The sequence below is a fragment of the Bufo gargarizans genome, chromosome 5, assembly GCF_014858855.1.
Source record: "Bufo gargarizans isolate SCDJY-AF-19 chromosome 5, ASM1485885v1, whole genome shotgun sequence".
In the NCBI taxonomy this organism is placed as follows: Eukaryota; Metazoa; Chordata; class Amphibia; order Anura; family Bufonidae; genus Bufo; species Bufo gargarizans.
Window position 1 is genome coordinate 134,309,854 of NC_058084.1, and position 72,089 is coordinate 134,381,942.

The window sequence follows — 72,089 nt, forward strand, 5'->3', positions numbered from 1 at the left end:
CTTTACGTTGGGATACAATCACTAGGCTTCTTGCAGCTTGGACTAGAGGATGATTTTCCAGCGAGATGCATTCTACCAGAGCTTGATAGTCTTGGCCTTGAATTCCATGAACGGCTCAGCACCACAGGAGTGTTTTAGTATTTGGTTTAAGGATTATTGGTTGGTTACTACTGATTCGGGCACAACAAATTTCTCCTTTCTCATTGGTGAATTTCTGTTGAGAACTTAACACACGGATAGTCTGTTGTATCACGTTTTTAGGAGCAGGTGAAGCATTAGGCATAGATTGGTGTTAAGCTTCAAGCATTTCAGTATAACAGGTCCTAAGCACATTCATTCCTAGGACTATCGGAGGGTTATTATCTTCTCTGACTTGCACAACAATGATACCCTGTTGGGATAGTGTAGTTCCTCCTACTTGGATAGTAGGCTCCCAATAACCATGTAATAGAACGGGTTTACCATTACTGGCTTTGAGACTCAGCCAGGATTCTGGGGGTTGTGTATACTGGTTTTGATCCCAGTATTTTTTAAATGCAGTTTGTTGAATAATTGTTACTTGTGATCCCGTGTCCAATAAGGCGACAAAGGGGATTCCATTAATTCTGAGAACCACTTCTGCACGGGATACTACATATCAGGGCATTTAGGATCTTCTGGACCCACTGGTTTACCTCCCGAGGGGCGGTCCTTGGCCTCGGGGGTCGACCTTTTAACTGCCAGCACGTCGTTTCTGTATGGCCTGACTTGGAACAGTATGTACAAGTGGGTCGCTTCTGAGCATTGAAGCGGTTAGAAGGGTGTCCACTACAGTTTCTGGGAGATGTCTCTCTATAATCAGGAGGGAAATGTTCTCTTCGTAAGGGTGTCTCATCCTCCAATACTAAGAGTTTCTCCCACTGTTCTAGTTTCTTACATACTTTCTCCAGACTTTTGGTCAGGAAATTGACTTGCTCTGTCAAGGCAGCAACTGCTTCAGGAACTGGAGCTTAGGTCGCCTGACTGACTATAGAGTAGCACTTTGAAGGGGTAGTTAGCTTATCTACAGACATTTCAGCAGGCCTAGCAGGCTCTGGTTGTGGGGGTTTTCCCCAGAATACTGATGGCTAACTCTTTAAAGTCTAGGAAAGTAGAACTTGGGTGCTGTGCAGCTAACATCCTTAACTGGCTCTTTAAGGTTTCTGTACTAACACCTTCAATGAATTGTTCTTTAAGTGTTTTATCTTGGTTTTCTGCCTCATGGGGATCTACTTGTACCACAGCTCTAAGGGCTTCCTGTAAAGATAATGTAAAGTCTCTTAGGTTCAAAGGTGGTGTAGAGACGTTCACATATCTGCTCCAGAATTCTCCTCTCTGAGCTTGGCCAGGATTTTACTTCTCTGAGAGCAGCTCCTTCTAATTGTGTAAGGAGAATCTCCATCTGTTGTTCTGCTGAGACAGGGTACAATCTGAACACAGCAAAAATCTTCTCTTTAAAGTCCTTTAAAGTATGGGCTTCCCCAGAGTATCATGGAAACCAGGGTGCCCCAACGTAGTAAGGCATTGTTAAAGGCATCATACTTGGTGCTGCAGTGGCTGGTGATGCGTTGGAACCGGCTGCGGCTACTGCAGGGGACGTACTGAGGTCAGGTTGCACATTATCTTCCTGCACAGTCATAGTAATGGCAGGTGAAATCTGGTTGCACAAACTTTTTATACTGTGTTGCTATGGGCAACTACTGTTTTGCGAGTGTATGGCCCTTTAAGAAACCCCTGGCTGGCTAAATATAATGCTTAAGCACTTCTTATTTAAGTTAACCTTTCTGGCAGCGCTCCCTGTAATTTTTGGATAGTTCTCAGGCTGCAGGGGTATCGGAGCACTAACATATAATTTGTTCCGTAGATAACGGCTGGTGATCGCACTTACTTTTTTTTCCCCCGACACTTACATGCGAATTCTCGCGTCTTCTTGGGGGTTCGTACGCACGTCACGCTCTCCTCTCGTGTGCGGCTCCTCCCTTTAGTGTGACTGACTGACAGGCGAGGCGGGGCTGCGTTCAACATACAAGATCAGCCTCCCCAGATCGCTACAGTAGAGGTAGGAGGGGCCGGCCGTACTATTCTGCATAAATGGGTGGCACTCTTCCCGCCAGACAGGGCGTTTCTACAAAGAGATGGCGCAGTAGTTTTAAACAAGAAAGCCTCCGGCGGCCATTTTGGGTGCACAGAATGTTCATTCAATCAAAGCAAGCAGTGCTATTGACACAAGAAAAATCCACAGTTTCTCAATTTCAGCGCTGCGTTTTTATAGCACACAATCAGCGCAGGACAGTCAGGCACTTGATAACCGTTTTGAACAATTCTTTGGCCCAAAAAACAGCAAAATAGATGGGGCTCATTTAAATAAGGCAGTTCACTATGGCACACAATCCTGTCACCGAGTCCTGTTCACAGCGCCAATTTATTAAGGCGGCACACAAATGCAGCGGTGCATTATCAATTAGGCGCAGAGGATATAAATCCTGTTCGTAGTGACGCCAATTTTTATATGCAACGTGCCGGTCCACAGGGAAGAGCACGTGAGGTTTATGGTTGGCCGAAGGGTACAACAGTTCATCAGGGTACTCACGGTTAGCAGATGCCTCCCTAGGTCAGCAGTGCAGTGAAGGGGAGAACAGCACAGGAATCCTCCGGGGCACACTCTGATATGAGGGACACAAGCCAGATGGTGGCTGAGGTGCCCTTGGTAGTAACTTGGCTTTATGTGCTTATGGCTAGGTCCCATTAGTCGTAACGCCAGTACTGTTGTAGTACAACAGTGATGAGAGTAGTAGTTGAATTAAGGAGTAAAACAGCAGTTGAATCCAACTCACAACTTTTACTGTTTTGCTGGTTCTCAGTAGCAATGACATTCACAGATAACACCGTCTCTCTTGTATGCAGAGGTAATAACTTGTAATCCCAGATAACAGGCTTTTGTAAATAGGGATGTCATGGATTCAAGTTATGAAATTGTCCTTACTGGTAGGTGGTCCTATCTTCCCGTTCCTTTCCTTCCAGTAGAAATTGGCGAAGTTGCCGGAGGCTAATGGATACTTGACCTGGTCACAAAGGTCCTCAAAGCTTGGTAAAATGGCTGTTGCCCTTTGTTTCTTTATCCGCTCTTTCTTACTTGAACTGACTTTCACTAAGCACAGCAAGCAGCTGCACTCTCACTCCTTCAACTCCTACTCCTCCTCTTAACTCCCTAACTAGGCCTGAACTGAGGTATATAAATCCTAGAGCTATCCCCATCTAGTGGTGGATGTGATGTAGTGCACCCTACCAGCCTGTTAACAGGGATTAAGAAGCAAATATACAGTATACAATACAACAACTTGGCAGTGCCCACGTTCACTAGTGGGACGCTGCAGAAGTGGCAGTAACATAAATGTTTCTGGCGCAGGCACAGGTCGCAGCAGAGTAAGGGGGCGTAGCAGCAGGAGTTACTTCGAGAGGTCTGAGCTCCCGGTGTCATCTAGCGGTTGTGTCTTGCCCAGCAATCCTGCGGTTCTTGAGTGGTTGACTCGGTCATTCACTTCACCTCAAGTGACATCAGACACCCCCAGCCAAGAGTCAGTGGGTTCGTCAGACACAACCCTTAGTTGGCATGGCCCGGGAGCAGGTCCTGTTCCCTCACCTGTCCTAATCCTGCCTCTATCTTTTTCTGTTCCCTCAGCCAGAGAAGTATTATATGCTGTGGGCTCAGCCCCACTATACAGCGAGGACGAGTTACTAGAGGACAGTCAACAGCTACTGGCCAGCCAAGATGTGGAGGAGGCATCCGCCGCTTCCTCCGCCAGGCGGGCAAGTAGTGATGAGGAGAGTGGCGTGGGAGCTGGGTTTGCAAGCGGTCAGGCTTCTGACCCAGAGACGATTGAGGAGGACATCAGTGACATGCAGACAGTACTCGATGATGATGATGTAGCTGATCACACTTTGGAGCCGGGTGACGAAAGGGGCTTCATCATCGGGAGAAGAGGGTGGCAGCTTGCCCGTGATGCAGCGGCAGAGCCATAAAGTCGCTAGCGTGGCCAGGAGACAGCAGGGTGGCAGCAGTGGGAAGTCGGGAGCCAAACGTGCCCGGGGTAGACCACCCGCTTTGCAGGAGCCTACCTGCCTGGAAAGTAGTGGTGCACGGGTTCACGGAAGCAGCGGCGGTAGCAGTCAGGCAGTGCGTAGTGTTGGGGGCAAAATCACCTGCGGTGTGGAAGTTTTTGGTTAGACTGTCGGAGTGAGTAAACATGGCCATATGTAGAATCTGTGGGCAGAAGGTGAAGCGTGGCCAGGGTGCCAATGTTGGCACTACGGCCCTACATCAACATATGCAGCGTCACCATAAAGTGGCTTGGGAGAACCATGGCTCCGATGTGGTGGTCCAACCTGCCGCAGCAACCGCTGCATCACCCAGTGTCACGCACCCAGTTTCAGGCAGTCAAGGCTCCACCACCTCAGCCAAAGGGAGCTATCAGGACCATCATCTGCTGTTCCTGCTCCTCCTCGTCAGTCATTCCGTCAGCAATCAATCACCGAAGCGATTGCCAAGAGACAACAGTATGCATGCACTCATCCAACAGCGCAGAAGCTGAATGTTCTCCGGTCCAAGTTGCTGGTTCTGCAGTCCCTCCCTTTCCAAGTGGTGGACTCTGCACCTTTCAGAGAACTGATGGCTTGTGCCGAGCCGAGGTGGAGAGACCCAAGCCGTCATTTCTTTGCCAAAAAGTCAGTACCAGCCCTGCACACACATGTAGAACAGAAGTTGGGCCAGTCCTTGAGCCTGTCAGTGCCTGCCAAAGTGCACGGCAGTGCCGATCTGTGGAGCTGTAACTACAGTCAGGGACAATACATCTCCTTTACAGCCCACTGGGTGAATGTGTTTTCTGCACAGCCACACCAGCAACTTGGAAAGGTGACGCTGCTTCCACCTCCACGTTCTCAAGCCATTGGTCCTGCAAAAGTGTCCGCCTCTACCTCCTCATCCTCCACCGTGTCCTCAGCCTCCACTGCAGAGACAATTCACAGTGCCCCTCCAGCATACCACATGTGCAGGGCACGGCGGTGTCACGCTGTTCTGCACCTCGTTTGCCTGGATGAATGGAGTCACACAGGGAAGGAACTGCTCCGTGTCCTTCATCAAGAAATCGAATCCTGGCTTTCTCCACGACAACTGAAAATCGGAACCATGGTGACAGACAACGGGAAGAACATGGTGTCGGTGCTGTGCCAAGGAGGGCTGAGCCATGCGCCCTGCATGGCACACCTGCTCAATCTGGTTGTCAAGCGGTTACTGAAGTCTTCCACCCATCTGCAAGATATCCTAAAAATGGCCAGGAAACTTTGCATGCACTTCAGCCACTCATACACCGCAAAGCAAACCCTCATTGAGCTGCAGCGGCAGAACGGCATCCCCCAACATAGGCTGATATGCGACGTTTCCACCTGTTGGAATTCCATCCTCCATATGTTGGACAGACTGTACGAACAGAGAAAGGTCATAAACGATTTCTTGATGATCCAAGCGGACAGGAGTACTCCTCTGTGTAACTTCGATGTCAGCCAGTGGCAGCTCATGCGTAACACCTGCCGTTTGCTCAAGCCCTTTGAGGAGGCCTCGTTATTTGTTAGTCGCAAGGACTACGGGATGAACAACGTCATTCTACTGCTTCATGTCCTTGAACAGATGCTGGTAAATCTGTCTGGTCAGGGGACTGTAGACGTGGTGCCTAGATCTCACGGCCACATGTGCCCTGTGGGGGCTGAACTGGAGCAGGAGGACATAAATGCACAAGCAATGTGTAGCAAAATGTGTGGTTTTTCTGCTCAGATGACAAGAGAGGAGCAGGAGCAGCCAGAAGAGCTACAGGGCGATGAGGAAGATGAGGCAGAGGACCCAGACACACCGTGGCAGTATGCAGTGGAGATGGAGCCAAGGAGTCCCTCCGAGTCACTTGCACAAATGGCCCGATGCATGCTCACTTGCTTGCGTAGTGACCACCGAATTGTCCTCATTCGGCAGAGGGATGACTTCTGGCTCTCCCCCTTGTTGGACCCTCGCTACCGGTCCAAAATGGGGGCCTTTTTTACACCAGCTGAGAGCTAGGACAAACTGAACTACTATAGAGACCTCTTATGTAGTCAGTTGGAAGCTCCCTATCTGCTCCATCGCCCCTCCTCTCACAGGTTTGAGGGCCCTCTGCGCTCACGTTCCTCTGCCATGGATGCTGTGGCAGAGTTACAGCTCCATCAGCAGCAACTGGAGTCTAGAGTCGCTGATGAGCAGCTTTCTTCACCCGCCTAGTGAAGAAACCACTCACCAGCAGCAGCAGCTAGACCTGGACCAGTACCTGAACCAGCAGGTGGTGGCATACTTGGACAATTCCCTGCCACCCTGACATTGAACATCCGCTGGACTACTGGGCACCCAAACTAGATTTGTGGCAGCAACTGGCAGAGTTTGCCCTGGAAAGGCTATCCTGCCCGGCCAGTAGTGTGGCATCATAGCGGGTGTTTAGTGCGGCGGGGGCCATAGTTACGCCAGGAAGAACTTGCCTGTCCACCCAAAATGTGTAGACTTCTCATGCTGTTCTCACCCTCCCCACTTCATGACTGGGCCACTATTTTGTCTTTCAGCCTGGCAGACATCATTTATTTGACCCTTCTTCTGATCTGTCAGAAGGAAGAAAAAATTTGATGCACAACGGATCCTGTCTGTGTAGCGGCTGTAAGTCCTGTATGGTCCCATCAGAATTGGCTTGTGATTTGGTAGCCAAAAGCAGGATGGGTACAAAACACGGAAGACATGCAAATATTCCATTCACGTGTCATCTCTGTTTTGGATCCACTCCTGTTTTTTTGGGCATTAGCAATACTGATGGATTACTGACCAAATGCTGACCGAGTAAAGGCAGATGCTCCACAGACAGGATCAGTTTTTTGGGGGTTATTGTTCTGACGGATCAGAGGAAGGGCAAAATAATCAGTGACGTCAACACAAACTTACTGCTGACACCCTTTCCACCCTGTCGGGGGGCTCTACTTGTATAAGCGTTTAATAGAACAGGTTCTATAGACATCTATGTGGAATCAGCTGACGATGGTGTAATGAGTGAGCTTCTTCTTGGCGCTAACATCGACCTGTAAGGCTGAGTTCATACTTGAGTTATTTGGTCAGTTTTGGCCCCGTGACTGTCCAAATAAGTGAAGTGTGCAGTGATTCTAAGAGCGACGCCTATCATCTGCATGTCATGCTGACTCACAGTATTATTTCACTACCACAGCAGACTCCCTTTGCGTGTTACTGCAAGGCACAGTGTTCTACACTACTATACAGGCTCTCTGCAGCCAGGAAATAGCCGTCTTTAATGCGATTAGCCGTGAATAAATTTGTATCGAACCAAATTTTTTCAAAAAATTTGCCGAACCGGCCGAATTGAATTTTAGAAAAATTTGCTCATCTCTAATTATAGTATAAGGTGCAGCTGAGACCATAAAATAATTAGTATACAACAGGGAAATAAGTAAAGGGGTGTTTCTTCTCTGTCATAACACTTGTAACAATTAGCAGTCTGTGGGGACTCCCAGTGAATTAACCTATGAACTGTATAAAAGGTTTATGAAAGGCATAATTGTGGTATTAGTGGTTGATGTGATGTGTTAGCACTGACTGTATCTCATATAATCTCTGCTCTTGTAATTTATATATGATTCACAGAAACTGATAGTACAGAATGTTATATGGTCCTTTATATAATGAGACTCATCTATGGATTCTTAATGAGACTGATGGCACTGCATTTCAATATTCACCGGCCATGAAAATAATTCTAGTGATTATATTGTCTGTATTTATTTTTCTCACGGTCCTTGGTAACACTCTGGTTATGGCAGCATTCATTGTAGATAAGAGGCTTAGAACTCGGAGCAACTTCTTTCTCCTGAATTTGGCCATCTGTGATTTTATTATTGGTAAGTGTCTCATGTTGCATGGTGATATTGCCTTATTCATCTTGTAACACAACGCAAGAAATTCTACAACTTTCTCATCTACTTTGTATTTCTGTTCCTCAAGACCTTTGCTGCCAGTGAATGGAAATATTTTTTTTACATACACAGGCCGAAAACACAGCACTACTGCTTCTCACAGCTGAGGGTTTGTGACAATGTTGAGTAAAATGTATCTAATCTGTTTTATTGCTTACAGAAATAGTCTGAAAAGTAGAGAGTGAGAATTTTCAGTATTTGCATGTATACAAAATTGTATTCAGAAGTCCTGAGGATTCGAAAGACAAATAATTTTACCCTTGTTATCCAGTGATCAAAGGGAATTTGTTCCGGCCGGTGGCGCAGCTCGATTCTGAACACTATTGCTTGTTCGTGCTCTCACTGGAGCGCTGTGTGACGTCACAAACTGAGCTACGGATCGACCTCTGTGTCATTCTGTTGGATCTGTAGCTCAGTTTGTGACATCCCACAGCACTATGGTGAGAGCACGAACGAGCAATAGTGGTCGGAATCGAGCTGCGCCAGCAGCTGGGGCAAGCTTGTAGACTAAGTATAGGGCTCTTTACACCACCCCTGCAAACAAGTGCTGATACCGGGAGAAGATAGATACGCTTGAGGACAAGACGCTGAAACGCAAGACAGGTAATACAGAGTCTGCTCTTAAACTAACTGTAAAGTTGCAAGAAAAAGTATGTGAACCCTTATGATTGCTGCACAAATTGGTCATAAAATGTGATCTGATCTTCATCGAAGTCACAACAATAGACAATCACAGTCTGCTTAAACTAATAACACACAAATAATTAAATGTTATCATGTTTTTATTGAACACACCATGTAAACATTCACAGTGCAGGTGGAAAAAGTATGTGAACCCTTGGATTTAATAACTGGTTGAACCTCCTTTGTCAGCAATAACTTCAACCAAATGTTTCATGTAGTTGCAGATCAGACGTGCACAACGGTCAGGAGTAAATCTTGACCATTCCTCTTTACAGAACTGTTTCAGTTCAGCAATATTCTTGGCATGTCTGGTGTGAATTGCTTTCTTGAGGTCATGCCACAGCATCTCAATCGGGTTGAGGTCAGGACTCTGACTGGGCCACTCCAGAAGGCGTATTTGCTTCTGTTTAATCCATTCTATTGTTGATACTTCTATGCTTTGGGTCGTTGTCCTGTTGCAACACCCATCTTCTGTTGAGCTTCAGCTGGTGGACAGATGGCCTTAAGTTCTCCTGCAAAATGTCTTGATAAACTTGGGAATTCATTTTTCCTTTGATGATAGAAATCCATCCAGGCCCTGATACAGCAAAGCAGCCCCAAACCATGATGCCCCCACCACCATACTTCACAGTTGGGATGAGGTTTTGATGTTGGTGTGCTGTGCCTCTTTTTCTCCACACAGTGTTGTGTGTTTCTTCCAACAACTCAACTTTGGTTTCATCAGTCCACAGAATATTTTGCCAGTACTGCTGTGGAACATCCAGATGCTCTTGTGCAAACTGTAAACGTGCAGCAGTTTTTTTTTTCGACAGCAGTGGCTTCCTCTGTGGTATCCGCCCATGAAATCCATTCTTGTTTAGTGTTTTACGTATCGTAAATTCGCTAACAGGGATGTTAGCATATGCCAGAGACTTTTGTAAGTCTTCAGCTGACACTCTAGGATTCTTCTTCACCTCATTGAGCAGTCTGCGCTGTGCTCTTGCAGTCATCTTTACAGGACGGCCACTCCTAGGGAGAGTAGCAGCAGTGCTGAACTTTCTCCATTTATAGACAATTTGTCTTACCATGGACTGATGAACAGCAAGGCTTTTGGAGATACTTTTATAACCCTTTCCAGCTTTATGCAAGTCAACAATTCTTAATCGTAGGTCTTCTGAGAGCTCTTTTGTGTGAGGCATCATTTATAACAGGCAATGCTTCTTGTGAAAAGCAAACCCAGAACTGGTGTGTGTTTTTTATAGGGCAGGGCAGCTGTAGCCAACACCTCCAATCTTATCTCATTGATTGACTGAGACCTCACTCCAATTAGCTCTTGGAGATGTCATTAGTCTAGGGGGTTCACATACTTTTTCCACCTGCACTGTGAATGTTTACATGGTGTGTTCAATAAAAACATGGTAACATTTAATTCTTTGTGTGTTATTAGTTTAAGCAGACTTTGATTGTCTATTGCTGTGACTTAGATGATTTTATGACCAATTTGTGCAGAAATCCATATCATTCCAAAGAGTTCACATACTTTTACTTGCAACTGTAACTGCACGTCAGCTCTCTCTGTTAACAGTACCATAGGGGGTGTGGATAGGTCGCCCGGGACCTGTTTAATTTAATTACAGTTTGTTTTATTATTGCATTAGTGGCGGTACTGCTGCGGATACAGAAAGTAGCGCCAGTGCATACAGAGTTTTCCAGTATATTTATATCTGTCTTCTCCAGTACACTCCTATATATAGGAAAACAATTGTCCCTTTTATAAAAAGACAAAATATTCAATAACTGTAAATGCCGGAAAAACAATGTCTGTACTTCATAATTTCACTTAATAAATGACCTTGACTGTATAATAAACTCAATCTGGAATTTTTGTCTATGCATGAGCATTATAATATATCTAGATCAATTTTATTCCTACATCAATGCACCTGATTGGAAGAAGAAATCAATTGCTTGATTGTTAATAAAAAGATATGTCCAATTTCATTCAAAAATCAGTGTGCATAATAGTTGATGTTAATAAACAACTTGGTCCAGATATATCTGATCAATGTTCATAATTCATATTATGTACATATTATCTTTCTTGTCCAGTGCAAGTGGTAATATAGTTGGTAGCTTAATCTGCTATTGCCACTGTACTCTGTATATTACAAACCGGATTCCAAAAAAGTTGGGGCACTATACAAATCGTGAATAAAAACTGAATGCAATGATGTGGAGGTGCCAACTTCTAATATTTTATTCAGAATAGAACATAAATCACAGAACAAAAGTTTAAACTGAGAAAATGTACCATTTTAAAGGGAAAAATATGTTGAATCAGAATTTCATGGTGTCAACAAATCCCCAAAAAGTTGGGACAAGGCCATTTTCACCACTGTGTGGCATCTCCCCTTCTTCTTACAACACTCAATAGACGTCTGGGGACCGAGGAGACCATTCTTGTCTAATACAGGCCTCTAACTGTTCAATCGTCTTGGGCCTTCTTTGTTGCACCTTCCTCTTTATGATGCGCCAAATGTTCTCTATAGGTGAAAGATCTGGACTGCAGACTGGCAATTTCAGTACCCGGAGCCTTCTCCTATGCAGCCATGATGTTGTGATTGATGCAGAATGTGGTCTGGCATTATCTTGTTGAAAAATGCAGGGTCTTCCCTGAAAGAGATGACGTCTGGATGGGAGCATATGTTGTTCTAGAACCTGAATATATTTTTCTGCATTGATGGTGCCTTTCCAGACATGCAAGCTGCCCATGCCACATGCACTCCCCATACCATCAGAGATGCAGGCTTCTGAACTGAGCGTTGATAACAACTCGGGTTGTCCTGGTCCTCTTTGGTCCGGATGACATGGCGTCCCAGATTTCCAAAAATAACTTCGAATCGTGACTCATCTGACCACAGAACAGTCTTCCATTTTGCCACACTCCATTTTAAATGATCCCTGGCCCAGTGAAAACGCCTGAGCTTGTGGATCTTGCTTAGAAATGGCTTCTTCTTTGCACTGTAGAGTTTCAGCTGGCAACGGCGGATGGCACGGTGGATTGTGTTCACTGACAATGGTTTCTGGAAGTATTCCTGAGCCCATTCTGTGATTTCTTTTACAGTAGCATTCCTGTTTGTGGTGCAGTGTCGTTTAAGGGCCCGGAGATCACGGGTATCCAGTATGGTTTTACGGCCTTGACCCTTACGCACAGAGATTGTTCCAGATTCTCTGAATCTTCGGATGATGTTATGCACAGTTGATGATGATAGATGCAAAGTCTTTGCAGTTTTTCGCTAGGTAACACCTTTCTGATATTGCTCCACTATCTTTCTGCGCAACATTGTGGGAATTGGTGATCCTCTACCCATCTTGGCTTCTGAGAGACACTGCCACTCTGAGAAGCTCTTTTTATACCCAATCATGTTGCCAATTGACCTAATTAGTGTTAATTGGTCTTCCAGCTCTTCGTTATGCTCAAATTTACTTTTTCCAGCCTCTTATTGCTACTTGTCTCAACTTTTTGGGGATTTGTTGACACCGTGAAAATTTGAATCAACGTATTTTTCCTTTAAAATGATACATTTACTCGGATTAAACGTTTGATCTGTCATCTACGTTCTATTACAAATAAAATATTGACATTTGCCATCTCCACATCATTGCATTCAGTTTTTATTCACAATTTGTTTAGTGTCCCAACTTTTTTGGAATCCGGTTTGTATATGCCGTTCTTTGTTATGAAATAAAATGTTACCACATTGTTTTTTCGGAATAGATCTTTTGTTTGAGCGGTATTGCACTCTAGGAACAGACCTCCTGACTCTCTGTATTATAGCTGATGCATACCCTTGTTCGGCGTCCCACGTGATCGGGCTGATTGTTGAGTCACCGATACAGCGTGCTTACCTTGGAATGCTTTAGGTCTTTTAGAAAGATTCAAAGGTTACGCTTATAGTTACCAATGTCCAATAACGGTTATGTCAGGGGTCTTTCTGGATTACTGTTGTACCATATGCGTTTCGGAGCAACAAGCTCCTTCCTCAGTGGCTCCTACTAGTAATCCTGATACTGGTACTATTTATACCCAGAAAACATGGGTGGAACAGGTTCATCTCTTGGATTTTACTAAGAAGTGAAATGGATCTTCACATTAATGGCCATATAATCACAATCTATACAAAAAAACTTACTCATAGTACATTATATAGATATCCTTATTAAAATCACATTTGCAATTCCTATTTGGTCTTGATATATATTAATAGTTGACACAATAAAGCTGTTCCATCTCAAATGGCATCACTTCATTAATTAATTCAGCTTATTCACTATTGTGACATACTTTCCTTTTTAATAAATAGACTATGGAGGCACCCAATAGTTTTGTCCCATTAAGGGACTTCCATCAATACAATTCATGTGAAAAAATGCATGTGTATCAACAAAAACGCATTATGAAAATATTTTTTTTTACCTCCTCTAGTCTTCGTGAACATATATACCACTTCTTATTGCTAAAATAAATAATTATATGGTATAATCCTATATATTAGAAAGAACATGAACTTGTAATTCCCTGTTGGGAGCTCTTCCCACCTCATTATTTTACTCTTATCTCCATATTCGTTTTATTCCCTATTGTTTTTCCTTCTATGTTTCTTTTCTACTTTTATGTTGCAGGTATGAATCTATCCGGACTGGTGAGCTTCAAGGGGAAGGGGCTTTTTATTAACAATCAAGCAATTGATTTCTTCTCCCAATCAGGTGCATTGATTTACAAATAAATTTGGAGTGGACATATAATAACAGCTCATGCATAGACTAAAAGTTCAGATTGAGTTTATTATACAATCATGGTCATTTATTAAGTAACATGAAATTATGAAGTACGGACATTGTTTGTGTGGCATTTACAGTTATTGAATATTTTGTATTTTTATAAAAGGGACAGTTGTTTTCCTATATATAGGAGTGTACTGGAGAAGACAGATATACAGTCAGGTCCAGAAATATTGGGACATTGACACAATTGTAACATTTTGGGCTCTATACACCACCACCATGGATTTGAAATGAAATGAACAAGATGTGCTTTAACTGCAGACCGTCAGCTTTATTTTGAAGGTACTTTCATCCAAATCAGGTGAACGGTGTAGGAATTACAACAGTTTGCATATGTGCCTCACAGTTGTTAAGAAACCAAAAGTAATGGGACAATTGGCTTCTCAGCTGTTCCATGGCCAGGTGTGTGTTATTCCCTCATTATCCCAATTACAATGAGCAGATAAAAAGTCCAGTGTTCATTTCAAGTGTGCTATTTGCATTTGGAATCTGTTGCTGTAAACTCTCAAGATGAGATCCAAAGAGCTGTCACTATCAGTGAAGCAAGCCATCATTAGGCTGAAAAAACAAAACAAACCCATCAGAGAGATAGCAAAAACATAAGGCATGGACCAAACTAATGTTTGGAACATTCTTAAAAAGAGGGAACGCACCGGTGAGCAACACCAAAAAACCCGGAAGACCACGGAAAACAACTGTGGTGGATGACCGAAGAATTCTTTCCCTGGTGAAGAAAACATCCTTCACAACAGTTGTCCAGATCAAGAACACTCTCCAGGAGGTAGGTGTATGTGTGTCAAAGTCAACAATCAAAAGAAGACTTCACCAGAGTGAATACAGAGGGTTCACCTCAAGATGTAAACCATTGGTGAGCCTCAAAAACAGGAAGGCCAGATTAGAGTTTGCCAAACGACATCTAAAAAAGCCTTCACAGTTCTGGAACAACATCCTATGGACAGATGAGACCAAGATCAAGCTAGTACCAGAGTGATGGGAAGAGAAGAGTATGGAGAAGGAAAGGAACTGCTCATGATCCTAAGCATACCACCTCATCAGTGAAGCATGGTGGTGGTAGTGTCATGGCGTAGGCATGTATGGCTGCCAATGGAACTGGTTCTCTTGTATTTATTGATGATGTGACTGCTGACAAAAGCAGCAGCATGAATTCTGAAGTGTTTCGGGCAATATTATCTGCTCATATTCAGCCAAATGCTTCAGAACTCATTGGACGGCGCTTCACAGTGCAGATGGACAATGACCCAAAGCATACTGCAAAAGCAACCAGAGAGTTTTTTAAGGGAAAGAAGTGGAATGTTATGCAATGGCCAAGTCAATTACCTGACCTGAATCCGATTAAGCATGCATTTCACTTGCTGAAGACAAAACTGAAGGGAAAATGCCCCAAGAACAAGCAGGAACTGAAGACAGTTGCAGTAGAGGCCTGGCAGAGCATCACCAGGGATGAAACCCAGCGTCTGGTGATGTCTATGCGTTCCAGACTTCAGGCTGTAATTGACTGCAAAGGATTTGCAACCAAGTATTAAAAAGTGAAAGTTTGATTTATGATTAGTATTCTGTCCCATTACTATTGGTTCCTTAACAAGTGGGAGGCACATATGCAAACTGTTGTAATTTCTACACCGTTCACCTGATTTGGATGTAAATACCCTCAAATTAAAGCTGACAGTCTGCAGTTAAAGCACATCTTGTTCGTTTAATTTCAAATCTATTGTGGTGGTGTATCGAGCCACAAATGTTAGAATTGTGTCGATGTCCCAATATTTATGGACCTGACTGTAAATATACATTGATAGATACAAATATTCTTTTATAGAGGATCCTCTTTGTTGACTTCATTATTATATGAATTGATAGGGTGTATACCTGTCTGCCTTAGACTATACATCTGCAGTTATCCACTGTCTCTATTGGGCCAGACAGGAAGACACAATATTATTTATAGATTTGTTTTATATTTTTTATTCAATTATATATTTCTAATTTTCTTACATCTTTGATATTTTGATATCTTTATATGTATGTGGATATAATAAATATATATTCATGATACATTCCCTGGTGATTGAGTGCCTGTTAGTATACCTACAATTCCAATTTTATATATACAGACTGAGGGTCAGTCTGAGAACAATGCACCTAAATCCAGAAACCAAAACGAGAGAGCCACTAGAGATATTTATCATATCCCTACTACAGTATATTGTGGAATATAGTGTTACTCCCCGATTTGGCATTATGGACATCTGGAACTGTATTGAGAACAAATGTAAAAAAGCTGAAATGTACAGTATATACTTGGAAAGCTGGACCCTACTACTATGTCTGATATATCAGCTAGGGGCGTGGCTGGCCAAGTATGTGAGCGGCTGTGCATGTATCGAGCTCCTGCGGTATCCCGGCCATTTATCCTGATTTAAAATTGCTAAACAGTCTATAAGATTGCTTACCCTGCAGAGCCCCTAGCTGAGAACAAGCGGGTACTTCTGGCCCCAGAATATTGACGGAGATTCGCTGCTATGACGAGGAGAATGGATGGGAGAAGCACTGACAAGGAGTCACAAGATGGCGCCCGCTCAGTCAGACCGCATTGCAGAGACCATGCGGCTGTTGTACAGTGGGTAAATATGCTAGATCAGCGACCCCTCTCAGTGTGAAATGGCCCAGAGATAAGGGTGAGCCCAGAGTACTGGAGCAAGGTATGGACTCAGAATGTGAGGGTGCAGAGGCTGTAGCTGGGAAGCATAACAAATATGAAGTCCTACAGCCAAATGAGGATGATACTGAATCGGAGGCCCAGTAATCTGATTATGAGGAGCCCACGCTTAAAGATGTCATGCAAGCAATCACTAAGTGTGTAAAATCGCTGAAAGCACTGACAATGCAAGTCGGGCAATAAAAGAGGATGTCTCCATAGTTCGCCAGGATTTTAGAAAGCTCGCTGAGCATACAACTGCCCTGGAAGAGAGAATGGGTGATGTGGAGGATGATATCTTACCCCTCAAGAGAAATAACACAGCACATGAGAGAAAGCTGAAATTACTTGCGGCTAAACAAGACGATCTGGAGAACCGTCTTAGAAGGAACAATGTAAGATTGGTGGGAGTACCAGAAAAGGTGGAACAGGGTAACCCCACAGAATTCTTTGAATCCTGGATAAAAGACAAGTTTGGCGCTGAGACTCAAACTCCACTTTTTGCGCTCGAACGTGCCCATAGGGTACCTACCCGACATCATCGTGACATCATCCTTAGAAAGGCCAGAGAATTGCTAGAACTTTCCTTGAATGGGCACAAGGTGTCATTATTTCGTGACTACTCCATAGAAGTGCAGAAAAAAAGAGCAAAGTCTCTGGAAGTGAAACATCGCTTGAGGGAATATAGAGTCTCCTATTCGATAATGTACCCAGCGAAACTCAGAATAGTTGTCCTGGGATCCACGAGCTTCTTTGAGGATCCAAATGAAGCTTCAAGATGGCTGGACAGACACGACAGACAATTACGCGAAGATAGGCAGCCACCAGATTGAAGCTGCACCGACAGATATGCTCGCAAGTATATGGGTCCTAATTAGAGCCATTGTGTGCCTGAAGCTTCATGTATTGAAGCTAATTTAGGTACTATATATGTTATGCTTTCTGAGTGTTCTTATCAAAGCGTACTTTATATTTATAATGGTCAATAGGGGTATTGCACTGTTTATTATATGTATACAAGCTGTAATTAATAACCGGGAGAGGAGCAGGAGGATGTGTTGCAAACGGTCCAAGTAGGGTTAACAGTACAGTTTTTGTTGTGGGTTGCTGATATATCAGCTAGACCAATGGTCGATATATTTAGAGATTTAGAGAATATATTACATAGACAACTCAGAGAAAAACGGGAGATCAAATCACTTAACCAGTATCTGGAAAGTGGAATGATACCTAAAGGTTTAATGTTGGTGAAAAATCCAGCATAGAGAATTGAGCGCTTTTCTAAATAAACAGTCATATTAGTAGAAATAATAATCAAAAGGAGATCAGAGATTTTAGAAGAGACAGTGAGTCAAATTGGTAAAATTAAATACATAGTAGATGAATATAATGAATGGCAACAACGTATCTACAAGGGGTTAGATAAATTAGAACCAGAAATTATGATTAAAAAAGCAAAAAAAATGAGATATAACAACAAAAAAGATTATAAAAATGGAAAGTAGGATATGGAGAAAACACAATTAGATATTTCAGGCAATAAAGAAACTGACAAGAATAAGAATAAAATAAAAATTCTATATAATATTCCAGTAACAAACCGTTTTGAATCACTCACCAATGTGCATTTTTTAGACAGAACACCACCGCACCATCGATCAAAAAATTGGCAGACACATCCACAATCAATGGAGAAAAGACATCAAAGATCACCATTACCAACACACAGGTACAATTTGCGACACAGACGCCACGAACAAAGACATGTGATGAACACATCACCTAGTCCGATCACAAAGACTGATACACTCACAGGACATACCACAGACCATTCTACACAAACGACAACACAAAAAGACACGTAGGGGAGGACGAGGGAGAAACACCCAGAAGATATCGGACACGGCACTAATGGAAGATGTGGTTATTAATTTGAGTAAAACCATCTTGACAGAATCTCAAAATAAATTGTTAAATAAAGGTTTAAAATTTTCACCCACTATAGGTATAGATAGGTTTAAAAACGAATATGGATCCTCAAAAATATATACACACAGAATTAAGATATAAATCTGAAAAATATCTAAAACAAGAAATTGGGCAAGAAATAGTAATATTTTAAAAATGTGTAGAGTCGGTTATTCAAAAATTAGGAAATAAAAATCTTTCAAATAATTTATCTAGACGGGAGATCCAGGCTATTAAACAATTACAGAAAACAGAAAATATAACAATCAGACCTGCAGACATTTGTCTGATAATGATACATATAGTTCTCTGAAAAAAGATCCAACACAGGAGTATTTAAAAGAACTTACCAAATATTGTAAAAAAGGACTCGATAAAGGAATTGGATAAAGAATACACATATATATAATGAAGACACAACAGAGAATACTGGTATTTAATTGTATCCCGCAAATTACACTAAAATCATATAAATTCACCTGGAAAACCTATTATCTCTGGCATAGGATCAATTTCTTCAAATTTATCTCAATACATAGATAGGTTGTTGCAACCAATAGTCAAAAAAGATACCACATTGGAAAAGCTACAAATAGAAGACCCACTGGATTTTAGGTACAATGGATGTAAACTCATTATATACAATCATTGACCACACACAAGGTGTAAATGCATTGAAAAATAGACTAAAGCACAGTGGTAAAATACATGAAGATCAATTTATAGCAGAGGGGGTACAATAAATTCTATGTCATACCTACTTTTATTATGGATCTGATTTTTATTTACAGACTTGGGGGACTGCCATGGGCACCAAGTTTGCCCCCAGTTATGCCAACCTTTTTATGGCACATTGGGAAGATGAGGTCATCACTCCCAGACTGGGGGAGAGCCTGGTGCTCTGGCACCGCTTTATAGACGATATTATGTTTATTTGGCAGGAACCAGAAGAGGATTTACACAAATTCATACAAGATATTAACATTAATGAAAGGAATTAACTTTCACTACAAATAACAGCAGAGAAGAGGTGGATTTCTTGGATATAACTATTTAGAGACAAAATCATAGTTTGGTTTGTAAGACTTATCAAAAACCAGTTAATAGAAATAGCTATATATTGTTTTTAAGCTGCCATCTACGAAGATGGATGATTAATATATGAACCAGCCAATTTAGAAGATTAAAAAGGAATTGCATGACAGATGATCAGTTTGAAAAGGAGGCACAACAGTTGAGTGAACAATTCCGAATAAAAGATTATCCTCCATAAGTAATTGATACATCTTTAAAGGGTTTCTACCACTTCGTTTGTACACATTTAGCTTTCAGACACTAGCGATCCGCTAGTGTCTGCTGTACAATAGAATCTTAATCTAATCATTTTCTGTTCAGCCATTTCGCCAAAAAAAGCACTTTTATATATATGCTAATGAGCCTCTAGGTGCTATGTGGGTGTCTTTTCAGCACCTAGAGGCTCCGTCTACCTTCATATAATGCCGCCCAGTGCGTCCCTCCAGCCCGCCCATCTCCGAATGAATGCGATCCTCCCTCTGCTTTAGCCGTCTGAAATATCGCGCCTGCGCCGTCTGTCTCGGCATTCGGCGCAGGCGCAGTGAATGTCTGACCGCTCCCTGCACAGACATCTTCACTGCGCCTGCTCCGATTATGTCAGAGTGCTCCGAGGAACAGATGGCGCAGTGGAAATGTCTGAGCAGGGAGCGGTCAGACATTCACTGCGCCTGCGCTGAATGCCGCGAGATTTCAGACGGCTAAAGTAGAGGGAGGATCGCATTCATTCGGAGATGGGCGGGCTGGAGGGACGCGCTGGGCGGCATTATATGAAGGTAGACGGAGCCTCTAGGTGCTGAAAAGACGCCCGCATAGCACCTAGAGGCTCATTAGCATATATATAAAAGTGCTTTTTTTTGCGAAATGGCTGAACAGAAAACGATTAGATTAAGATTCTATTGTACAGCAGACACTAGCGGATCGCTAGTGTCTGAAAGCTAAATGTGTGCAAACAAAGTGGTAGAAACCCTTTAAATAAGGTTAGAACTGTGGAAAGGGAAACCTTTTTCATAGAAACTACAAAAGAGAAAGAGGAGGATGCTCTAAGAATAATTCTACCCTTTAACCCCTTAGATAGTAATAACTCCAAAAATAGTAATTACTTTACATTCCCCATATGTCTACTTCATGTTTGGATCATTTTAAAAATGACATTTTATTCTTTGGGGACGTTAGTAGGCTTAGAAGTTTAGAAGCAAATCTTGAAATTTTTTGGAAAATTTATAAAACCCACTTTTTAAGGACCAGTTCAGGTCTGAAGTCACTTTGTGAGGCTTACATAACTGAAACCACCCACAAATTACCCCATTTTAGAAACTAAACCCCTCAAGGTATACAAAACTGATTTTACAAACTTTGTTAACCCTTTAGGCGTTCTACAAGAATTTATGGAAAATGGAGATGAAATTTCAGAATTTCACTTTTTTTGGCACTTTTTGGGATTTTACATTTTAATCCATTTTTTCCAATAGCAAAGTAAGGGTTAAACAGCCAACTAAAACTCAATATTTATTACCCTAATTCTGCGGTTTACAGAAACACCCCACATGTGATCGTAAGCTGCACACGACAGGGCGCAGTAGGAAAGGAACGCCATATGGTTTTCGGAAGGCAAATTTACCTGAACTGGTTTTTAGATGCCATGTCCCATTTGAAGCCCCACTGATGCACCCCTACAGTAGAAACTCAAAAAAGTGACCACATTTTGGAAACTACAGAATAAGGTGCCAGTTTTATTGGCACTATTTTGGGGTACATATGATTTTTATTACTCTATATTGCGTTTTTTGTGAGGCAAGGTAACCAAAAATGGATGTTTTGGCACCGTTTTTATTTTTTATTTTTACAGAGTTTACCTAAGGGATTAGGTCATGTGACTTTTTTATAGAGCAGATTGTTACGCACGTCGCAATACCTAGTATGTCTACTTTTTCTTATTTATTTAAGTTTTACACAATAATAGCATTTTTGAAACCGAAATAATGATATTTTAGTGTCTCCATAGTCTGAGAGCCATAGCTTTTTATTTTTTGACCAATTCTCTTAGGTAGGGTCTCATTTTTTGCAGGATGAGGTGACGGTCTGAATTGATCACTTGCTGTTGCAATTTTTGTGATGTAATGTGACAAAAATGTTTTTTTTTTTTTTTTACAGTGTTCACCTGAGGGGTTAGATCATGTGATATTTTTTAGAGCTGGTTGTTACGGATGTGGCAATACCTAATATGCATATTTTTGTATGTATTTCACTTTAGCACAATAATAGCAGTTTTGAAACAAAAAAAATGATGTTTCAGTGTCTCCATGTTTCCAGGATTCTTTAGATGTGGGATATGTAGTAACTTCTTCTCCCAAGAAGACCTCTACGGTGCACTCTACAAGGAACCCTTTTTATCTAGAAATGAAAGATAACTTAACATGTAATTTGACAGATGTAATATACATGATACAATGTCCATGTAATAAACAATGTATTGGTAGAATTAAACATACATTAAAAAAGAGAATATCGGAACATATTAATAACATCAAAAATGGGTTTGAACAGCACTCCCTATTAAAACATTATAAAGAATTTCATAATAAAGATCCATCGACACTTACCTCTATAGCTTTGGAAAAAGTGAGAAAACAATGGAGGGGAGGAGATCATATAACATCTATGTCAAGAAGGGAATCTAGGAGAATGTTAGAGTTCGATGCCTTGATTCCAAATGGTCTGAATGCAGAAATGGAACTCTTTGGATTCTTATAGAACTGGGATGGGTGCCCTTCATGGACGCGACATTGCGGTCAAGCTGATTACCAGCACCTCGATCTCGCCTCCGTGGGAGGCCCCGATCCCCAACCTTCTTAACTTCCCCTTGAAGCTCACCAGTTCAGATAAGATCATACCTCCAACCAGGGGCATTGCTAGGTTAAAACATTCAGGGGCTGGGCCCCAGATGTTTTGTCCCAGGCCCCGAATGTCCTGCCTGCCAGACAGATACAACTGTATTGCCGTCCTCAGGTCATGTGACATCACAGGTCATGTGATCAGTTCTAAATGCAGTAGCTGAAAACTACTTGCGATGATGTCACCATCATGTGACCAGTGCAGGAGAGGACGGCTCAGCAGTGAAGAGAAGTCCTGGGAAGAAGCTGTGGCGATGTCTGCTACATGAGGAGAGGTAAATGAAGGGAGAGGCAGAGCAATGCCTGGAGTTGTGGTTATTTATCTGGGACTGTATGTTAGGGCTGAAGGGAGGGAAGTTATTTACATGGGACTGAAAATTGAGGGAGTGATGTTATTTACATGGGAATGCATGTTGGAGGTTGCTTGGGGAGAGTGATGTTATTTATATGGAACTATATAATGAAGGTGGCTGTGGAAGGGAGTGATATTATTTACACGGGACTGAATGTTGAGGGATAATATTAGTTACATGGGTGATGTTCTTTACATGGGACTGTATGTTAAAGGCGGCTTGGAAGGGGGTGATACTATTTACGTAGGACTGTATACTGGAGGGGGCAGGAGAGATAGTGTGATGTTATTTACATGGAACTGTATTTTGGAGGGGGCTGTAGGTAGAGAAGGATGTTATTTACATGGGACTGTATATTAGAGGGGGCTGGAGGAAAGGTGTGATAACAGTAGGGGGCGATATGAATACTGGGGGCACTGTAGGGGCATTATAACAGTAGGGGGCGATGTAAATATGGGGGCACTGTGGGGGCATTTTAAATCCAGGGGACATTAGGCGTTATTACTACTGGGGGCTCTATAGGAGGGACTTATAGATCCGCACTATTTCTACTAAGAGCACTGTGGGAGCCTTATTACTACTGAGGGTTCTGTAGATAGCTTTATTACCACTGGGGGAACAATAGGGGGCCTCATTTCTACTGGGGGGCTCTGTAAGGCCATTATTAATACTGGAGGGCTCTTCTACTAATGGAGGCACTCTTGGGGAGCACTATCACTGTTGGTGGCACTGAAGGGAGCAGTATTACTAATGAAGGCATTCTAGAAAGGGAATTACTATTGTTGGGACTATGAGGAGCACTATTACTATGGAAAAGATTATCTGTATGGCCTCATTTTTCTTCAGAATAGTATTTGGGGGTACAGAAAAGTGAGGAACCTAAGATGTCCGTGTGTCACACTTTGCAGAGATGAGGTGGGTGAGAGAAGTTGTCTGGACCGAATGAAGAAGATGATGACAGAGAAAATCTACATGAGAGGAGACGTCACCTGGGAGGCACTGGGTGTGAGAGGTATAGCTAGTACAGTAAAATGTCTTCAGTGCTAGTGTTTGCAGTGGTGATGGGCTTAGAGTCGGTTGGTCGAATTAGAGAATTGGTCAATATGGATTGGGGCTTGGGCCCCGGATCTTTTGAGAACCTAGCAACACCCATGCCTGCAAAATAAAAGTAGAAAAGAAACATAGAAGGAAAGAAATAGGGAATAAAACGAATATGGAGATAAGAGTAAAATAATGAGGTTGGAAGAGCTCCCAACAGGGAATTACAAGTATGTTCTTTCTAACATATAAGGATTATACCATATAATTATTTAATTTTAACAATAAGAAGTGGTTTATATGTTCACAAAGACTAGAGGAGGCAAATCATTTAATTTTCATAAAAAACGCATCAGAAACGCATATGCGTTTTTTTGATACACATGCATTTTTTCACATGTATTGTATTGATAGAAGTCCCTTAATGGGACAAAACTATTGGGTGCCTCTATAATCTATTTATTAAAAAGGAGAGTATGTCACAATATTGAATAAGCTGAATTAATTAATGAAGTGATGCCATTTGAGATGGAACAGCTTTATTGTAGTTTAAATTCACATTATAGGTGCATTCCCACTCTGAGACAGAATAAAAAAAAAAAAAAAAAAAAAAAAGGAAATTACATTGTATGATTTTTAAAGAATTTATTTGTCTTACACTGCTGAACATAAGTATTTGAACACCTGAGAAAATCTGTGTTAATATTTAGTACAGAAGCCTTTGTTTGCAATTACAGAGGTCAAACGTTTCCTGTAGTTCTTGACCAGGTTTGCACACACTGCAACAGGGATTTTGGCCTACTCCTCCACACAGATCTCCTCTAGATCTGTCAGGTTTCGGGGCTGTCACTGAGTAACATGGAGTTTAAGCTCCCTCCAAAGATGTTCTATTGGATTTAGGTCTGGAGACTGGCTAGGCCACTCCAGAACCTTGATATGCTTCTTACGGAGCCACTGCTTGGTTATCCTGGCTGTGTGCTTTGGGCCGTTGTCATGTTGGAAGACCCAGCCACGACCCATCTTCAATGCTCTGACTGAAGGAAGCAGGTTGTTGCTCAAAATCTCACAATAAATGGCCCCATTCATTCTTTCCTTAATACAGTGCAGTTCGTCCTGTCCCCTTTCGCAAAAAAGCACTCCCAAAGCATGATGTTACCAACCCCATTCTTCACAGTAGGGATGGTGTTCTTGGGATGCAGCTCATCCTTCTTTTTCCTCCAAACACGACGAGTAAAGTTTAGACCAAAAAGTTCTACTTTGGTTTCATCTGACTACATGACTTTCTCCCATGCCTCCTCTGGATCATCCAGATGGTCATTGGAAAACTTCAGACGGGCCTGGACATGTGATGACTTGTGCAGGGGACCCTTCCGTGCAATGCATGATTTGAAACCATGACGGCGTGTTCTACCGACAGTGAGCTTTGAAACTGTGGTCCCAGCTCTCTTCATGTCATTTTACTGGCTCCTCTCTTGTAGTTCTGTACTGATTCGTCACCTTTCTTATCATCAGTGATACCCCATGAGGTGAGATCTTGCATAGTACCCCAGTCCAAAGGGATACTGACAGTCTCTCTTTAGCCTCTTCCATTTTCTAACAATCGCTCCAACAGTTGATCTATTTTCATCAAGCTGCTTGGCAATTGCCCAGCCTTGTGAAGGTCCACAATTTTGTCTCTGGTGTCTTTTGACAACTCTTTGGTCTTGCCCATGGTAGTAGTTGGCGTCTGACTGACTGTGGGGTGAGCAGGGGTCTTTAAAGAGCTCAGACAGGTACTACTAAGTTAGATTAATGAATGGAGTAGAGGTGGACTTTTTAAAGGCACAGTAACAGGTCTTTGAGAGACAGAATTCTTGCTGTTTCTCAGGTGTTCAAATACTTATGGTACTAGAAGACTGGCACTCTCAACACATGGGACCATATGGTTTAGTGCAGATCACAAGGTTTATTGATAGGTACATAAAAGAATAAAAGGATAAAAGTATATTAATAAACAATTAATTATACACTAACACTGGATAGCTATTGGAAAGGTTTCACACAATATTGTGCTGATAATGGCATGATGTCATAAATCGTCCTCCTTATTCTTGTCCTTAGTAAAGAAAGAATGTCCGCTAGGATAAAGTCAATATTCCAATTATAGTTGGCTTCAAACTTAGTTATTTCTTTCTTACGCAAGCTTTGCTTGGCAATTGGCAGTTTGAATATGCCTAGTAATCACCCACTGTGTGGGCTTACCTTTCCTTAGTGTCGGTCAGTCAGTCAGGTTATTCGGGGCCCGCTGGATGCCGGCGTCCCGGCTGTTTCCAAATCAGCGTCCCACGTGGATTCGGAGATAGATTTGTCGCTCGTTTTTTTGGGGCTCAAACTTTCGCTGTAGTGGCCAATATCGATCTTACAGTGCACTGTTATCTCGCGTAGTAAAGGTATTTCTTCTTACAGATGGGTCATATTGTGATCTCCTGTTAGATCTCTCGAAACCAAACGCGTTTCGGGGACGGCTCTCCCCTTCCTCAGTGGTAATGACCCTACTACGTATCTGATTGGTTTTTATACCCTCAGTTGGTGAGTTCCAAAGTCAGACATGGAATATGTACATTTATCATTTCTTTCGATTTTTAGTTGTTTTAAGTGTGGTTATTTTATATCGGATATCTTTCATATCTTTTTTTCTCCATTAAACTTTTCATATATTCGATTTTTCCATTTGCGATTGTGTTGCATTTTTGATGCGTTTTATATTGGACACATGCGTTTTTTTGCCAAAAGCTGTAGTTTTCCTTATGGTATGAGATCCATAAAGGATTTTATTGCACAAGCCATAGTTAGGCTTATATATCATTTTTTTTTTTTTTTTTAGGTCTGTTCAGTATGTGTGCAATCGATCTACATTTGTATCTATCATTGTACAGTTATGATATTTCCATCATTCTTATCAGCACAAAGTTATTTTAAAATATAAAAATCAACTTATAAAATTGTGGACTGCACATTTAATACATTGTGATTCTTCATATTTTTGTTGGTTTCTATATATCAACATACAACATTATATATGCCTGTCTCTATAATACCTTATTCAGACTTTTCAAAATAGAGTTTATATATTTTGAAAAGTCTGAATAAGGTATTATAGAGACAGGCATATATAATGTTGTATGTTGATCTATAGAAACCAACAAAAATATGAAGAATCACAATGTATTAAATGTGCAGTCCACAATTTTATAAGTTGATTTTTATAAATGATAAATGTACATATTCCATGTCTGACTTTGGAACTAACCAACTGAGGGTATAAAAACCAATCAGATACGTAGTAGGGTCATTACCACTGAGGAAGGGGAGAGCCGTCCCCGAAACGCGAGAGATCTAACAGGAGATCACAATATGACCCATCTGTAAGAAGAAATACCTTTACTACGCGAGATAACAGTGCACTGTAAGTTCGATATTGGCCGCTACAACGAAAGTTTGAGCCCCCAAAAAAAAATCGCCGAACATAATCCTGTGTGCCGATACGTCACTTCCGGAGCGACAAATCTATCTCCGAATCCACGTGGGACGCTGATTTGGAAACAGCCTGGGACGCCGGCATCCAGCGGGCCCCGAATAACCTGACTGACTGACCGACACTAAGGAAAGGTAAGCCCACACAGTGGGTGATTACTAGGCATATTCAAACTGCCAATTGCCAAGCAAAGCTTGCGTAAGAAAGAAATAACCACGTTTGAAGCCAACTATAATTGGAATATTGACTTTATCCTAGCGGACATTCTTTCTTTACTAAGGACAAGAATAAGTAGGACTTTCCTTTATTTCTATTCCTTTTTCCATTTTTTCCTTCCACAGGAATTTATTTGCGAACATTTGTGTTTTTTCTTGCAGTGATCATTAGATCAACATAAGGATCAATATACGATACAGGGCGTTTAAATATACGATTTATGACATCATGCCATTATCAGCACAATATTGTGTGAAACCTTATAACGCTATCCAGTGTTAGTGTATAATTAATTGTTTATTAATATACTTTTATCCTTTTATTCTTTTATGTACCTATCAATAAACCTTGTGTTGAGAGTGCCAGTCTTCTAGTACCATATATCTTCTTGCAATCGTGAAGGGTGAATCATTTTAGACTAGAGCACCTCTCTGTGGCTGTGAGAGGGTGAGCTATTTCCCATATTACTATCTTTTTTAGTTCAAATACTTATGTTCAGCAGTGCAAGACAAATACATTCTTTAAAAATCATACAATGTGATTTCCAGATTTTTTCTTAAATTCTGTCTCTCAGAGGGGGAATGCACCTACAATGTGAATTTCAGACCCCTCCATGATTTCTAAGTGGGAGAACTTGCAAAATCACAGGGTGTTCAAATATTTCTGTTCCTCACTGTATAGGAGTGTACTGGAGAAGACAGATATAAATATACATTGATAGAAGATACAAATATGCATTTATAGAGGATCCTCTTTCTTGACTTCATTATTATATAAGTTAATAGGGTGTATACCTTAGACTATACATCTCGCAGTTATCCACTCTCTCTATTGGGCCAGACAGGAAGACACAATATCATTTAATATTTTTTATATTTTTATTCAATTAAACATTTTTTATTTTCTTATGGCTTTGAAATTTTTATATGTTTACATGTATGTGGATATAATAAATATCTATTCTTGATACATTCCCTGGTAATTGAGTGCCTGTTACTATGCCTACAATTCCAATCATTTGGAAAGCAGCCTACATTGGGTTCTGGGAAGCCCCACATTTAACAGGTTTCAAACTTTGGGGCACCCTGCGCAAATTTCTGTTTTGTATAGAGGGAATCTGTCACCATGATTCGGAGAATAAGAGGGAAGTCACACATCCATGGGTGTTCTACATCCGTATGCCCATTCTGCAAAAGATAGAACATGTTCTATTCTTGCCCGCAAATGCAGATCAAGAATCCATGGAAGTCAATGCATCTGCAAAAAAAGAAAGGGATGCAACACAGACATCATCCATATTTTGCAGATTCACTTTTTGTGGACCACAAAATACACACGATGGTATGAATACTCCCTTATCTGCATTACTACATGAGTTCTAGTCCAGATCAGTATTTTATTATTTTTTTCCTTCTACCCTTGTTCCCTCGCACATTAAGACCTTATGAGAGTGACCTCAGCAGTCTGGACTTTGAGCAGTGACAGGGGGGAAATGAGGGGCAGTAGGTAAATAAGAAATACCAATCTGGACTCTTTATCTGCATTACTACTCATCTACTACTGCAGATAATAGTGCAAAACTGTGGTGACAGATTCCTTTAAAGGGTTTTTGAGAGTTTTGAGAGAGATTATCTGCAGAAAATGTTACAAAAATGACTTACTGTAGCCCCATTCTAGTTTCCTAGAATCACATGGATATACAGCATTTTATGGCTTGAGTATAATAAACAAAGACCGGACGGGAACACTTGAGCAATGGTGATTTAACACATTTAAATGTTTGCTTCTTTCTGTTTTCAAAGTTTATAATATTCCTGCAAACATTTACATTTTTTAAACTCTAGGACAATTCCTTCAATCATTTTATAGTTAAGAGATGTTCTTTAAATGTAACCTTTTGAGAACCTTTATGAGATATCAACAAGACAAGCAATAAAAGTCTAATAGATGCAGATCCAACCTTTGGGAACCTGCATCTATCTTGAGAACGAGGCCCGGTTTTCCTGCTTCAGAGTGGTGACTGTGCGGTTTCATAGAATCAATTCGATATACGGCACGTCATCGCTTCAGGGAAATATACAAAGACCGAAAGGAACCACTGTGGCATTGGCACTGGAGCGGGTTGGGATTATTTTTATAACATTCCTGCAGGTAGTTTAATTTTTTAAACACTTGGACAAGCCCTTCTAACATTAAACCAGAAAAAAAATCTATATTTAACATGGTTTGCAATATTCATTAGCTTATACACAGTTTCTACAAGTTAAAATGGATATTCCATTCATGAACTTTTATGGCAATACTGCATGCAATACTGTAAAAGTCCAATAGATGTGAATCAGTGCCTCTGGGATCTAAATTTGAAGAATGAGGCCTGGTTTGTCTGCTGCAGAGAGCAGTATGTGCAGCTTTCTACATTCACCTCTATTGATTTCCACGAACAGCTGTCCTCAGAATTGTAATAGAAGTGAATGAAAAGAGCCAGACAAGTGCAGCCACCTTGCTGAACACTGCAGGCAAACAGGGCCCCATTCTCAAGATAAATGCATCTACTGGACTTTTGTGGTACAGCCTGTGAATATGAAATATAAGACTGAGATCGGAATCTCTCTTTAATAGTCAGTATTGCATCTTCTTAACATTAGTGAATTCAAACTGTATGGTAAAAAAAATACCAATAACTCATTCATTTTCTATGTTAAAAACATCATTAGGGAATATTCAATATCTTCAATATACCCTATAAAAGTATGTATACCACATAGCATGATTTGGTTATTCTATGTAATGAATTGTTCCTCCCAATTTCTTTAAAATGGGTGAGTGAAATTTTCCATTATTTCATCTCCAAAATATATTTATACTTGAAAAAATGTTTAACAGTAACCTAACTATGGGAGTCATTTATTATTAGATATACGCCACTTTTTGGTGTACTGTATATATGGGCTTGGGGTAGGTGTGGAAGAGGACGGGCCGGCAGACCCATTTAATTTATCATTTTCTTTGCCAGTTTTTAGTGTAGAAAATTATCTAAATCTACCCCAGCGAGGGAGCTGGCATAGATTTAAGGCTGTTAGGCGCCAGCGGTCGATGTGTCCAAGTTATGTAGATGACCCCATGTACGCCTATTCTGGGATATAAAATGTGGATTTATTCACTAGAAATCATTGTCCTCTTTTGTCACTTTCAGGTGCTTTTAATACACCCATATTCTTACAATACATGTTGACTAGAAAGTGGAGGCTTGGAAAAAATCTCTGCAAACTGTGGTTAGTTGCTGACTACACAATGTCCACTGCCTCTGTGTATAATATTGTTCTAATCAGCTACGATAGATTCTTTTCTATAATCCAGGCTGTAAGTATATTATATTTTTCATGCTCTATGTATATTTCTGTATACCATATATTCTTTTCTCTAAGTTTAGACTGTAGTTTTAACTCCTATATACAGTGCAGGCTGACCAATCTGTCAAATTGTCAAAAACAGGAAAAGCAAAAAAATATAGTAGACTATTAAATAAAATTAAAATAAATCAACTTTAGAATGCACGAGTCCAAAATGCTTTAATGACCCTTGGTCCTGAATGACATTATATGGTTTCCTTAACTCCTATTAATATCTAGGTAGCACTGAATTACTCACTGATAAGTATTGTCTCAATAAAACATAAGAAACATTCCAGTTTGAGCTACTCTAGTAGATTATAGGTCCTACATCTAGAGGCTGATGGCAGGGTAAGCACACAATATGTTAAGGATATTTACCAGCACTGTAGGTAAAACTAAACATGTCATGATGTCCACAGAAATCAGTGCAATACACTGTGTTCCTGTTGTCCTCAAGTGCAGAGGTGTATGATGAATGCAGCTGTATCAAATACTGAAAGGGAGAACCATTATACTGTATATTAATGGATTACACGTTTTTATAACTTCAGCTTCTTTTGAGTATATTTTTTCCATGTAAAACAAAAGACCTCAGAGTTTCATATACCGATTTTCGGCCCAATTAGAACACTTTTGATTCAGGTAGAATCAATTTGGACCCAAACCGAATTTTCTGAATAATTTGGCGAATCGGCCACAAAACACATTTCTATAAAAATATGAAGCAACTGCAAATAGTCTTTATATAAAAAAATCTGGTATTTCAATGCTCTAGGCAGAGCAGGCAAATTTAGCACCCCAACGAGTCAATTTAATGTGACATTACTTTCTAATAAAGAGATCATAACTAGGGATGAGCGAATCTGAGCCAATACATTCTAATACTGTACGGAGCACTCGCGCCGTACAGTATTGAAACAAAGTTTTATGCAAATCAACTTTAGATGTTTCATCTGAAGTCGATTCGCTCATACCTAATCATAACATATTTTAAAAGAAGCAGTCAAGGGCAGATCCAATGACCTTCAGGTGACATCTCCATTGATTTGAGTTGTCTATCACTTTCCTTTTTTTCTTTGTTTGGTCCAGACCATCACGCGCAGACGTCTTTGGTCAGGGGTGTGCAGTCCCTTCTGCTACATAAGAAGATACTAGTATTACTATATGGCACATCGTAGATGGGGGACTGTTACAGATTTTGCAACTCAGCCCCCAAATTTATACAAGCCATTGTCATCTTGCTGCGACTCCCACAGCTGTTCCCGCTGTGCTCCCTATGCCTACAAACATTAAACTGTCATATAGTCCCCTCATTAGTGCTAGTGCCGCCAATATCTAGGTCAATCCCAGGCTACAGGCATACTTTAGGGAGAATGTATCTTAGTATACATCTCTCTGCAGTGCAGCAACTTGTATAGCTAGTCCTTTATGGTAGCTAAACAATTACTGTGTGTCAAAATGACAGGCAAGTCACATATATGGATGTGTGCATCATCGTGTAGGCCACCGACAGTCCTGGCTAACCTCTATGTAAACTAAAAGAAAAGCCTTCAGTAAACAAAAAAAAAACGCTGCTTGTTAGGGTGCAGTCCAAGTATGCCACCACCTGCTGAATCAGGTTCTGCACCATGTTCAAATGGCAGGAGTCACGCATGAGCTGCCACTGTCTAACGTCAAAGTTACACCAGGGAGTAGCCCTGTTCATCTGCAGCATCAAGAAATCAGTCAGGTGTTTACTGTACTCACAGTTGGTCCAACATGTGGAGCATGGAGTTCAAAGGTGTGGAAACATTGCATGAGATGATGTAACGGAACACCATTCTGCTTTTGAAGCTCAAGGAGGACATGTTTTGCATGGTAAGAGTGGCTGAAGTGCATGCACAGATTCCTTTACATTTTCAAGATGTTGCAATTAGGTGGAAGACTTCAGAAACTGGGTGACAACCAGATTGAAGATGTGTGTCATGCAGTGTGCATGGGTCAGCCCTCCCTGATGCAGTGCAGACTGAATGTTCTTCCTGCTATCAGTGACCATGATTCCTATCTCCAGTTGGCAAGGAGACAGCCAGGATTCGATTTCTTGGTTGATGATGCGGAGCAATTCCTCCCCAGTGTGACTCCATTTGCCCACCAGGTGCATAACTGTGTGACAACACAATGCTTTGCATATGTGACATGCTGGAGGACTACTCTGAACTGTAAATACAGTGGAGGCTGAGGATGAGGAGGCAGAAGAGGACATTGGTGCAAAAATCCCACGATTACAATTACTGATGGCTTGTGTCCTTGGATGGACACAAGCCATCAGTTCTCTGAAATGTTCAGTGTCCACAATATGGAAAGGGAGGGACTGTAGTATCAGCAACTTGACCAGGTGCACGTTTAGCTTCTGCTCCGTTGTCTCTTTGCAATACCCTTGGTGATCGATTGATGGTGAAACACATGACAAGGAGTAGGAGGCAGAGGAGGAAGAGCATCAGGAGCAATAGACGAAGGGAAGGAAAGACAGCTTTCTTCTGCTGAGGTTGAGGAGCACTAACTGCTGGAGAAGGAGTGTGGGTCACTGGGAGATGCAGAGGTTGCTGTGTAAGGCTGCACCTTAGTGCCACAGTTTCCCCAGGCCACTTTATGATGAGGCTACATGTGTTAAAACAGGGCCGCGTTGTCAACATGCTTTACCTTCTTCCCTAATATCTTCCCTAATACCGCCACGCTAACGTCCTCCAGAGACTTTATAAAAAAAATTCCCACACTGCAGAGTATGGCAGTTTACCGCCACCAATCCATGCTGACTGACTACCGCTGTCTGTATGAACCCCTTCACCGCAAATTTTTTCCTGACAGGTCAGCTTTTGAGTAGCAGATTGTCTACCCCGGTCACATTTGGCTTCAGATCTCCCACTGCTTCCACCCTTCTGGCTCATTGGCATGCTGCCACCCTAATGCTGTCACATGGGTATGCTGCCACCCTCACCCCCTGATAATGATGTCCCCTCTTTACCCAACTTCCACGTGCGATAGGCTACATTACCATCCACTACTGTCTGTTCGTCCCTTATGTCACCCTCACCAGTCTCATGGCCATGTCCCTGACCACACGTTACACATGCTCAAAACCGACTGTTATTAGCACTAGTTGCACTCCTAAGGGAGGATACAGCGGACCTCTCCTCAAAGTTTGTTCTGGCCTGTAGCTGCTGACTGTTCTCACTAAGTACGTCCTAGCCAAAAAGTGGAGCAGAGCCAGCAGCATGCATTATTCCCGTGCAGAAAGAGTAGCAAAAAAAAAAAAAAAAGAGGCAGCATCAGGACAGATGAAGGCACAGAGGTTGTTCCTGGGCCATGACAACTAAATGTGGTGTCAGAGGAACCCACTGATTCCTGTCTGTGTGTATCTGTTGTCACTTGAGCTGGCTTGTCCTGGCATAGGCAGTCCTGATGACATCACTGCTCCTGCTCTGGGTCTTGCTTGATGACGTGATCACTTAAGACCCGGTGCAGGAGGTCATGGTGATGTCATCCACCATTCTACTGCTTCACAGGCATTCAGGCCTGGCAGCCTGAGGCCTATGAGGATAAATGGCCGCAGATGTGGCAGTGATTATACTCCCAATATGGGTAGCAAGGTCACACCCTAGGCAGACACCTACCCTCACCTACTTGTTTTCCCAGCCTTTACCATCATGGTAGGTGCAGGAGAAATGTATAATCATGGCTCCCCCTGCATTGACCCAGAGGATCACTGAAAAGGGTTAATTTAATGCTAAAGGTGAGTTCACACTTCCGTTATATGGTCAGTTATTTCTGTCAGTTATTGTGAGCCAAAACTAGGTGCGGGTCAAAAACACAGAACAGGTGAATTTCTTTCCATTATACATTATGTCTGAGTAGGCTCACTATTGGTTTTGGCTCACAAAAACTGATGGAAATAACTGACCAAATACCGGTAACTGAAGTGTGAACTCAGCCTAAGACTTAAATGTTGTGATTTGTTGTTAAAGAGTAACTACAGGTGAAACTCGAAAAATTCGAATAATGTGCAAAGTTCATTTATTTCAGTAATGCAACTTAAAAGGTGAAACTAACATATGAGAGACTCATTACATGCAAAGCGAGATATTTCAAGTCTTTATTTGTTATAATTTGGATGGTTATGGCTTACAGCTTATGAAACCCCAAAGCCACAATTTTGAGGTACCCTTTGCTCAGGGGGTATGGATTAATTAGCTGACTAGAGTGTGACATTTTGAGCCTAGAATATTGAACCTTTTTACAAAATTCAAATTTTAAACTGCATTAATGCAACTCCTTTTAATTTGCATTACTGAAATAAATGCACTTTTGCACGATATTCTAGTTTCACCTGCAAACTTTTGATTAATTTTTTGTTAAAATGTCCCTAATGCCATAAATAACACTTTTTCTAATATACTTTATTAAGGCTCTTTGTATTTTTAATACACTTTACCCCCCTGAAGCGCATCTTTCCCTGTGCGCTTAAAATGTACTTTTCTGTACAACGCTGACTTGTAGGACTTTTATCTTAGTGAAGCAGGCACAGGCAGAAGTCCGTTCTGCTCAGCTAATCCTGGCATAGCGCATGGTTACAGGGTACCCATGTGATATGCCAGCATTTAGTAAACCTCCGGGAGGCACAGGCAGGAGCAGCAATGTGTGCTCCTGCCTATACTCCCTGCACTGTGGCCCCATTGAGAAAGTGTACAATTTACTCCGTACACTGCTGACTTCTCAAGTCAATTTTAAGCACACAGAGAAATGTGCGCTTTAGGGGGGATATCTATTATGGCATTAGGGACATTTTAACAAAAATGTAATCGAAAGTTTAGTTACTCTTTAAAGTACTTTTTTTTCTATACATTATTAATATTTCTAATGGTTATGTATGGGCAACAAATAGTTAACACTGAGAGCCTAGTTACTTAGGTGATGGGCTGGTCCGACCCCCTATTTGAGTCTTTGTTGATGAGCGTTAGAGGCAAAATGAGCATGTGTGAGCTCCTGACAAATAGGTCTGGAGAGCCACATCCAAGAAAACACCATTCCTGAGACAAAAAAACTGACATAGAACAACTGAACTGAAATACTAACCGTAAAAGAAAGAGAACATACTATTCACAGACAGTTTAGAATCACATTTCAAGGTCATGCTGGATTCAGACAGTAAGGTACTGCACATTAATGGCAACAAGACTTTACTGCTTGTTGAAAAGGTATATTGCTTTGGTGCCCACCACAATTTTGGACAAACTGGTCATCTGGATCTAAGATCTGAACCCTGCAGCCTCGGAATTGAATAAAGAGATGATAAGAACAAAGCCTGTTGTTTTTTGGGAATTTTGCATAGTGTACTTAAAACGAAACTCAGAAAGGATAGCTGCCATCATTAATGCTGCCTACACACAGCTATTGGGAACAACTTAAGATACCTTGCCTTTTTTACATACTGCAACTCGTATCATCTCTTCAGTAAAGAGAGACTTATTTTAACCAAACAGGCCTAGTCCTTGACTCCACTACCACTACCCTTTTCCCAACTTCCCTCTAGTTGGTTGTTGCACCCTCAACAAAACTGTCTGTCAGGGGTGCCTGGAGCAGGACCTGAGGCATTCAGCTTATTTCTCTGGTGGCTACATTATGAAAGGTGTTGTCACTGTCACAAGTCAACCCCTTTCAGGGAGTTTATTTATATCAGATGAATATAGTTACACAGCAATTATTTGCTATAGTGGCCACTGATTCATATAAACGTGATCATCATTTATATGAGAAACATTAATTATAACTCCTTTTTCCAGGTACATTATCGCTCTCTTGAAAAAAGGCACAGCATAACTCTTATGCAGATGACTACAGTCTGGGTGATGTCTTTCCTTCTCTACAGTCCATCTATTCTCTTTTGGGAAAGTGTTTTTGGCGACAGTTACATGCCAGAAGATATTTGTATGGCTGGATTCTTTGACACTTGGTACTTTCACTTAACAACATCAATCTTTGATTTTATTTTGCCATTAATAAGTATATTAACTTTTAATCTCATCATCTACTGTAGCGTCAGCAAACGCAGCAGGAAGAAAAGACAACAGTCTGCTCATGATCCATCACGAGGAAAGGCAAAAGACGTGAAGCCATTCATCATAGCAACTAACATAATGCTGCCATCTATTCATGTGATTGAGATAAAGAATATTACTTCACATGTAAAAAATAGATTTGGGGAATCCCTAAGACAAGATCCAGTGATCTCTTCCACTACCCAAATGACCAATGTTCCCCAGACCATTCATTTCATTAAGACCTCCAGGGACAAAAAATTGGCAAAATCTCTGGCAATTTTGGTTTCTGTTTTTTTTGCTTGTTGGGCTCCCTACAGTTTCCTAGTCAACATTGACAGGGTATGCCAAAACAACTGTGCTGCCATATACTGGTATGATATCACAGTCTGGATACTATATCTGAACTCAACAATTAACCCATTATTGTATCCATTGTGTCATAAAAGTTTTAGAAAAGCCTTTAGCTTACTTTTCCAAATTTGCCTCAAGAAATGAGCAGTATAAAAAAAACTATTTATCAACTAAATCATTTAAAGGAGCTGTCCAGGAAAACACTATTGATTGACTATCCTCACAATAGGCCATCAATATCTGATCAGCGGGTGTCAGACACCCAGCACCATTCAACTATTTCAGGGTAGCTCCAGCTCTGGAGGTAGGTGCTGAAAGTACACAGTTCTGGCCTTTGTATAGTGGGGTATAGTGCTGGTTACTGCAGCACTGCTATCAACCACATTAGTGGGAGAAGCACTGTGCTAATCGGCAACATCCATTACACAATGGACAAAGCAGCATAGTCTTGGAGCCGACTACTGGTGCTGGAACTACTACGGAACAGCTGACACCTCACACCCCCACTTATCAGATATTGCTGGCCATTCCTGAGAATAGACCATCAATAGTAAAATTCTTTAAGGGGGTCGTATGAAAATCAAAACACAATTGCAATGTTCTAGAAACAGCACAGACTCTTCTTCAATTAAATAGAAATGAAACTGCAATATCAGATACAACATATAGATAAGGTTGGTGTTATTTCTGGAGGAAAGTAGACATGCTATAAAGGGACACTTACATGGGAAATGAGTGTTTCTAAACTCAATATTTATGGAAGACAAATTTATTTAGAATTTTTGTCAGCTTTCCTTTTTTTATTTCAGGAGAGTACTGTCATTGAAATTCAAATGCAAAGGGTGGATTTGTCAAAATTAGTGTAAAGGAAAACTTACTTAGCAAACAATAAGATCCCAACTTTCATTTTCCATAGAAGTTCTGGTCTTTTATACCAGTTTTTGAAAATCTCCCTTAAAATATTCTCATTCTGTAGCAGTCAACACAAGTGAAAAGACCTCCACTCTAAATAAGTAATCCACGGTCAATTTACTGTTGCTGTGAAGGGAAGATGCTTTCTACAAGGTCATGATAACAGTAGGTGTAGAACTGGGATGAAAGTATGACAGCTCTATTCTTCTCTTAATGGCCTAGATAAAAATGCTCACAGAAGAACAGAGCATTGATTAGTCTAGTCTGCGATGCTTCAACTGATTCACTACAGGGAGGCTCTCTATGGTCCTGGTGATGGTCTGACTCAAAAAGTTAAGTCAGACTGTCTGCCATGCTGAAGGTCCAAACAAAGAGGAAACAAAAGAGTCAAGACAGGAAGTAGGATACATGGAGAGAATTCAAGAAAATTATATCCAGAAAACCATTCACCTGTTTTATAAAAACTAACACACAGTACATAGGGCTTTTTCACATCTGTGTTGTCCGGTAAAAAAAAACAGGATACCGAATGGAAACTGAAGGGACTCACTTGTAGTCAGCGGAGTCAGTTAAGCTCCATTCGACTCAGTTATTTGCCGAATCCGGCACTCCCATTATTTTCGTTGTTCTGCTCCTGTAAAAGATCAGAACAAGAAAATCAAGGACTGTGAAAGAGCCTTTAGTAGCTTCCCTGCTTCCTTCCCCTCCCATCAGTGCCAGCATAGTGATCTCATAGCAAAGAGGTCCAGAAGCCATTCATTTGTCCCTTGTACTAAATTCTACAGAGTGGGCCATTTAAATGGATACCCCATAATAAAATGGGAATGGTTGGTGATATTTACTTCCTGTTTGTGGCACATTAGTATATGTGAGGAGGGGAAACTTTTCAAGACGGGTGGTGACCATGGTGGCCATTTTGAAGTTGGCCATTTTGAATCCAACTTTTGTTTTTTCAATAGGAAGAGGGTCATGTGACACATCAAAGTTATTGGGAATTTCACAAGAAAAACAACGTTGTGCTTGGTTTTAACGTAATGTTATTCTTTCATGAGTTATTTACAAGTTTCTGACCAGTTATAAAATGTGTTCAATGTGCTGCCCATTGTGTTGGATTGTCAATGCAACCCTCTTCTCCCACTCTTCACACACTGCTAGCAACACCGCAGGTGAAATGCTAGCACAGGCTTCCAGTATCCGTAGTTTCAGGTGCTGAACATCTCTTATCTGAAGGCAATTGTCTATGCTGTGAAGATACGAGATGTGCAGCACCTAAAACTACGGATACTGGAAGCCTGTGCTAGCATTTCTCGCTTGGCCGCTCCATCCATAATGCACCTGCGCCAATGACGTCACATCTACACCCGGCGCAGGCGCATTGAGGATGGAGCGGCCGAGCGAGCGTCCGCCTCTCAGTGCGCTTGCGCCGATTGAAGTCAGGTGAGGCGCAGGCGCGAGATTTTCAATGCAAACAGGGCCAGCAGAGAACGATCCCATTCCCTGGCCCTGTCAATCAACATGAGGAGGGGGTGTCTTTAGGATCGGAGGATGCGGCTGCTACAAGCAAGTAGCCGCCCTACTTGCTGGTAGCAAGGTAATTTGCATATTTTAAAAGCACGTTTTTAACACAATCTACTGAACCAAAATGATTAATTAGATCATGTAGGCATAAATCGCAGTATAGGGATTATAAGTAAACAAAAAATATATATATATATACTGTATGTTTAGTGGGGTGACAGAAGCCCTTTTAGGATAGTGGAGGGACGCAAGAAGGTGGTAATGCCACTCTGGTGCATTACACATACAACACAAACAAATATTTAATACTCCATGCAAAGGTAAATTCCATCAATAAAATGCATTTATAATCACGTAGTGCTTAATGATAAACAAATAAAGAAATCATACAAGATGATGATAACTGAAAAATATGTTCCCAAAAGATGATATACTACTTCATAAAGCCTAAAAATAAAAAAATAAAATAGAATAGAATACAAAAACAATAATGATCAAAATATGGTAGCGGCAAGTTTAACTGCCTGAGGTTTCATCAGCAGAGCCCTAGAAATAACAGGCTAGGGTTATATATTGCTTCTTTCCTTATCGTCTTACAGGAAGCACAATCTAGGCCAGAATATAAATCATTAGTAAATCAGACTAATTAACCCCCCTATAAAAGAGGTGCACACCCACTAGCAGTGGCGTACCTACCATATAGGCAGACCACGCAGCTGCTATGGGGCCCGTGAGAAAGAGGGGCCTGAAGTGGAGGAGAGACCCCGCCCCCTAATTGCTCCTGTCTATTTTTCCAAAGCTAAAGGACTTTTGATGATGTCATCACAGGTCCTGTAAGGGAACTGCACAGTGTAAAGTGTAGTTTCCAGGTTAGAACAGTGCATCTGCCAGGACCTGTGATAACATCATCTTCAACATCACAGGTCCTGCAGAATCTAGCAAAGGAACCGCACCAAAAATGGTGTAGTTCCTAGGTTTGAAAGGTACATCTGCCAGGACCTATGATGATTACATCATCACAGGTCCTTCAACCCCTAACAGCAAGTATTAGAAGTTCACAATCAGCTCTGCATTGATCCATACAGACTAGACTGGAATGGAGTGGTAAGAGGAGGTCCTCCACTTCTCGTAATTTACCCCCATCCTGTTTTTACGTATTGCTTACTCACGTATACAGGTACAGTGACCACTAACTCATGTACCTCATACACACAGTGACCATAATATATAACTGACCACATATTTCTGTAAACACTACTGCATCTACAGTATTATACCTTGTACGTCTCACGTCAATACACTGCTCTGTATACATATATATATATATATATATATATATATATACACTGCATATATTACACAGTATTATAGATGCAATATGTACAGATATATAGTATATACAGCAGTGTACTGATATGTGAGGTATGAGGTATAATATATGCAGTGTGTACAGATATATAGTATATACAGCAGTGTACTGATATGTTAGGTATGAGGTATAATAGATGAAGTGTGTACAGATATATTGTACAGGTGAAACTCGAAAAATTTGAATATCGTGTTTTAAAAGGTGAAACTAACATATGAGATAGACTCATTACATGCAAAGCGAGCCTTTATAATTTCAAGCCTTTATTTGTTATAATTTGAATGATTATGGCTTATAGCTTATGAAACCCCAAAGTCATAATCTCAGGTATCCTTTGCTCAGGGGATATGGATTAATTAGCTGACTAGAGTGGGACACTTTGAGCCTAGAATATTGAAATTTTTCACAAAATTAAAATTTTAAGCTGCATTAATGCGATTCCTTTTAAAGGGTTTTTTTGGGATTGGGAAGATTGGAGTATACAGTGTACAACAATGCCCTAAATGTTACAATCGTGCCTGTCCTACCTTTACCTGACATTTATAATGCCCAGTTTTCAAATCTCCAACTCTCAGCCGGAAGCGCTGTGTTTCCAAGACTCGGTGACGTACCGGGTCCCTTTCTGCCGAGCAAAGCCACTTCTTCCGTCGCCCTCAGGTGACGTCGCCCTCAGCCACATGATTTATGGATGGGCGGTAATAAGGCGGCAACCAACTGCGCTAAGCCTTGCCCATCTGGTCCGGTGACGTCACCGGGCAGGGCGCTTTATTATGAATGAGGGAGGCAGAGAACGGAATATTAATGAGGGGGCGGAGTCACGGCGGAGATGATATTCATTTGAAACCACCTGATGCCGCGCTGCGCTGGGAACCACAGTGCAGTGCGGCAGGAAGGTAGGAAAAAATAAACATAGATGTAAACAAAACACGTGGGGGACCGTCGAAGCCATGTAGAAATGGTGAAAATCCCTAAAAACATATGGGGGGACCTTGATTCAGCTGTTAATAGGGAGTACACTTTAAAAAAATATATACATTTTTTATCCCGGACAACCCCTTTAATTTGCATTAGGCCTCATGCACACAGTCGTTGTTTGGGTCCGCATCCGAGACGCCGTTTTGGCGGCTCGGATGCGGACCCATTCACTTCAATGGGGCCGCAAAAGATGCGGACCGCATCCGTGGCTTCGTTCCGCAGCCCCGTTAAAAAAATATAACATGTCCTATTCTTGTCCGCGCTTTGCGGACAAGAATAGGCATTTACATTGCCGGCGCACGTTCCGTTCCACAAATTGCGGAAGGCAACACGGGCGGCTTCCGTTTTTTGCGGATCCGCAGTTTGTGGACCGAAAAAAATGGCACGGCCGTGTGCATGAGGCCTTACTGAAATAAATGGACTTTTGCACTATATTCTAATTTTTCGACTTTCACCTGTATATACAGCAGTGTACTGATATGTGAGGTACGAGCTGTCAATACACTGCTGTATTTACTATATACCTGTACACACTGCATCTATTTTAGGCTACTTTCACACTCGCGTTTGGTGCGGATCCGTCTTGTATCTGCACAGACGGATTCGCACCAATAATGCAAATGCTTGTATCCGTTCATAACGGATCTGTTTGCATTATTCATAAAAAAAAAAAAGTCGAAGTCAAAATGGATCCGTCTTGACTTACATTGAAAATCAATGGGGGACGGATGCGTTTTCAATTGCACCATATTGTGTCAGTGAAAAACTGATCTGGTCACCAAAACACTGCAAGCTATGTTTTAGTGAGCCTCTAAAAAACGTAACGGAGACCAAACGCAGCAAAATTGATGCATTCTGAACGGATCCTTATCCATTCAGAATGTATTGGGGCTGAACTGATCTGTTTTGTGCCGCTTGTGAGAGCCCTGAAACGGATCTCACAGGCGGACCCAGAAACGCCAGTGTGAAAGTAGCCATACAGTACCTCGTACCTCACAGTCAGTACAGCCTGTATATACAATATATCTGTACACACTGCATCCATTATACCTCATACCTCACATATTACACTACTGTATATACTATATAGCTGTACACCCTGCATATATTATACCCTGTACCTCACATATCAGTACACTACGAAATATACTATATACCTGACGAAGCCAGTGGGTTGGCGAAACGCACGTTGGGCCAATAGCACACTGAGAGCCTCGGTTATACAGTCCATCCTGGGTAATTGATGTCATGTAGTTTATGCATACACACTTTGGTGTGCGGACCCATCATCACGCTATCGCGTGTATATTGGTGACCGGACTTTGTTCCGGGGTGTCACATCGCCCTCATACATCGTATGTATGCAGTACATTATTTTTTCCATATATAACAATTGTTCCATTATGTTCTAATTGTGTATTACTTTGGCTACATGCATATGTACTATCCGTGGGGATTTATACTATCACTCTATTGGGCTGACAACCTGAGTTGCTTCAGTGTGGTCTCCACTACCAGGGGTTTTGGGGTGAGGGGGTCTCACGGCCACCTCCTACCTTTTGTTTTCACCTTGTATAATATTTTTTACTATCAATAAAGAATTTTGCTATATATTATATGCGAGTATCTTTTCATTATCATTGGGGGCTACTGGTTTAGTCGTTGTAGACGTTGTACTATATGTGTCTAGGCCCCTCTATTATTTGCCACTGTTATATCTGAGGTACCGTATGTGTTGGTTCCAGATATATTGTATATACAGCAGTGTACTGATATGTGAGGTACGAGCTATCAATACACTGCTGTATTTACTATATACCTTTACACACTGCATCTATTACACAGTACCTCATACCTCACTTGTCAGTACAGGCTGTATATACAATATATCTGTAAACACTGCATACATTATACCTTGTACCTCACTTATTACACTACTGTATATACTGTATACCTGTACACACTGCATACATTATACCTTGTACCTCACATATCAGTACACTACGGAATATACTATAGACCTGTACACACTGCATATATTATACCTTGTACCTCACATATCAGTACACTACGGAATATACTATATACCTGTACACACAACATATATTATACCTTGTACCTCACATAACAGTACACTGCTGTATATACTATACATCTGTACACACTGTATCTATTATACCTCTTTTGTGTGCCAGGGCTGTTTTGTAATACCAATCCGGCCCTGATGGCATAAATTATAAAACGCAGCAGCAAGAATAGTTCATGGAACAAAGGGAGAGGCCTGGAATAGGTAGTGGGAGGGGCTATAAAAGGGGAATGGGGGCCCAATTTAGATTCTTGCTATGGGGCCCAGTGATTTCTATGTACGCCCCTGCCCACTAGGTAGATGTGTTTTTTTTATTCTGTCTAGGACCATGAAGCTCACACATACAGAGGTCCCTGCTGCTTTGAAAGTCAGTATGGTTGTTAAGCCTGATATTATATAGCTGGAAGTGGTTTCCAGAATATCATATGAGGTGCTGGGAGAGAGTCCATTGTATTATGCATGTTTTAGAGCTGGAGGTGTGCTCCAAAGTTAACTGCAGGTCATTACTGAACTGGAAGTGGGTTTCAGAGTTAGGCCTCATGCACACGACCGTTGTGTGCATCCGTGTCCGTTGTGCCGTTTTCCGTTGAAAACTCGGAAAATGCACCGTTGTTCATCCGCATCTGTGATCCGTGTTTCCTGTCCGTCAAAAAAATATGACCTGTCCTATTTTTTTGACGGACAGCGGTTCACGGACCCATTCAAGTCAATGGGTCCGTGAAAAAACACGGATGCACACAAGATTGACATCCGCGTCCGTGATCCGTGGCCGTAGGTTACTTTCATACAGACGGATTCGAAGATCCGTCTGCATAAAAGCTTTTTCAGAGCTGAGTTTTCACTTCGTGAAAACTCAGTTCCGACAGTATATTCTAACACAGAGGCGTTCCCATAGTGATGGGGACGCTTCAAGTTAGAATATACTACGAACTGTGTACATGACTGCCCCCTGCTGCCTGGCAGCACCGATCTCTTACAGGGGGCAGTGATCCGCACAATTAACCCCTCAGGTGCGGCCCCCCCGGCCCCCCTCCCTCCCTCTATTGTATTAATTTCATTGGTGGCCAGTGTGCAGCCTCGCCCCGGCCCCCCCCCCTCCCTCTATTGTATTAATTTCATTGGTGGCCAGTGTGCGGCCTCCCCCCCGATCATTGGTGGCAGCGGAGAGTTCCGATCGGAGTCCCAGTTTAATCACTGGGGCTCCGATCGGTAACCATGGCAACCAGGACGCTACTGCAGTCCTGGTTGCCATGGTTACTTAGCAATATTAGGAGCATCATACTTACCTGCTGCGCTGTCTGTGACCGGCCGGGCGCTCCTCCTACTGGTAAGTGACAGATCATTAAGCAATGCACTGCACAGACCTGTCACTTACCAGTAGGAGGAGCGCCTGGCCGGTCACAGACAGCGCAGCAGGTAAGTATGATGCAATATTGCTAAGTAACCATGGCACCCAGGACTGCAGTAGTGTCCTGGTTGCCATGGTTACCGATCGGAGCCCCAGCGATTAAACTGGGACTCCGATCGTAACTTTCCGCTGCCACCAATGATCGGGGGGGAGGCCGCACATTGGCCACCAATGAAATTAATACAATAGAGGGAGGGAGGGGGGGCCGGGGGTGCCGCACACTGGCCACCAATGAAATTAATACAATAGAGGGAGGGAGAATATACTGTCGGATCTGAGTTTTCACGATCTAACTCAAATCCGATGGTATATTCTAACATAGAGGCGTTCCCATGGTAATGGGGACGCTTCAAGTTAAAATATACCATGGGATTGGAGAAAACTCAGATCCGATAGTATAATAGGGACTCCTGACTTTACATTGAAAGTCAATGGGGGGCGGATCCGTTTGCAATTGCACCATATTGTGTCAACGTCAAACGGATCCGTCCCCATTGACTTGCATTGTAAAGATCTGTTTGGCTCCGCACGGCCAGGCGGACACCAAAACGACTTTTTCCTTCATGTCCGTGGATCCTCCAAAAATCAAGGAAGACCCACGGAAGAAAAAACGGACACGGATCACGGAACTACAGAACCAGTTTTTGCGGACCGCAAAAAAAAACGTCCGTGTGCATGAGGCCTTATATGCATGTTATAGAGCTGGAGGGTTGCTCCAGAATTAACTGCATAACATTACTGATCTGGAAGTGGTTTCCAGGATTTATTTTTCCCATCGGGGGTTTCCATGGGAGGATTGAGCTGAGATTTATCTTGGAGGTTCCTGGTGAGTTTCTCATATGCATCGGGTGTTCCCTGCAAACTATCTACTATATGTATGTTTCAGGGTGTGTCCCTGTGAGAAGTGCTGGCTTGGCTTGTTACAAGCACTGTTATTGCCTTCAGGTTTGCAGCAGTGTCTCTATCTCAGGAGCCATTTTGGAGTAAAAGTATTGTTCTGTCTTCATACACGTTCACACAGTGTGCATAAACCATTCCTGTCTTCCAAATAAGAGGACTGTTCTTTGTAGTAGTCTAACTTGTTTATTGGTAAAACAGGATTGTTGATTGGTAAAACTATAAAACTATAAGAATACAAATAGCAAATAGCAAGTATAAGTATAGATAGATAGCAAATAGCAAGTATAAGTATAGATAGATAGCATGTACTATAACATTTGCATTAACACTGTGTTGTGCCTTTTCCATAGGTGTATAACATTTGTATGTAAACATCCTAATTATAGCGTATTTGATTACTCATGAGAGGCCAATATTGTGATATATTCACCATTTTGCATATATTTTAAAGTCGGCTGAAAAAGGTTAATGGAAAGGACACGGTTCATGAGGTTTTTTCTCTATAAGATGTGCCAGTCTAAGAAGAGTCAAGAGTCTTGTCTCCTTATAGATTTATGACTGAGATAAAGATATTCTCTAGACGTATCTGGTACCAATTACCCCTACAGTTTAATGTCTATTGATGAAGCAGAAAATCTATGATGTATGTATACACGTATAATGAACCTTATTTTTTTTTTTTGTATAAGATAATCAATAGAACACATGTATTGTTCTATATTGTTGAATATTATGAAGGACATCAATGCATCTCATTCACTGTTCGTCAAACAGGCAAACATATGATGATGTCCACCGGCGCCATATTCTTTTACATTGTGAAGAACTTTGACCCATGACACATCCATCAGGTGGTACAGGATAGCCAATTGAGACATTTCAGCACATGGACATACCCCTTACCTTATAAATAAACCTGATCTGGCCGCCATTTTACATTCAGTACTTTGCCAGAGTAGGGAGCAGTTGCTGCGTGGAGCAGGGACAGACTGTTAGGGACACCAAACGCTAGCTAATAGGGCCACAAAAGTCCTTTTAACCACCTCCCGACCGCCTAATGCACGGATGCGTCCGGAAGGTGGTTGATTCATTCCTTCTGAACGCATCCGTGCGTCATCTCGCGATAGCCGAGAATTCCTGTGAACGCGCGCACACAGGGCGCGCGCGCTCACAGGAACGGAAGGTAAGCGAGTGGATCTCCAGCCTGCCAGCGGCGATCGCTCGCTGGCAGGCTGGAGATGTGATTTTTTTAACCCCTAACAGGTATATTAGACGCTGTTTTGATAAAAGCGTCTAATATACCTGCTACCTGGTCCTCTGGTGGTCCCTTTTGTTTGGATCGACCACCAGAGGACACAGGTAGCTGTGTAAAGTACCACCAAACACCACTACACTACACTACACTACACCCCCCCTGTCACTTATTAACCCTTTATGAACCACTGATCACCCCTGATCACCCCATATAGACTCCCTGATCACCCCCCTGTCCAGGGGCGTAGCTAGAAATGACTGGGCCCCATAGCAAAAACAATTTTGGGCCCCCCTCCCGGATCTCCCACCCCCACATACCTCTCAGACCTCCCACCCTTTCCAGAGCTCCCACCCAAACACCCCTCCAGTACCTCCCACCCCAACATCCCCACACCCCTCCAAGACCTCCCACACCCACACCCACACCCATCCTAAATCTCCCACCGCCAGTCCCAGATATAATGGTCCAGACATCAAGTGTCCTGCTCCCCCCACAATTTAATGGTTTAGACCTTGGAGATCCTGTGGCTCCCCCCTCAATAAATTGGTCCAGACCTCCAGGGTCCTGCTCCCCCATTCTGCTCCCCCTTAAATATAATGGTCCAGACCTCCAGGGTCCTGCTCCCCCTTCTCCCCAGATATAATGATCCAGTGTCGTGTTCCCCCCTATATAATGGTCCAGACCATACCTCCAGGTCCTGCCTCCCCCTTCTCCTTAAATGTACTGGTCCAGACCTCCAGGGTCCTGCTCCCCCCTCCTCCCTAGATATAATGGTCCAGGACTCCAGAGTAAGTTTTACCAGTCCCAGAGTCAGCCAGCCCTCACCTCACAGCCACTTGAACGTCTGCGCGCCCACACTCCAGCAGCGCTGCCAGGCCCAGCAGCACGCAGCTTCGCTGTACTCTCCACTTCTTCCACTTCCGGCCAGTAGGACTTCCACCCAGACTAGGAGCGGGACCACTCCCTCTCCTCACTGCAGGTAAGCCTCTCTGCCTCCAGCCGCCACCTATCGCACTGCCCACAGCCTGCAGGGCCTGCAGATAGCGCTTTCTCTGTCTGCCTGGAGGGGCCTGCGACCCCTGTAGCTATACCACATGAATTTAAAAAATAATAATAATCCTCAGCAGGCAGCCCGGGCCCCCAGTAGCGTAGGGCCCCATAGCCATTGTTATTGCTGCTATGGTGATCCCTACGCCCATGCCCCCGTCATTGATCACCCCCCTGTAAGGCTCCATTCAGACGTCCGTATGATTTTTACGGATCCACGGATACATGGATGACATTTTTCACTTTCAGTTGTAAAATTTTGCAAAAAAAATGACATCCATATATAAATTTTTCGCTAAATTTATTGTTCTACATGTCTTTGATAAAAAAAAAAAATGTTTGGGTAAAAAAAAAAAATGGTTTGGGTATGATGGGCATAGTGAGTTCATGGAAGTTTTTATTTTTTGTCACAAGTTAGTGGAATATGAGACTTTGTAAGAAAAAAAAAATAATCATCATTTTCCGCTAACTTGTGACAAAAAATAAAAAGTTCTATGAACTCCCTATGCCCATCAGCGAATACCTTAGGGTGTCTACTTTCCGAAATGGGGTCATTTGTGGGGCGTTTCTACTGTCTGGGCATTGCAGAACCTCAGGAAACATGACAGGTGCTCAGAAAGTCAGAGCTGCTTCAAAAAGCGGAAATTCACATTTTTGTACCATAGTTTGTAAACGCTATAACTTTTACCCAAACCATTTTTTTGACCCAAACATTTTTTTTTTATCAAAGACATGTAGAACAATAAATTTAGCGAAAAATTTATATATGGATGTCATTTTGTTTGCTAAATTTTACAACTGAAAGTGAAAAATGTCATTTTTTTGCAAAAAAATCGTTAAATTTCGATTAATAACAAAAAGAGTAAAAATGTCAGCAGCAATGAAATACCACCAAATGAAAGCTCTATTAGTGAGAAGAAAAGGAGGTAAAATTCATTTGGGTGGTAAGTTGCATGACCGAGCAATAAACGGTGAAAGTAGTGTAGTGCAGAAGTGTAAAAAGTGGCCTGGTCATTAAGGGGGTTTCAGCTAGCGGGGTTGAAGTGGTTAAGGACTGGTATAGGTGTGCTATAGATAGGTGTGACTTACAGAGGGGTGTGATATACTTATAATATACTTTCTAACATAGAAAGTATATTATAGTGCATTTGTATTGTGCAGCAGTTGTGTGCATTTCTGCTGCGATAATAAAGCTATACAGAGGGGCAAACGCTCTTGGAACAAATAATTTCAACTGGTGTGATATACCAGTTGCCACCCAAAAAAGTTGATTGAGGCAGGGGTGTGATATACCAATAATATACTTTCTATATAGTGCATTTGGGTAGTGCAGCATTTGTTTGTGGTTTTGCAGCGTTACCGCAGCTATACAGAGTGGCAAACGCTATTGGAACAAATAATTTCTACTGGTGTGATATACCACTTGCCCCCCCAAAAAACTGATTGAAGCAGGGGTGTGATATACCAATATTATACTTTCTATATAGTGTATTTGGGTAGTGCAGCATTTGTTTGCGATTCTGCTGCGTTACCGCAGCTACACAGACTGACAAACACTATTGGAACAAATAATTTCAACTGGTGTGATATACCAGTTGCCCCCCAAAAACACTGATTGAAGCACGGGTGTTATATACCAATAATATACTTTCTATATAGTGCATTTGGGTGGTGCAGCATTTGTTTGCGGTTCTGCTGCGTAACCGCAGCTACACAGAGTGACAAACGCTATTGGAACAAATAATTTCTACTGGTGTGATATACCAGTTGGCCCCCAAAAAACTGATTGAGGCAGGGGTGTGATATACCTTCTAACAAAAATACTGCTTTTCTATAGGGACTTTTGTCACAGGGTGACAGGCAGAGTAAGAGGCAGGCCATCCCACAGGGCTGGTGCACCAGGCTGGAGCCTAAGTGGGAAGTTGCAGAAGGTGCGTGCGATTACGTCAAAGGACGCACCAGAGTTGTTTCACTCAGCCTTCCGCTTCTGCACCCTCCCCATCCTCTCTATCTGCACCCTCTTCACTCTCTGCTGTGTGCACCCCCAAAGACACCACCAACACTATATCCCCTCTGCTCGAGTAAGAGCAATTATTTTCCTATCCATTCCAAGACCTTACACAATGAGCAGCCATTCTTGGCATCGGACCAGGAAGAGGAGGTATCAACGGTCACCACTCAGCAGTCTGACGACAGTACCCGGTTCAGCCCAAGGAGGGTGGTCCCCGCTGTTGCTGCCTACTCCGATATCTCTAATGTCAGTGGTGGTGAAGGTGACGATGATGACATGTCGATGGAAGTCACGTAGGTGCCCACAACAGAGGAAAAGGAGGGGAGTTCAGAAGGAGAGACGGAGTAGCAGATAGGGAGGAGAAGCAGGCAGAAAATACAGTGCACAGGAGGCAAAATACAGACTGCTAATGTATCTGGAATGAGTTATCCACCATGCACTGTCATATCTGGCACTCCGAAGACACAGGAACATGGCTCAGCAGTGTGGGCTTTTTTTAACGTGTCTGATGCTGGCAATAGTGTTGCCATATGCAGCCTGTGCTGTCAATGCATAAGTCGCGGTAAGCCTAACACTGACCTAGGGACGACTGCCTTAAGAAGGCACCTGGCCTCCCATCACCAAGCCCAGTGGGAGCAACACCGTCAGAACCCCCAAAGCTCCACATCCTGCCTCTTCTGCTTCTCTCTCCTCCCATTTATCCTCCACTCCACCTTCCACCGTGCCGTTGTTGCGTTCATCTGGCAAAAGGCAGGCTTCTGTGGCCCAAATGTTCGAGAGTAAAAAGATGATAATGCCGGATAACCCTCTTGCCCAACGGCTGACTGCTGGCTTGTCGGAACTGATAGCCCGCCAACGACTGCCATATAAACTGGTGGACTCAGAGGATTTAAGAAAATTTGTGGCCATTTGCACACCGCAATGGAAGGTCCCCGGAAGGAAATATTTCTCCCAGAAGGGCATCCCAGAGCTATATGGCCACGTTCAGCAGCAAGTGAATGTATCTCTGGCACACAGTGTCGCTGCCAAGATACATCTGACCACAGACACATGGTCTAGCAAGGGAAGGAAAGGTACATAACTTTTACTGCCCACTGGGTGAACCTTCTGACGGCCATCAAGCATGCAACCCGTGGCACCAGTGTGGATTTGTTGTTATTGCCGTGGATTGCATGCAGGCCTGCCTCTTTTCCTCCTCCCTCCTTTGTCTCCTCCTCAGCTGATTCCTCCTTTACCACTGCTACCGCCTCTTCCGCTGCGCCCCCCCCCCCAAGCTCCCCAGAATATATTCGACATGCCAGGTGTGATGTTGCCATGCTGTGCTGCTGCTGTTGTCCCTGGGAGCCAAGAGCCACACCGCTCCTGCACTCCTTTCAGCTTAGCGGTCACAGGCCGATCAGTGGCTAACTCCGCTCAATTTGACAGTTGGTAAAGTGGTGTGCGACAACGGTGCCAATCTGATGAGCGCACTGAAACAGGGCAAAATGACACACATGCCATGCATGGCACATTCTGAACTTAGTAGTGCAGCGATTTGTTGCAAAATACCCTGGGGTCCAGGACGTCTTGCGGCAGCCCAGGAAAATCTCTGGCCATTTTAGAAGATCTTACATGGCCATGGCTCGCCTTGCTGACGTTCAGCAGCGATACCACCTTCCCATCAGACGTCTGATTTGTGACTGCCCGACATGATGGAACTCCACCTTGTGTATGCTTGATAGGCTGCTCCAGCAGAAACGTGCAGTTAACGACTACCTGTACGAACTCTGCGGCAGGACAGGTACTGGGGAGCTTGTTTTTTTTTTTCACTGTGCTAGTGGCTGCTCATGAGCGACGCATGCAGACTTCTGCAGCCATTTGATGAGATCACCATTAGTCGCAGCCAGGGCGCCATCAGTGACATTGCAATGTTGGATGAATTCCCAGGGGGGCTGCTCCATCTGAGACAAGTCAACAGGAGTCTGAAGAGGAGTCAGAGAAGGATGGTGCCGGGGCGGAGGAGGAGCAATAAGAGCATGCTTTAAACTTTTCTGGGATCCCTGGTGTTGTCCGTGGATGGGGGGAGGATACCTAGGACAACATTCTCCTGGGCAATGAGCAGGAGCCAGGCCACTCCACTGCTTCCAGTTTAGGGCAAATGGGGGCCTTCATGCTCCAGTGTTTGAAGAGGGACCTCCCGTTTAAAAAGCATAAAAGGAAAGGACCAGTACTGGGTGGCAACGTACTTAGACCCCCGGTACAAAGACAAAATGGCGGACATGTTACCAGCATCACAGAGGGCTGTCAGAATGCAGCACTTCCAGGCCTTGCTTTGAGAAATGCTGCATTGTCAGGTGTTACCCCTACTCGGGGACCGCGGGCACGGTGCAGGGCACCGGTTCCCCTTCAGCTCGGTAGAACACCTGGTGCCCGAGGTGCGGGTGTGCCGCGGGTGCGCATGCGCAGTACGCAGGCTGCGCGCGCATTCCCGGGAGCATAGCATTCCTGCATTATCCGGCTGTCAGGTGTGAACTTTGCTGGGGGAGGTTCCCAGTACACACCTTCCATCTTCCTCGCCTGCCATTGGTTCCCGGAGAGGGAGGCCTCCTGGTTGCCTTGGGGACCAGGGGGTGGTTCCTACCTTCCCTGGCTATAAAGACCTGGTCTGAGCTCTGGCTCATTGCTGAGTTATTCCACCTTATGGTGAACACCTAGCCTCCCTACGGATCCTCCTATTTGCCTGTTGTTTCTTTGTATCCTTCCCGGTTACTGACCCTTGGACTGTCTTCCGCCTTGAACCTTTGCTGCCTGCCTCGACTCAGATTGGACATTGACTACCCCTCTTGGATTATACCTAAACTTGTACCGCGTTTCTGGGCTGTCAGCTGCTTTCTGCCAGTGAGTTCCTCACCCCACTACTGGCTCCTTGGGATGTTTTGACATGCATTCTGTTTTTGTGGCTGCTAGCAGAGAAATTTCAACTCACAGAGAAACAGTTGTGGGTACCAATCCAACAGTGCATGCAAGGGCGGTTTGAAGATGTGTTGGTCACTTCGGATATGAGATAATTCTTGCAGCCAACCCATCGACAGCCGCTCTCCAGATCCAGCCATAGGGAACGCCTAGACTGACAGGTGTCCGACTACATTGGGTTAACAGCCGATGTGGACGCTCTGAGAAGCGAGGAACCCCTGCACTACTGAGTGTGCAGGCTTGACCTGTGGCCAGAGCTGGCACAATTTGCCATGGAACTCTTGGCTTGCCCCTCGTCGAGTGTCCTGTCTGAAAGGATGCTCAGCACAGCAGGGTGGATCGTGACCGATAAGCGCACTCGCCTAGCTCAAGACAGTGTGGATTACCTCACATTTATAAAAATGAATGAGGCATGGATCTCAGAGGAATTAAACACCTGTGATGACCCACACATCCTACAACACCAAGAACAAATAATGGTCCCTGTCTTATGTAAATAAGGAGGCATAAAAAGTAGTGTTGAGCGAGTATGCTCGGCCAAATACCTGTTGGGCTTGAGCATCGCTATGCTCGGCACATGGTGATACTCGGCCGAGTACCGCATATGCTCGAGAGCCATGCTTGAGTCTCCTTCCTGCACGTTTAGTGGCTGCTAAGAATGTTGGCTACTGGCATTACAGTGATTGGCTGGCCGGAACGCATCATCGGGTGCTATATAGCACCCAATGACGCGGGTTTAGCTCATTGCGAGTCAGGGAGAGTTGAGTATAGGAAGGGACAGATAGTGTAGGGAGTTTGTGATCACAATTTATTCAATTTTGAAACGTTTCAAAGACCCCAAAGTCCTTTTAAGGACTATTGTGTGTGGTAGCAGCAATTTAATCTTACAAAGTAGTCCTTTATTTTTTTTGTATTTTTTTGTTTTTTCTATAGAGGGTGTCTTCAGTGACTTGTGACATCTGTTCAGCAAAACCTTCTGTATGCCAGGGGACAGCGCGCCGTTCACTTCCTGGATTCTGGCTGGGGGGGATTGAAGTCTTCTCCTGGCTGGGCTGCGCGCTGAACTGAACGTGCACGCCGCCGCCCATGCGCCATGGTTACTTATTCCTGGCCAATATAGTACAGAGCCGGCGTGAGCGTTCTCTGTTTTGTACTATTCTGGCCAGGAAGAAGTCACCATTGCGCATGCGCGGCGGTGTGGACAGCGAGCGGCCCGGCTTGGAGAAGAGAAGGAGTCTTCTGTGCAAGCGCAGCCGCCAGGATTCCAGAGAAGAGCGGTGGCCGTAACCAGGGGAGACCCAATGACAACAATGAGGTAAGTGGGGATGAATTTTATCCTAAACTGTGAGAATTTGTAAATCAAATATATTTACAAAAATTATCACTGTCAAATCATTACCGATTTAACAGTGAACATTATGATGGGATAACCCCTTTAACCACTTCACTTTAACCACGGCGTCCACCTTGGCTGCAAGAAAGTGTCACACATGTGGTATCGCCGTACTCAGGAGAAGTTGGGGAATGTGTTTTGGGGTGTCATTTTACATATACCCATGCTGGGTGAGAGAAATATCTCAGCAAAAGACAACTTTTCCCATTTTTTTAAACAAAGGTGGCATTTGACCAAGATATTTATCTAACCCAGCATGGGTATATGTAAAATGACACCCCAAAACACATTACCCAACTTCTCCTGAGTACGGCGATACCACATGTGTGACACTTTTTTGCAGCCTAGATGCGCAAAGGTGCCCAAATTCCTTTTAGGAGGGCATTTTTAGACATTTGGATCCCAGACTTCTTCTCACACTTTAGGGCCCCTAAAAAGCCAGGGCAGTATAAATACCCCACATGTGACCCCATTTTGGAAAGAAGACACCCCAAGGTATTCAATGAGGGGCCTGGCGAGTTCATAGAAATTAGTTTTTTTTGGCATAAGTTAGCGAAAATTTATTTATTTATTTTTTTCTCACAAAGTCTCACTTTCCGCAAACTTGGGACAAAAATTTCAATCTTTCATGGACTCAATATGCCCCTCAGCGAATACCTTGGGGTGTCTTCTTTCCAAAATGGGGTAATTTGTGGGGTGTTTATACTGCCCTGGCATTTGAGGGTCTCCGCAATCATTACATGTGTGGCCAGCATTAGGAGTTTCTGCTATTCTCCTTATATTGAGCATACAGCTAATGCGATTTATTTTTTCGTTCAGCCTCTGGGCTGAAAGAAAAAAATTAACGGCACAGATTTCTTCATTCGCATCGATCAATGTGGATGAAAAAATCTCTGCCAAAAAAAAAGGAGGGGAAAGGCGTCTGCCAGGACATAGGAGCTCCACCCAACATCCATACCCACTTAGCTCGTATGCCCTGGCAAACCCGATTTCTCCATTCACATCAATCGATGTGGATGAATTAATCATTGCCGGGATTTTTTATTTTTTGTATATACAAAGTGTTTGCCAAAGCATATGAACACCGCCACCTCCTCAGCTCATATGCCTCGGCAAACGTATCTTTTACTGCAGAGGAGAAATCTCGTCTTGCAGTGCCGCATACACCGACTTTTGTGTAATCTGACAGCAGCGCAATGCTTCTGTCAGAATGCACATCAGTGCTGCAGCTAGTCGATCGGTTGGTCCACCTGGAAGGTAAAAAAAAAAAAAACAAAGAAGAAAAAAACAGGCTGCAACGCAATAAATTTTATTAACTTTATAATAACTTTAGAACAGAACATAGGGCAGGGTGGTCAGGGCAGTCAGGACAGAAATAGCGGGTGTCACGTCTTATTCCACTCCTGCTCCTGCATTGGGGAAATGTCGCTCGTGTAGACGGCTAACTACACTGGTGGATGGGGCCACAGAACCTCCTGGATCTCTTCCTGAAATTTGAGGAAGGATCCTGTTCTCCCAGCCTTACTGTAGAGAACAAAACTATTATATGCAGCCAATTGAATTAAATATACAGACACCTTCTTATACCAGCGTCTGGTGCGTCGGGAAACTAAATACGGAGACAACATCTGGTCATTGAAGTCCACCCCTCCCATGTGAAGGTTATAGTCGTGGACTGAGACGGGCTTTTCAATGACACGGGTTGCTCGCTCAATTTGTATTGTCGTGTCTGCGTGAATAGAGGAGAGCATGTAAACGTCACGCTTGTCTCTCCATTTCACCGCGAGCAGTTCTTCGTTACACAAGGCAGCCCTCTCCCCCCTTGCAAGACGGGTGGTAACGAGCCGTTGGGGGAAGCCACAGCAGCCAATCTGTTCTATAAACAAATGCCTGAAGAGGGCCACACTTGTGTAGAAATTGTCCACATAAAGATGGTACCCCTTGCCAAATAAGGGTGACACCAAGTCCCAGACTGTCTTCCCACTGCTCCCCAGGTAGTCAGGGCAACCGACCGGCTCCAGGGTCTGATCTTTTCCCTCATAGATCCGAAATTTGTGGGTATAGCCTGTGGCCCTTTCACAGAGCTTATACAATTTGACCCCATACCGGGCGCGCTTGCTTGGGATGTATTGTTTGAAGCCAAGGCGCCCGGTAAAATGTATTAGGGACCCGTCTACGCAGATTTTTTGCTCAGGGGTATACAAATCTGCAAATTTCTGGTTGAAGTGGTCTATGAGGGGCCGAATTTTGTGGAGCCGGTCAAAAGCTGGGTGGCCTCTGGGACGGGAGGTGGTGTTGTCGCTAAAGTGCAGGAAACGCAGGATGGTCTCAAATCGTGTCCTGGACATAGCAGCAGAGAACATGGGCATGTGATGAATTGGGTTCGTGGACCAATATGACCGCAATTCATGCTTTTTGGTTAGACCCATGTTGAGAAGAAGGCCCAGAAAAAAATTTATTTTGGAAACTTGGACTGGTTTCCACCGGAAAGGCTGGGCATAAAAGCTTCCCGGGTTGGCGGATATAAATTGTGTGGCATACCGGTTTGTTTCTGCCACAACTAAGTCCAAGAGCTCTGCAGTCAAGAACAGCTCAAAAATTCCCAGGGCCGAACCGATCTGAGCTGTCTCAACTCGAACTCCAGACTGGGCGGTGAAAGGGGGAACTACAGGTGCGGCTGAAGTTGGGGACTGCTAATCAGGGTTTGCCAGCACCTCAGGGATTCTAGGGGCTCTACGGGCCTGTCTGTGCGGTGGCTGCGACGGGGTAACTACTGCACGTGCCACCGTACCAGCTTCAACTGCCCTTCTGGTGCTCACCACTTCACCATGTTGTAAGGCAGTGCTGGTACTAGGTCCAGGATGGGCTGCGCTGCTGGTGTATGCCTCACCACGTAATCCGCCAGCGCCAGCCCCACTCTTCTGCCCTTGAAGCGGATCCTGCGCAACCTGTGGTCTAGCGACACGGGGCCGGGTACGCCTGGTGGTATCAGGGACCTCAACCTCCTCGTCCGAACTTTGTGTCAGACTGCCACTGCTTTCTACAGGTTAATATTCTGACCCGCTAGATTCATCAGATGAGGGTTCCCATTCCTCATCCGACTGGGTCAGAAGCCTGTAGGCCTCTTCAGAAGAATACCCCCTGTTTGACATTTGGGATACTAAATTTAGGGGTATTCCCTGAGACTACCCAAGAAAAAAAGCAAGCCTGTCTTACAAATGGGAGGCTAGCGAAGTACCGGAGGCCGCTGCGGTTGATAAAAAATATCAAAACTGATTTTTTTATCGCCGCAGCGCTTGTAAAGTGATTGTGCAGTGATCAAAAAATAATAATTTTTTGGCACTGTGGTGGGGCGGGCGTGGGCGAACGCACGTGTGGGCGACCGATCAGGCCTGATCAGGCAAACACTGCGTTTTGGGTGGAGAGCGAGCTAAGGTGACACTAATACATATATAGATCTGACTGTGATCAGTTTTGATCACTTACAGATACTATTAAAGTACAAATGCTGATTAGCGATATGCTAATCAGCAAATAAGTGACTGCGGTGCGGTGGGCTGGGCGCTAAACAATCGCTAAACTACCTAACCAAGGGGCCTAAACTATCCTAAAACCTAACAGTTGTTATGGACTATTGATACAAAATGGATACTTGCTTGTTGAGCTAAGATGGCGGCCAGGCATTCTGCCAACACCTATAAACTAGAATCTTACTTTGTGTTTTTATCATGTGTTTATTTGTGGTTTCCGTTCAGCTCAAGCAAGCAGTTACAAAGAAAGAAGTAACAGTTTCACCCAGGAACAAGGTGGGGGAGTGAGGAGGAATTTCCTCTGGCCGTCAAGGTTACAGAAAAGTAGAGAGTTCATAGCCAATAGAAAATATATACTTTATCTTTCACCCCCCTCACTCCCTCCTCTCGAGAAAACTATGTATTGTCTGTTTTCTTAGAAATAAACCAGAGATCCTTTTTAACTCCATGTAGTGAGTTGTCTGTCTGATCTCTCCGTGCACGTATCTTAATTGATTTGGAGCAGTACATCAACTGAACTGGACAGCTTTGTCAGAACCAGAACAATTTTGGCGCCCAATCGTGGGGCTCGAGGATTGGACCCTCTGTTCCCGTACCCCCAGAGACCAGACGAGGAGAGGCGCACTAACGGACACCGGGATCGCAACCCGTGATATGAGGTAGGAAAATTGAGTCATCTTGCCTATAAAGTGTCCCCTGGTGTAGCCTCTTGGTGTTCGTCTGAGGGAGGGGTGCGGAAGCAGTCTGGGACGTCCTCGAGGGCATGAAAGTAAGAACCCCATATGTTTTCTTAAAGTCTTGATGTACTGTGTTGTGCCTATAAGTTGTGAAGACCCTGTTGACAAGTATCACTGACTGGAGACACGGAGTTCTCCTGTGTTCCTGTATCGGAGTTCAGCCCGGTGTCTGACTCGAATCTCCATAAAGGGGACGATCACAGATGGGTGGAGAGCGGTTCGCGGTAGCCCAGAGTGTGCTGACCGGGACTCAAAGGTCTTCACGTCCAGTGATTACTCTATGCAGAGGTCTTTAGGCGGCTTCAGTAGGTACGAGAGATAATGGGAAATGAGGAAAGTGTCCCGAAGGGTTACTGTTCACCTGAACAGTACGTGGCGGACAGGAGAGGCAAACGTTTCATAAAAGGATTAAGTAAGTTGGAGAAGAGTTAAAGGTGTCTGTAAAGGAGGCATCCTATGTAGTGCTACCTGGCAAGTGTTGTTAAACGAGAAGAGAGGGAAGTTAGAAGATGATAAATTGACAGACATGGTCCGTGTGTGGTTGGACTGTAGTAAAGAATTTGAACAGACCGGGGGGAACTAAATTTTGATGAGAAAAGACAGATATTTCTGTAAGCCTGGTGTTGCATTGATACATGACTAGCCACCACCCTATAATGGCGCCGGGAAGAAAGCAGGTGGGTGGACCTGCAAAACATGTGGTCAACAGAATCCCTCCTCCCGTGATACGTGCCTTCCCTGTGGGGTTCCCCACCCACAAAACCACACCTTGGTAACTACTCCCCGGCACGTCCCATCACTTCCCGTGTTAGCTACAGCGCCATCTTGTCCCCAGGCAACGCCCATGAACGGACCTTTAATATCATTCGGTCCGGACCCCCCCCGTCACTCCTATGTCACCCTTGCCCCTTCCTACTACCTTGTACCCGATGATAAACCCGGACGGTACATTCATGCTACCCCACTCACCTGCCACCCTTACTCCTATAATGGTAGGGGGGCAACCTGATGAAGCAGAACAGGGGGATGCAGACGGTGCTGCAGAATCCACAATGGGCATACAAAATGCACCGGGTAATATGCAGACTCCTTCGCGGGGTACCCCGACAGACTACGGTGATCCGCCAACTTTACCCCTGGCACCACAGTGGACTGTACCCATGACCGTGCGCCCATCACGACGTTCACAAGATCAAATACTGCAGGGTCAGATTACAGAGTTACAAAAGAACTTACAGAAAATTGAGCAGGGAAACCTTGAGACACTGAAAGAAGCCCTAGCACTTAACCGGCCACAGGGACCACCAAAATATGTGTCTTTCACCCCACAACAGTTATTCACCATAGTGAATTTACTGCCTGACCCTGAGACCCATCCCATGCCCTTTTTCAGGAAACTGTCCCAAGTGCATCAAACCTATGGGTGCACATGGTCGGACCTGCAAAGTATAGTGGAAAACAAGACAGGTGAATACTCCACACTGATAATGGATCAAATCCACATCCCTGAACTTAAAGGTGCTAACTTTGACCCCCGGGATCATGAGTCTGGAGAATTCTTTATAGAACAACTACAGAAATGGACAAAAGCTAAATTAGCAGATCATTCCACATTGCAGGACAGCTGCGGGGGATCAGTTGACCCCCACCTTTTTTCTTTTCACAGAAATGTTAGTTTCTGCTGTGTTAGTTTAAGCTCCTCTTTCTGATAAGAAACTGTCTCGCTTCTTGGTCTTTGTGGTTTTCACTCAAATTATGTGACACCCACGGCTGCCGGATGTCTGACAATAAAATTCTGCACTGATTCATATGAGCAAGGGGATTCGCTGCAAACCATTTTGCACCTCATCCCCAATACTCTCTGGGCCAGAGGACCCCAGGATATTGGATACCTCAATGTCCCACCAGTCACTGTGACCCTGAAGGACCCCAAAGTCCTACCATACAAAGAGACTGGACCCAGTAGCCAGAGAAGCCCCTTCCTGTGTCAGAGCTATCCATGCTGCCAGCTCTCTTCTAAACGTCACATCTGACGTTGTGCTAGGTCATCCCCTCACTATTCTGGCTCCCCATGACATTTCTGCCATCCTCCAGCAGACTCAACCTAAACACCTCACTGCACAGCGCCACCTCCGGCTTCAGTGTAGTTTGCTTCTGCCAGATAATGTCACCATTCAGAGGTGCCACATCCTCCATCCTGCTGCACTCCTTCCTCTTCCAAGGGGGGAGTATAATGGAGAATTCTGAAGATTTTATTGATCTACAGGCACACTCGAGCTGACACCTCTGAAGCCAGAGGAAAAGCCCTAGCTGATCAAGCAGCATAGGAAGCAGCAGTGAAAGAGGAAAGAGTCCAGTCAGACCAGATTATGATAACACAGGAAGACCTGGAACAAGAAGAAATCACATGGGACCTCCTGAAACAAATACAGAAACAGGCCACGCCACAAGAAAAATTGGATTGGCTAAAAGAGTCAGCCCAAGAAGAGAAAGAATCTGGACTGTGGACCCAAGGAAGGAGAGCATCTCTGCCCAAAGCTCTCTATCCTCTGATAGCTTCAATAGCTCATGGGCCCACCCACCAATCTAAGACCATCATGAAAGAACTAATAGACAATGGCCCCAGGGATAACCCCTGTCCTGGTGAGGCATACTCAGTCTTGCCTCATCTGTGCGCAGTGCAACCCGGGAAGACCTGAGCCTACACCAACCAAATGTCTCCCCAAAGCCCAGTACCCGTTCCAACGGATTCAAATTGACCACATCCAGATGCCAATGTGCCAAGGGTTTCAATATGTGCTAGTAGTGATAGACTTGTTCTCTGGGTGGCCAGAAGCCTACCCCGTCCGAAACCAGACAGCAACCACTACTGCAAAAAAACTGATGCAGGAGCTTGTCTGTAGGTTCGGAGTACCTGAGGTCATTGAGAGTGATCAGGGCCCAGCATTCACTGCTAGATTAACCCAAGAAGTCTGGAAGATGGTAGGGTCACACTTAGCCTATCACACACCCTACAGACCCCAAAGCGGCGACAAAGTCAAACGACTGAACGGGGTACTGAAGTCCAAGATGCTGAAAATGACTGGGGAGACAGGGCTCAGTTGGGTACAATGCCTGCCAATAGCACTATTTTCAGTTAGACACACCCCTAGGCCTCCACACCAAATTTTGTTTAGGACACGGCCTAGGATGGGACAGTACTTCCCACAGCAATTGCAAATGCATTATGAATCTGTTGCTAAATATGTGATTGCCCTGAGTAAACAATTGTCTAACATACGTGCACAAGTTTTCTCTTCCATTCCAGATCCTGACTCCCTAGAGGGAATACACACACTCAAACCTGGAGAGTGGGTGGTGGTAAAGAATCACGTCAGAAACACCCTGGAACCACGATACGAGGGGCCTTACCAGGTGTTGCTGACTACCCCGACCTCTGTGAAACTCGAAGGGAGGCTTACCTGGATCCACGCCTCACATTGTAAAAGAGTAAAGGCTGTCCCGACGACCCTGGAACAATAAGCCATGAGGATTCACATACTGATCATGACTTTGACTGTAGGCATATCAGCAGTGTTCACACCACTGGGTGATGAATGGGACAATTCACTGACACGGCACCATCAAATTCTAGTCCAGGGGTTGAGACACTCAGAGATTGTTGGATCTGTACCCACAGTCCCGTGAGTTCAACCAGTATGCCTTATGTTGCAATTCCCTTGGAACTTTCTGAACTGATTGACCTGTCTAATTCTACCATCTTTCTCACTAGCATACACCAAGTTAAATCCAGTACAAACAAGGACAGGGAAGTAGCCTTACCTGTTGCAGGGTGGGCAGATGCCCCATGGCTCATGATAAACAGATCAGGACCCTCGGTAGATTATAGCTCTACTCCTTGGCAAGAGGGACACTGGGCTAATGTCACATGTTTTCCTAGCTGGACACACTGTTATTGTCTCCAAGTACAAACCAAAGGTATGACATTTAGTCCACACATACACTCAGGTTGCAATGATTCAAAAACAGACAGCCACGTGCAGTGTATTGGTGTAGATGCTGAGAACGGAAAGGATCTGCCCTGTAACAACCGTACTGTACAGGATCTCCTGACAGGTATATTAGCTAACGACACCGAAAATCAGTCAAAAGGATATGAGTTGGCGAAAGGGACACAATTAGCCAAACTAATTACCCGATTATTCAATGGCACAGCAGTAGACAGTTCCAGACGACATATACTTAGTTTGTGGACACAAAGTGTACAAATGGTTATCCCAGAATGTCACAGGACTGTGCACCATCGCCAGGCTTACTCCTGCCACCTTTATAGTACCACACTCTGAAATTGACATAAATGCAGTACCTAAACACACCTTGTATCGTAGGGCCAAAGATAACACACCCAGACCAAATGGCAAGCCACATGTAGTAGAGATGAGCATTACCAACAAAATTGTTAGTTCCATCTTCATATATCCCATGATAGCGCAGATGTGGGATCATCTGGTAGTAGCAACAGACTACCTGGATGACCAAATATGGGAAGTGATGAGACTTATGAATACCTCAAACATTGTGCAAAACCAGTTAATCATTGTCACCAACCAACACACATTAGTTCTAGATTATGTTACAGCTAAAGATGGAGGTATGTGCCAGGTTGTGGGACCCTCTTGTTGCCATTACATAGACCCGCAGGGTAATTTGCAAGTTAAGGTGGGTATAGAGAAAATGGCGGATTTAAGAGATAAATGGCTGGACGCACATAAAGCTGGTAAAGATACATGGTGGTCTGATACCTTCTCTTCCCTTAACCCCAATAACTGGTTCAAAGGTATTGGGGGTTGGCTCATGGGAATTGTCCAAGTAATATTGCAGGTAGCCCTAATAATATTGGTGATATATGTAGTGATTAAGCTCGTTCTTATTTGTGTGACCCGCTTTTCAAAAAGAATGAAGAAAACTGATGAACGACCTATTATGCTCCTCTACGATGAGGAAGGACAGAAGGAAACATCGTTCAACACAGCTCCCCCTCCTCACAATGATGCCTGGCTGAGATAGGGTGAGATGAATCCCAGGGTATTACCACAAGTCCGAGCAACCGGGAGCCTACCTATAAGGGGTAGGTTGTCGCCACTGCGGGTGAAGAGGATACGAATGGTATGCCCAGGGGATTCGCTAGGCGAAGGGAAAGTCTACAATCAAGTCTCCAAGGGGGGACTGTTATGGACTATTGATGGATACTTGCTTGTTGAGCTAAGATGGCGGCCAGGCATTCTGCCAACACCTATAAACTAGAATCTTACTTTGTGTTTTTATCATGTGTTTCTTTGTGGTTTCCGTTCAGCTCAAGCAAGCAGTTACAAATAAAGAAGTAACGGTTTCACCCAGGAACAAGGGGGGGGAGTGAGGAGGAATTTCCTCTGGCCGTCAAGGTTACAGAAAAGTAGAGAGTTCATAGCCAATAGAAAATATATACTTTATCTTTCACCCCCCCTCACTCCCTCCTCTCGTGAAAACTATGTATTGTCTGTTTTCTTAGAAATAAACCAGAGATCCTTTTTAACTCCATGTAGTGAGTTGTCTGTCTGATCTCTCCGTGCACGTATCTTAATTGATTTGGAGCAGTACATCAACTGAACTGACAGCTTTGTCAGAACCAGAACACAGTCAATACCAGTGAAAAAAAAAGTGACAGTTTACACTGATCACTTTTTTCCCTTTCACTAGGTGATTGACAAGGGGCGATCAAGGGGTTAATTGGGGTGATGGGGGTGATGGAGGGTGATCTGGGGGCTAAGTGTGGTGTTGGTGGGTACTCACAGTGATGCCTGCTCCTCTGCTGAGACCAACCGACGAAAAGGACCAGCAGAGGAGCAGGGAAGCCATTTAACACCTTATATTTATAAATATAAGGTGTATGATGGCTTCTGATTCGATTTTAAAAAAATCAGCAACCTGCCAGCAACGATCATTGGCTGGCAGGTTGCTGACGAAATACTCCTTGAACTTTTGCCGGCCCGCGATGCGCATGCGCGGGCCGGCTCTGACCGAAATCTCGCGTCTCGCGAGATGACGCACAGATGCGTCCAAGAGGAATGAATCGACCGCCTTCAGGATGCATCTGTGCGTTAGGCGGTTGGGAGGAGGTTAATTTAAGGGTATTTACATCCAAATCAGGTGAACAGTGTAGGAATTACAACAGTTTGCATATGTGCCTCCCACTTGTTAAGGGACCAAAAGTAATGGGACAGAATAATAATCATAAATCAAACTTTCACTTTTTAATATTTGATTGCAAATCCTTTGCAGTCAATTACAGCCTGACGTCTGGAACACATAGACATCACCAGACGCTGGGTCTCATCCCTGGTGATGCTTTGCCAGGCCTCTACTGCAACTGTCTTCAGTTCCTGCTTGTTCTTGGGGCATTTCCCCTTCAGTTTTGTCTTCAGCAAGTGAAATGCATGCTCAATCGGATTCAGGTCAGGTGATTGACTTGGCCATTGCATAACATTCCACTTCTTTTCCTTAAAAAACTCTTTGGTTGCTTTTGCAGTATGCTTTGGGTCACTGTCCATCTGCACTGTGAAGCGCCGTCCAATGAGTTCTGAAGCATTTGGCTGAATATGAGCAGATAATATTGTCCGAAATTCAGAATTCATCCTGCTGCTTTTGTCTGCAGTCACATCATCAAAAAATACAACAGAACCAGTTCCATTGGCAGCCATACATGCCCACGCCATGACACTATCACCACCATGCTTCACTGATGAGGTGGTATGCTTAGGATCATGAGCAGTTCCTTTCCTTCTCCATACTCTTCTCTTCCCATCACTCTGGTACAAGTTAATCTTGGTCTCATCTGATCATGGGATGTTGTTCCGGAACTGTGAAGGCTTTTTTAGATGTCGTTTGGCAAACTCTAATCTGGCCTTCCTGTTTTTGAGGCTCACCAATGGTTTATATCTTGTGGTGAACCCTCTGTATTCACTCTGGTGAAGTCTTCTCTTGATTGTTGACTTTGACACACATACACCTACCTCTGTTGTGAAGGGTGTTTTCTTCACCAGGGAAAGAATTTTTCGGTCATCCACCACAGTTGTTTTCCGTGGTCTTCTGGGTCTTTTGGTGTTGCTGAGCTAAACTATGCATTCCTTCTTTTTTAAAATGTTCCAAACTGTTGTTTTGGCCAGGCCTAATGTTTTTGCTATCTCTCTGATGGGTTTGTTTTATTTTTTTCAGCCTAATGATGGCTTGCTTCACTGATAGTGACAACTCTTTGGATCTTATCTTGAGAGTTGACAGCAACAGATTCCAAATGTAAATAGCAAACTTGAAATGAATTCCGGACCTTTTATCTGCTCATTGTAATTGGGATAATGGGGGAATACCACCCACCTGGCCATGGAACAGCTGAGAACCCAATTGTTTCATTACTTTTGGTCCCTTAACAAGTGGGAGGCACATATGCAAACTGTTATAATTCCTACACCGTTCACCTGATTTGGATGTAAATACCCTCAAATTAAAGCTGACAGTCTGCAGATAAAGCACATCTTGTTAGTTTCATTTCAAATCCATTGTGGTGGTGTACAGAGCCAAAAAATTTAGAATTGTGTCAATGTCCCAATATTTATGGACCTGACTGTATATGTGTGCACATAAGCAGTAAATTAATTATACTTACAAATGTAAATTGGGATAATATATGTAAATGTATGACAGAAAATATTGGTATACAGTAGGGAGAGGAGTGGAGAAGATGCACTGTGAGGTAAAACAGCTGAGTGCTGCAGAGAAACACAGCAGTGCGTGCGAATTACCTCATAGTTTGAGGAGCGCTCCAAGTATCGCGATATTCGAGACTTTAGCGCTTTGCTTAAGATGATGATGCCGCTGGACGCAGGGTAAGAAACTGGGACCCAGAAGCAGGATAAAGGTAAGTAGAGAGAGTGACTACAATGGAATATCGACGGCAGAGAGGTGGGAAAGTGAAAAAAAATCAAGAAATAACAAGTGACAAACAACAATAGATACACAATTATCAAACAAAATCTATACGTATCTGTGGCGAAACCAACCTCGCCACTGGGTTTTGGAGAGGCCTGTTTAAAAGCCTCTTGCCTCAGGATTATGGCCCATACTAACTTTTAAACCCCTGAACCTATTCAAGTGAATTTCGGATAAGTTTGTCCCCAAGTTATACTGTTTAAATTGATGTAAGTTATATGTATGGAGTTATATGTATGGACAATGTAAACTCACAAAGTTGTAACAATTTATAATAAGTGTAACTTGTCAGCTTGGGAGGAATATGCTGGGTGTATTTCTATTGTCCCATTGTGCCATTGTGTGTTTAAAATGGTGATCTCTGTCCTGTTGTCTCCACATGTGTATTGGCGATTTCCCTTTGTCCTGAGAGATAATTGGATTGCTCCTCGGTTGTCTCCGGGACAGAGAGGAGGAAACCATGATGCATAGTGGGGATGTGCTGTATCTGTCCTGTGTTGCAGTCTCCCTTCTGGTCCCCTAGGGGCGTGAACGATTGGTTGCTGTACTTACATTGTATGTGTTGTAATATACTGATTGGTTGTATTTCAAAACCCTGTGGGCAGTACTATGTTTGTTTTTTGTGAATAAAAGAGGCTGTACTTGAAGTACAGTCAGACCACTGCTTGACCCTCAACACGGAGCCTTGTCTCGTTATTGGGGGGATTCCCAGTTTTCATACACCTGTTGTAATAATTCTTGCTGCTATGGGAGTAGTAAAAGAAAGTTTAGCACAATGAGAGCCTTCTGTTGCAATAACATTGGAATTGTATATTATATTGTACTGTGTGTAGTGTAGCTAGGTGTGTATTATAGTGTTGTTAATATTACTGTGTGCGACTATAAGGATATACAGGTGAAACACAGAAAATTAGAATATCGTGCAAAAGTCTATTTATTTCAGTAATACAAATTAAAAAGGAATTGCAATAATGCAGCTTAAAATTAGAATTTTGTAAAAAGGTTCAATATTCTAGGCTCAAAGTGTCAGACTCTAGTCAGCTAATTAATCCATACCCCCTGAGCAAAGGGGACCTCAGAATTGAGACTTTGGGGTTTCATAAGCTGTAAGCCATAATCATCCAAATTATAACAAATAAAGGGTTGAAATATCTCGCTTTGCATGTAATGAGTCCATCTCATATGTTAGTTTCACCTTTTAAGTTGCATTACTGAAATAAATGAACTTTGCACAATATTCGAATTTTTCGAGTTTCACCTGTATATTTATGTCCTTTGATATAGATATATATATATATATAATTATAGCACTAATTGGACTGTAAGCTTGTTATTGTGTTAATAAATATACTGTATTGTTCATAGTAGAGTGTATAGTCTTTTATGGTTGTCGCAGTAGTAAGTTAGTTCAGGGAAAAAGTGTAAAGTGAGGCAACAGAGGTAGTCATTATTTATAGTTATATTTTAGTTATAAATAGGCGGTGTCATCAACAGACGACTCACGCCTATGTATGATTATTAATTATTGAGATTACCCTAAATATCAATAATTAATATTCCCTTTAACACAAGATATACAGGAAAGCACCCCACAACCTGAGACACCAGTAACATCAATGGCTTTAGAGAATTCTACTGCTCCTGGAGCTGAGCCAGCTTTCAAAGATATTTTTACGGCGGTGCAGCATTGCAGCAGTTCATTACATACTCTTAATACCAATATGGGCAGCTTAAAGGAAAATAAAAAGGATCAAAGGGGTGGAAGAGAGAGTGAGCACAATTGAGGATCAGATACCCCCAGTGAAGAGAGATCTCGGCAGAATTATTCATAATGTGTCTTTACTGATGTCCAAAACTGACAACCTAAAAAATAGGTCGAGCCGAAACAATCTCAGGGTGATTGGGGTCCCTGAAAAGGCGGAGAGATCAGATCCGGTGGTATATTTTGAAGATTGTCTGACCCTTAAATTTGGAAAGGACTCTCTGTCTCGAGTGTTTGCCATTCAGAGAGCACATAGAGTGCCATTCCGCACTCCACCACCAGGGGCCCCCCCTCGTCCAATCTTGATGAAGTTGCTGCATTTCAGGGACAGAAATAATATTCTCAAGAAAGCCAGGGATCACCCTGATCTCCTAATCAATGGAAATAAAGTAGAGTGAAGTTCCAGGATGTGAAACGTCGTCTTCGGGCTTTCCCTACTCTATGCTGTATCTGTCCAAGCTGTGGGTGGTGGGCACGGAGAGGTCTGCATATTCGAAACACCGATGGATGCGGCTCAGTGGCTGGAGACCAATGAACATTCTCTTAACTCCTTAACAAGCACGGGATGAATTTGTCCACTGCTAGGTCCTGGGACTCTGATGGATCTTGTCCGGATCGAGAGAGGTGCCTGATAAGTGCAATATATTGTTTTTGTCCTTTATTTTCTTATTTATCCCTCTTGCCTTATTGCTGAGATTTATTTCCGTAATACTGCATTTCTGATAGAAAGGTGCTGATACCTATTATTGATTCACCAGAAGTAAGATGCTTTGTTAGAGTGTATATAGTTGCCTTAAACCACTCAGGCCGTAGATATATAATGCAGGTTTTGCTTACTTATTGTACACTGCAGGCTATACTGTATAGGAGAAAGGTTAGGGAAGCAACTCTGTTTACTATTTACTTAAAATCTGTTTTTGATATATTTTTTTTCTATGGCCGGCTGCAGGAAAGTTTTTTGCCCTATGTATTTTTTGTAGGTTACATTACATATTTTATGGAGCGCTCTTTTGAAAAGTTAATTTATGTTCATGATGTTTATGCAGACCTTAATATTATGGTTTTGGGGTGGGGGGGGGGGGGAGGGGGACGTGGGAGCACCAGAACTCTCGTAATATGTCTCCTGACATGACTTATTCCCATGCAGACTATGGCTCACAGACTTAAAATAGTAGGCTGGAATGTCAGGGGATTGGGAGAGGTATTATTTGCGCTGCAGCATTATCAGAGACACATATGGTTACCACTAGGGATGAGCGAACTCGAACTGTATAGTTCGGGTTCGTACCGAATTTTGGGGTGTCCGTGACACGGACCCGAACCCGGACATTTTCGTAAAAGTCCGGGTTCGGGTTCGGTGTTCGTCGCTTTCTTGGCGCTTTTGTGACGCTTTCTTGGCGCTTTTTGAAAGGCTGCAAAGCAGCCAATCAACAAGCGTCATACTACTTGCCCCAAGAGGCCATCACAGCCATGCCTACTATTGGCATGGCTGTGATTGGCCAGAGCACCATGTGACCCAGCCTCTATTTAAGCTGGAGTCACATAGCGCCGCCCGTCACTCTGCTCTGATTAGCGTAGGGAGAGGTTGCGGCTGCGACAGTAGGGCGAGATTAGGCAGATTAACTCCTCCAAAGGACTTGATTAACTGATCGATCTGCAGCTGTGGATCATTGAGCTGCTGATCCTCAATTGCTCACTGTTTTTAGGCTGCACAGACCGTTTGTCAGTCTCATTTTTCTGGGGTGATCGGCGGCCATTTTGTGTCTTGTGGTGCGCCAGCACAAGCTGCGACCAAGTGCATTTAACCCTCAATGGTGTGGTTGTTTTTTGGCTAAAGCCTACATCAGGGTGAAGCTGTCACACCAAGTGCATTTAACCAGCAATAGTCTGTTCATTTTTTGGCCATATACAAAATCAGGGGCAAGCTGCGCCTGTCACCAAGTGCATTTAACCCTCAATGGTGTGGTTGTTTTTTGGCTAAAGCCTACATCAGGGTGAAGCTGTCACACCAAGTGCATTTAACCAGCAATAGTCTGTTCATTTTTTGGCCATATACAAAATCAGGGGCAAGCTGCGCCTGTCACCAAGTGCATTTAACCCTCAATGGTGTGGTTGTTTTTTGGCTAAAGCCTACATCAGGGTGAAGCTGTCACACCAAGTGCATTTAACCAGCAATAGTCTGTTTATTTTTTGGCCATATCCCAGTCTAATTCTGTCACTAAATCCATACCGGTCACCCAGCGCCTAAATACTAGGCCTCAAATTTATATCCAGCTAAATCTGTCCCTAGTGCTGTAGCTGGGCGAGTTATTTAGTGTCCGTTCAAGCACATTTCTTGTTCTGGGTTGAAATACAATTCCCAATTTAGCAATTTCATAATTTAGTGGTTCCTGCTATATCAGAGCTATTTGAAATCTATCCCAAAAAGGGTATATAATATTGAAGGTGCACATTGGGTCATTCAGAATAACTTCACACACACCCGCTACTGTGTATTTCCAAGTCTAATTCTGTCACTAAACCCATACCTGTCACCCAGCGCCTAAATACTAGGCCTCAAATTTAAATCCCTCTAAATCTCTCGTTACCGCTGTACTGTTGTTGCTGGGCAAGATATTTAGTGTCCGTCAAAGCACATTTTTTGTTCTGGGTTGAAGTACAATTCCCAATTTAGCAATTTCATAATTTAGTGGTTCCTGCTATATCAGAGCTATTTGGAATCTATCCCTAAAAGGGTATATAATATTGAAGGTGCACATTGGGTCATTCAGAATAACTTCACACACACCCGCTACTGTGTATTTCCAAGTCTAATTCTGTCACTAAACCCATACCTGTCACCCAGCGCCTAAATACTAGGCCTCAAATTTAAATCCCTCTAAATCTCTCGTTACCGCTGTACTGTTGTTGCTGGGCAAGATATTTAGTGTCCGTCAAAGCACATTTTTTGTTCTGGGTTGAAGTACAATTCCCAATTTAGCAATTTCATAATTTAGTGGTTCCTGCTATATCAGAGCTATTTGGAATCTATCCCTAAAAGGGTATATAATATTGAAGGTGCACAT

The 72,089-nt window shown here is 43.2% G+C and overlaps 1 protein-coding gene across 1 annotated transcript; it reads left to right on the forward strand.

The window, feature by feature from the left end:
* Positions 1–7,829: 7,829 nt before the first annotated feature.
* LOC122939345 (histamine H3 receptor-like) lies at positions 7,830–38,016 on the forward strand. Its single transcript, XM_044295412.1, has 4 exons — positions 7,830–7,983; positions 30,527–30,693; positions 36,542–36,943; positions 37,960–38,016. The coding sequence occupies exons 1-4, from the start codon at positions 7,830–7,832 to the stop codon at positions 38,014–38,016; spliced, it is 780 nt and encodes a 259-aa protein (XP_044151347.1).
* Positions 38,017–72,089: the final 34,073 nt, after the last annotated feature.

Coding starts and splice junctions, on each gene's coding strand:
- LOC122939345 (XM_044295412.1), top strand. CDS start 7,830: ATGAAAATAATTCTAGTGATTATATTGTCTGTATTTATTTTTCTCACG. Junction 7,984..30,526: donor CATCTGTGATTTTATTATTG/GTAAGTGTCTCA, acceptor TGTCACTTTCAG/GTGCTTTTAATACACCCATA. Junction 36,944..37,959: donor TAAAGAATATTACTTCACAT/GTAAAAAATAGA, acceptor TTTTTATTTCAG/GAGAGTACTGTCATTGAAAT.